The 72,089-nt window shown below is 42.4% G+C and overlaps 1 protein-coding gene across 2 annotated transcripts; it reads right to left on the bottom strand.

The window, feature by feature from the left end:
* Positions 1-16,014: 16,014 nt before the first annotated feature.
* On the bottom strand, positions 16,015-43,491 carry SLC19A3 (solute carrier family 19 member 3). Of its 2 annotated transcripts, XM_010375603.1 has the most exons (7): positions 43,409-43,465; positions 31,398-31,549; positions 30,174-30,369; positions 27,986-28,814; positions 25,284-25,476; positions 17,374-17,515; positions 16,372-16,768 (listed from the first exon to the last, which is right to left on the bottom strand). In XM_010375603.1, the coding sequence occupies exons 3-7, from the start codon at positions 30,309-30,311 to the stop codon at positions 16,592-16,594; spliced, it is 1,479 nt and encodes a 492-aa protein (XP_010373905.1). In that variant the 5' UTR covers positions 30,312-30,369; positions 31,398-31,549; positions 43,409-43,465; the 3' UTR covers positions 16,372-16,591. The 2 variants fall into 2 exon arrangements, with proteins under 2 accessions (XP_010373904.1, XP_010373905.1); XM_010375602.2 differs by lacking the exon at positions 30,174-30,369 and having other exon boundaries at positions 16,015-16,768; positions 43,409-43,491.
* Between the last annotated feature and the right edge of the window lie 28,598 nt (positions 43,492-72,089).

Below are 72,089 nucleotides of genomic sequence, written 5' to 3'. Positions count from 1 at the left end.
TAAGAAACTCTAGAGTTTTTAACACGAATAATACAGAGAGACACAAGCCTTCCCTTGACAGCATTCAAATGAAGACAAGAATCATGATTTTTAATATTTGTAAAATGACTTACTACAAAATGACAACACTTCAAACTTCAGCTTTAATCCCACTGTTTTCTTACCTGGAAGGCATCCAAAAATCTTACAAAAATACTTAATGAACATGAGTTAGTACGTTTAAAAACATAATTAACACATTATACCATAGTCAGCAATCATAAGGTTATAGTCATTTACATAATCACAAACATCTTAATTTTTATGTTGTTTTTTCTATCTTTCACAATAGGCAAATTTACAAAGGAAGAGATTGTTGTTCTCCCAAGGCCCTCAAGGGTGAAAGATAATTCAATGCCTGAAGAATAGGAGTGGTTTTTTAAATTCTCTTTTTTTATTTTTCATCTTTTTACTTTTTGGTGGCAAGAACAAAGATCCACTTTACTTACAATTTTTATTTTTATTTTGTAATAGAGACAGGTTCTTGCTATGTTGCCCAGGCTAGTTTCAAACTCCTGAGCTCACGCAATCCTCCTGCCTTAGCCTCCCAAAGTTCTGGAATTACAGGTGTGAGCCACTATTCCCCGCCAAGAACAGGAGTTTTGAAATCTACTCTTAGGCTGGGGCCTTCAGAAAACACAACTTGATAATTAGATAATGATAAATTATGATGAGATATCAAATAACCAGCTGATAACATTTCAGCATTTCAAGGTTGAAAAAACTTCCTTGGAAAGAGATTTAAAAATTGGAAGTAAAATAGAGATACCCTCTTGATAAAGCTTGTCCTACCCATGGCCCAGGATGGCTTTGAATGTGGCCCAACACAAATTCGCAAACTTTCTTAAAACATTATGAGGTTGTGTTTTGTTTGTTTGTTTGTTTGTTTGTGCATCAGCCATGGTTGGTGTTAGTGTATTTTATGTGTGGCCCAAGACAATTCATCTTTTTCCAATGTGGCACAGGGAAGCCAAGATTGAATACCCCTGCTCTAGATGATGAAAAGTGGCTCAGAGTAGAAAGAAATATCTAACTGTTCTACTGACAAAACCTATAAACTATCTTAACCGGGGAACATTGGTCATTCCATGTGGCATTTTTCTTGGATAAAGAGAGCTACTTGTGATTACTTGGAGTTTGTTGATGGATTGTGTCCATATTGGTCAGAGAATCCTGGGTGTCCTGGTTTGCTGAGTCATGTTTGCCTGTCTTTGGGAGTGGTGACAATGGTGAATAGACTGCTTTAATGTGGGTAACAGACTTTTTGATGAGGTTCATTGGAATCCATATTTTAAAAGTACCAAAGAAGCATAAAACATAAAGATGCATTTTGGTACTACAAATTTGCGACTAGAATATCTGTGTGACATGCCAAAGAGATGCTCGTGGACCAGGAGGAATCAGCAAATAAGCTGGAACTTTGCTTCTTTTCTTCTCTCTGATGGTTCCTCTAGTCCTGGCCCACATGAATTCTGACCAGTGGTGGGGCGCCCCCTTCCTTTTTGACTTTGTTTAAGAGATTTTCTATGTGCTTCCCATCAGGAAAACTATCAATGAGTACAAAATAACCTCCATGAACTATATAACTGGAAAAAACTCAAAATTCATAACACACAAATTAATTCTAAAGACAGATAAAGTACAATTTGCTTGCTTAAACGATGAGGTTACAGAGATCCAGGATCTGATATTGGTCCATTCAGTTTGAGAACTTTTTTTACTACAACTCAGCATGCAGTATACACACATTTTCTATCCAGGGAAAGAGTATTTTTTATAGAGAGAGTTCAGCTCTTACTGTTAGGTTGGTGGAAAAGTAACTTTGGTTTTTGGCATTACTTTTAATGACAAAAACCGCAATAACTTTTGCATCAACTTAATACTACCTAGGACTTCATATTTTTGCTTTTCTCTCTAGCCTGGGCAACATAGCAATATGTTTTGCTTTTCTCCTCTGGATTTTTGCTTTTTTCCTCTGGCTTTCAATGAACCAGTTCTTCTTTTTTTTTCTTCCCAGTAGCTAACTTTTGCCATAATATTCAATATCTAAAAATAGGATATAAATAACTTAATGAAATAATATTTTAGCATGAACATAAAAAATTTTCTGATAAATTTTTTGAATATAGAAGAGAAAAGATAAAGAGAAGATATGAGTAATTGTGATACAAAGTCAACTAGAAGTTTTCAAGGAATGTCTTAAATCTTGATTTTATTTGGCAAAGCAAATCATTTTAAAAACTTGGGTGGTCTCTGGGGAAAAGACAGCTTGCATGTTAGATTTCTTTTCTAACTTGAGTGTCTTTTTCTCTTGTTTCCATTGTTTGTATAGCTTCTTACAGTAAACGGAAACATGCTGATTTCTAAAAAGACATTTAATTTAAGGTTTGGATTTTTGTTTTTTTTTTGTTTGTTTGTTTTCTTTTTTAAAGAGTTTTAAGTAACAGGGAAAAAGGAGAAAGATTAATCGTAGATTTATTGGATTTGAATAAAAGGAGATCTATGTCAAGTAAAAAACTTGTAAAGAGATGAGTACTAAAATAAGAAGTAATTTCTCTTTGGGGAAAATAAAGTAAAATAAAACTACTTTAAAATAGTACAAGTTTCACATATTAACAGGTTAATATATGATGTTTTTCATTTATTTAAAAAATAATTTAACATTGAATATAACCATATCACCCAAGTAGCAGACACATCATCTCTATGAACAACCCAGTGTGTTAGGCACACTTAAAAAAAATAGCTTTGTTAAGATATAATTTACATACCATACAATTCACCCATGTAGAGTGTACAATTTTTTTGGCATATTCACAGGGTTGTGTAAACATTAATACAATCTAATTTTAGAACTTTTTTTTTTTTTGAGACGGAGTCTCGCTCTGTCACCCAGGCTGGAGTGCAGTGGCCAGATCTCAGCTCACTGCAACCTCCGCCTCCCGGGTTTACGCCATTCTCCTGCCTCAGCCTCCCGAGTAGCTGGGACTACAGGCGCCCGCAACCACGCCTGGCTAGTTTTTTGTATTTTTTTTTTTAGTAGAGACGGGGTTTCACCATGTTAGCCAGGATGGTCTCAATCTCCTGACCTCGTGATCCGCCCATCTCAGCCTCCCAAAGTGCTGGGATTACAGGCTTGAGCCACCGCGCCCGGCCGCTTTTAGAACATTTTTGTCCTCCTTTAGAACATTTTGTATGGGTTAGAGAAACACCATACCCATTAGCGGTCAACTATCCTTTCCCAACTCCCAGTCTTTTTTTGAAATTGTTTTGGCTATTCTGAGACCCTTGTATTTCCACATAAATTTTAAGCTTCTCAACATCTGAAAAGGAGGCAGCTGGGATTTTGATAAGGATTGAGTTAAAGATGCAGATCAGTTTGGAGAGTATTGCCATCTTAACAATATTAAGTCTTCCAATGCATGAACATGGGATGTCTTTTGATTTATTTAAATGATCTTTAATTTTTTCAACAATATTGTATAGTTTTTAGTGTACAAATCTTACACTATACTTCTTTTGTTACAGTTATACTTAAGTATTTTATTCTTTATGATTCTATTGCAAGTGCAGTTATTTTCTGGGTATATTTAAAAAAATTATAGATGTGGGCCAGGCATGGTGGTTCATGCCTATAATCCCAGAACATTGGGAAGCCAAGGAGGGAAGATCACTTGAGCTCAGGAGTCTGCAGCCAGCCCCAGCAACACGGTGAAATGTTCTCTCTACAAAAAATACAAAAATTTGTCAGGTGTGCTGGTGTGCGCCTGTAGTACCAGCAAGTCAGGAGGCTGAGTTGGGAGGATCACTTGAGCTAGCGGGGGAGCGGAGGTTGCAGTGAGCAGAGATTGTGCCACTGCACTCCAGCATGGGCCACACAGTGAGTGAGAGCCTGTGTCAAAAAAAAAAAAAAAAAAAAATTATAGATGTGAAAACTGAGGCTCAGAAAAATATCTTTTCCTAAAGCAATTGCATACAAGAACCATGTACAAAATAATTACTCTACCTTGCCTAGGCATTCATGCGCTTACATAAAAGTTCCCCATTTATTTTTTAAGCAATCACAATTACACCTTAACAATATCTTAGTAATTGCTTCATAGCTTTAGATTTTTAAAAAAGGCACAGCAGGAGACCAGAGGTCATGAGGCTCACCTGAGCCCAGATTCTCAGTTCTGTCCTCACTGGTCAAGCAGTCTAAGTGATGACCCGCTGGATCAGTGGTGAAATAACTCTTTCCCGACACCAGGACACAGCATTTCATGCTATGGTTTCCTGCAATCTGAGATCTGACATTGCTCAAAAGCTTAAATCTTATCAAAGAACATTTATGAATTCTCTTATTTTTCTACATTTATTTTTCTTTCTAAAAGTCATACATGAAAACATTCTTCTAAAATTTTCAAATGATGTAGACAAAGCTACTAAGTTTCTCCTTACAAGTATCTCATCAATTCCAGTATGCTCCCCTGAGGAAATCAGTATTGTCAGTTTGGTGTGTGACTTTCCATACCTCTTCCCAGGTATATGCATGTAGCTGCGGAAATATAGGCTTTACTTTTGTGACTATTATCTTAAGTAGCACCGTATGACACTTATTGCTCTGCCCTGTCTTGGAGATCATTACATGTTCGTATAAGGTCTACTTTATTCTTACTAATCGGTGCAAAGTATTCATTGGCATAAAAACACTGTGTTTAAATTTAATCAATTCCCTGTTAATGGGCATTTAGCATTGGTTCTAATCTCTTGTTCCTCCTTGTTTGTTACATGCCATCAGGAGGATGAATGTTTCTTGAGGTTAAGTGTCAGTGTGGAATTGCTGGTGTCTTAGTTTGGTCTGCTATGACAAAATACACAAACTGGGTCTTATAAACAACAAACTTTATTTCTTACAGTTCTGGAGGCTGGGAAATCTAAGATCAAGATATCAGCAGATGTGGTATCTGGTGAAGGCCTGCTTTGCCACAGGTAGTGCGTTCTTACTGTATCCTCAAATGGTGGAAGCAAGGCTTCCCATTTAAAAAACAGACAGAAGTGATAAGTAGGGTGATGACCTACCTTATTGCAAGGTTTTTATTGATGCTACATCTTCTCTATTAAGTCTTTTGCAGTAGACACAATATGAAAGGGATATAATCCAATAGTAATTGTTTCTCTCTTTTTTTTTTTAGCATCTCCATGGATACAGTATATAACTGTACAATTCCTAGAGAAACATTTTAACAATTGCTTCAACTAATCACTGATGTTCCAAACACTCAGTGTAACTTGAACAATGTATTTTGCTGTCATCTGATTCCAGATGCTCCTTGGTAGTCATTAAAAAGTAGTCAATGAAAGCATTGCTCAGTTTGATTCACTTATTCATTTTGAAGTTAGTTTTTAAAATGGGCATTTTCAGCATTTGGTAGGTAAATTAATGTCTAGAATACTCCAAATTTTACTGTTGGTAAATTTATTTTTGTTAATATACTGGAAACATTTGTAGTATGATTGTGAACACAATTCGTAGATTTTCAAATCCTGTTAGTAATCATCCAAGCCAAGAGTAAATGCAGGGTGGTAATCATGTAAATAATCCAAAGCCTTTTACACTTCTGGTTTTTAAAAATATGTGAGAATAGGTGCTGAAGCCATATGTGAGAATAGGTTAGTGTGAAATTATTTAACTTCCTCTCATAAAAGGGCACATTATGTATGTTTTAGGTTTTTAGGTGTTTCCACTTACAGAAGTGAGACAATTGAATACAAAAATACCAACAAATCAGCCAGGCTCAGTGGCTCACACCTGTAATCCCAACACTTTGGGAGGCCGAGATGGGAGGATCACCTGAGGTCAGGCATCAAGACCAGCCCGGCCAACATGTTGAAACCCTGTTTCTACTAAAAAATATAAAAAATAGCTGGGCGTGGTGGCGGGCACCTGTAATCCCAGCTACTCGGGAGGCTGAGGCAGGAGAATTGCTTGAACCTGGGAGGCAGAGGTTGCAGTGAGCTGAGATAGTGCCGTTGTACTCCGGCGTGGGTGACAAGAGCAAAACTCAGTCTCAAAAAAAAACAAAAAAACAAAAAATCAACAACCAAAACAAGAAAAGAGAAAATAAATATGTATACATTGTGGAAGGTCTAAATCGGTCTATTTAACATATGCATTACCTTTTATACTTATTTTTTGTGGTGAGAACACTTAAAATCTGCTCTCCTACTGATTTTCAAAGGAGCTCCATTTTGACTGATTTATTTTATTTTTTAATTTTTCATTTATGCATACTCACGTTGGTGGCAATAGAGACTGATATATTTTAAATATAACTGCATCTTGGACTCATCATCTGACTGAAATGAGCAGCAGGGTTTCTAGTAAAATCCTACTGACTTACAATCACTGTATCTGATTACAAATTACAGCCTAGCTCGGCACCTCCTGAATATGTGTATGTATGAAAGTGCATACATTCTGAGCATGGTATGTATTTTTATATCAGAAGTGATCTAACATTCTGGCATAAACATTTCTAGTTGTTTCTTTGTTCACTCATCAGGAACAAAGGTGTTGACTTGGCTCAGGGTCAGAATGCCGTAGAAAACACTTTTACACTGTTGGTGGGATTGCAAACTAGTTCAACCATTATGGAAAACAGTATGGCAATTCCTCAAGGATCTAGAACTAGACGTACCATATGACCCAGCCATCCCACTACTGGGTATATACCCAAAGGATTATAAATTATTCTACTACAAAGACACATGCACACGTATGTTTATTGCGGCACTATTCACAATAGCAAAGACTTGGAATCAACCCAAATGTCCATCTGTGACAGACTGGATTAAGAAAATGTGGCACATATACACCATGGAATACTATGCAGCCATAAAAAAGGATGAGTTTGCGTCCTTTGTAGGGACATGGATGCAGCTGGAAACCATCATTCTTAGCAAACTATCACAAGAAGATAAAACCAAACACCGCATGTTCTCACTCATAGGTGGGAACTGAACAATGAGATCACTTGGACTTGGGAAGGGGAACATCACACACTGGGGCCTATCATGGGGAGGGGGGAGGAGGGAGGGATTGCATTGGGGAGTTATACATGATACAAATGATGAATTGATGGGTGCTGACGAGTTGATGGGTGCAGCACACCAACATGGCATAAGTATACATATGTAACAAACCTGCACGTTATGCACATGTACCCTAGAACTTAAACTATAATAAAAAATAAATAAAAAAAAAAAAAAAAAAAAAGAAATGACAGCTGATTGTAATGGGTTTCCACTGCAAACGCTGAGGAATGAAGAAGGCCATTTTAACTCTGTGGTTAAGTGTGGTTAAGGGCAAAGCTAAAGCGAAAGTCAGGGAAATCACACTCCACTTTAAATATTAGTTTCTACTTTTTCATAAAATGGTTCCACTTAATACCAAAATGGGTAGATATGATTTTCACAGCCAGGTGCAGTGGCTCACGCCTATAATCCCAGCACTTTGGGAGGTTTAGTTGGTGGATCACTTGAGGTCAGGAGTTTGAGACCAGCCTGCCCAACATGGTGAAATCCCGTCTCCACTAAAAATACAAAAATTGGCTGGGCGTGGTGGTGTGTGCCTGTAATCCCAGCTGCTTCAGAGGCTGAGGCAGGAGAATCCCTCGAATCTGGGAGGCTGAGGTTGCAGTGAGTCGAGATCGCACTACTGCACTCCAGCCTGGGCAACAGAGTGAGACTCCATCTCAAAAAAAAAAAAAAAAAAAAAAAAAAAAAAAAAAAAAGACTTTCACTTTAATTCTTAACTTTCTTCCTCCTAAGCTCTGATAAAGTTACTAAGAGGCAACCAAATATACAACAGCAAATGTTGAAAATCAAATAAGTAAAAGTTTTCTTTAAAAACAGGAGAGATTTAAGTAATCCTAGAGGGAGCTGGAGTTAGTTCTAGATTTACATAGAAAGTTGTTTCACTCACTTGAATCTTTTATAAGATATTTATACGGCCGGCACAGTGGCTCATGCCTGTAATCCCAGCACTTTGGGAGGCCGAGGTGGGTGGATCACCTGAGGTTAGGAGTTCAAGACCAGCCTGACCAATACAGTGAAATCCCGTCTCTACTAAAAATACAAAAATTAGCCAGGTGTGGTGGCGGGTGCCTGTAATCCCAGCTACTCGGGAGGCTGAGGCAAAAGAATCTCTTAAACCCAGGAGGCGGAGGTTGCAGTGAGCCGAGATCGCACCATTGTACTCCAGCTTGGGGGACAAAAGTGAAACTTAGTCTCAAAAAAAAGAAAGAAAGAAGAAAAGATATTTACATAAAATTTAAAGTAAATAAAGAAACTGAGACAATAAGGGAAAGAATAAAATGTTTATATCTCCAGCATATATTACTTTACTAATATCACTAAAATAAAATTTTTGAACCTATGATGACATTTAAAGAAACTTCTAGTACAGCAGAAATCTAATTTCACTGTGAAGTCCTATGTAGTACTCTCAGCTTCAGAAGTTCTTTTTGATACAATTCACAGCATGGCACTGATAAGGTGTCAAGTGAAATATGTGATGCCTGTTTCAGACTGAAGGCATATTTTATGATAGGCAAGAATTTCTTAAAATGCAGCATCAGCCAATCATCATTAAATCTCTGTATTAAACACTTGAATGAAAGTTGTTACTTTCCATAACTTGATGAGGTAGGAGAAGTGCTTGAGCTGATCCAGATTATAGGACCCTAGATTTACATGGTAGGAATATTTATGTGATAGGAAACAACTAGGTTGGCAATAAGGAGGGGTGAAGGCTAATAAAAAACTGGAACCCAAAAAGCTAGGGGAGTATTATTCTTTTTTTAAAAAATTTTTTATTATACTTTAAGTTCTAGGGTACATGTGCACAACGTGCAGGTTTGTTACATATGTATACATGTGCCATGTTGGTGTGCTGCACCCATTAACTCGTCATTTACATTAGATATATCTCCTAATGCTATCCCTCCCCACTTTCCCCACCCCATGACAGGCCCTGGTGTGTGATGTTCCCCTTCCTGTGTCCAAGTGTTCTCATTGTTCAGTTCCCACCTATGAGTGAGAACACACGGTGTTTGGTTTTCTGTTCTTGCGATAGTTTGCTGAGAATGATGGTTTCCAGCTGCATCCATGTCCCTGCAAAGAACATGAACTCATCCTTCTTTATGGCTGCATAGTATTCCATGGTATATATGTGCCACATTTTCCTAATCCAGTCTATCATTGATGGACATTTGGGTTGGTTCCAAGTCTTTGCTATTGTGAATAGTGCTGCAATAAACATACGTGTGCATGTGTCTTTATGGTACTTTCTAAAGAAATCAGATGATTTAAGAGTTTTCTCCCTCACTTACTGTTGCAGAATTAAAATAAGCTGATTAAAATAATTGAGCTTTCTGCACACAGCACTAGATTTGTTGTAGGGTTCAATAAATATCTGACTCATTTCCTAACTAAAGGAACCAGATCATGACTATATGATTGGGTCCTGTAGTGTTAGACTGAGGATACTTTTCCAGATATGTTGCTTTATTACTAATCAGCTTGATCATTAATCTAAGAATATATGATCTAACAGAAAAGGGGCACTTCTTTGCTTTCATGTGCTTTCCAAGTGGCTTAAGGGCCTCTTAATTCTTCAGCTTACTTACCTAACTCAGACTTAACTTTATCTTTACTTTGTGGGTACAAGTGTTCTTTTGAACTTTGTAAACTTTCACGGAATTTAGCATTTCTTGTAATCTTTGCATTTAAGTTTTTTTGGTTTTTGTTTTTGTTTTTTTGTATCTTCCCTGAGAACATGTTGTAATTTGTTTTTCAAAGAAATAGTTGTGCAGGAATTACTAAAGTAGATAAGAAAAACTGGGTGTGATGGTAAACAAAAAGATATATTAAAACTGGAGACGGTATCACTGCTCACTGATCATAAGCATCAATATAAGTTTCCTCTTCTTATATTCAGACAGCATTATGGTATCTAGCAATATTCAGAAGCAGTATGGTATCTAGCATGAAGTATTTAATACAGTACCATACATATCTTATCAAATGCTATTCTTGGAACTGAAATTACTAAGATAAAATAATGTGGTATAATTAGGGGCTGTAACTAAATGGACGATGATGCGTATGTAACTGTAACCTGAATGAATATTAAATAACCAACAAAGCTTGCCCACTTCTGGGGGTAACAGCTGGTAAGATTCCCCAAAGCCCACTCCCCCAGAAGATCCCTGTGGACTTCCATGTGGCCCACTGTGAAGATATAGTCGTGTCCCCTGAAAGGGAAGAATAAACACACCTGTATCTTGCTAGCCAGTGTGTGAAATGGCTACATCCATTGTCGTCAATACCCATACTACAGCAAAACACAGATTTTTTTGCTTGAATTTTGATTTGATGAAAAGCAACCTTGTGTCAGAGACAAGTCGGACAGAAAAAAAAAGAAGAAAGAAAAGGAACTTGATTCAGCTCTACCAGATGTTAATAACCTTTTCCTTTACTTCTTTTTTTCTTCTCCTTTTCCTTAATTCATTGGCGTGAGGCAGCAGCCAAGGCCTGCAATGGCTCTGTATTCTCCTGGATCTTCTTTCGGCTTCTGCGACCTTTTGGTCAGCTACATACACGGTTAGCTCCATAACAAAGGGATCCTTTTCCTGCAGGACACCCATGCCGCCAAGGTCACGGGCAACAAGAATTGGCAAAGGGGGCTGTCTGTCCTCCTGGGCCCCAGCTCATAATGGTGAGCCTCAGCTAGTTCTTCCTCTCCTCCTCTTATATCCATTTTTCTGTCCTCACTTCTTGATCTGCGCACTTCAAGCTCCAGCAGAAGGACACAGCCTGGCAGAGAACACGTAGCCAGGTCCTCAATGGCCTAAGTTCCTGAGGAAGCCTGTGTCTATGACACAGCAGTCACACTTTACTTTGCTTATTGGTCCTCAGCCCAATTCCTTGTAGGTCTGCTTTAACTTACTAGAAGTGCTAAAACCACATATCTATTCTTTAAATTGATTTAATAAAGACATTTACTACAATTAGGGCTTTTTTTTTTTTTTTTAAATGTGATGAGAATGTATTTGTGTTTAAAATAAAAACTGATTTTCTGAGCACTGTGGCTTACATCTATAATCCCAGTGCTTTGGAAGAAAGAGGTGAGAGATGATGTGAGGCCAGGAGTTCAAGACCAACGTGGGCAATATAGAAAGACCCTGTCTCCAAAACTAAAAATAAGGCTGGGCGCAGTGGCTCAGGCCTGTAATCCCAGCACTTTGGGAGGCTGAGGCGGGAGGATCACTTGAGGCCAGGAGTTCAAGATCAACCTGGCCAACATGGTGAAACCCCCGCCTCTACTAAAAATGTAAAAATTAACCAGGTGTGCCTGTTAAGATCCAGCCCAAGAACCAATGCACTCAGTGGAGAAAACGAGTAACATTCCTACTTACATTGAGGGCAAGGAAGGAATGGCTGCTATTCTTCTTTTTTTTGATAGAATCTTGCTCTGTCACCCAGGCTGGGGTGCAATGATACAATCTCAGCTCACTGCAAGCTCCGCCTCCCGGGTTCATGCCATTCTCCTGCCTCAGCCTCCTGAGTAGCTGGGATGACAGGTGCCCGCCACCATGCTAGGTTAATTTTTGTATTTTTTAGTAGAGGTGGCGTTTCACCACATTGGGCAGGCTGGTCTCGAACTCCTGACCTCAAGTGATCTGTCTGCCTCGGCCTCCCAAAGTGCTGGGATTACAGGCATGAGCCACTGTGCCTGGCCTTGGGCACTGTATTTCTATTACTATTTCATTGTAATATATAATGAAATAATTATGCAACTCACCATAATGTAGAACTGGTGGAGCCCTGAGCTTGTTTTCCTGCAACTAAATGGTGCCATCTGGGAGTGACAGGAGACAGTGACAGACATCAGATATTAGATTTTCATAAGGAGCATGCAACCTAGATCTCTAGCACGCACTGCTCGCAGTAGGGTTCCCACTCCTATGAGAATCCAATGCCTCCGCTGATCTGACAGGAGGCTGAGCTCAAGTGGTAATGTGAGCGATGGGGAGCAGCTGTAAATACAGATGAAGCTTTGCTCACTCACCTGCCACTCACCTCCTGCTGTGCGGCCCAGTTCCTAACAGGCCACCGACCAGTACCAGTCCATGGACCGGGGAAATAGGGACCCTGCTCTGGATTTTATCTTTCATGAGTGGGTATAATACTCTCCTGTGTTGAGTATAGAGCAGGATGGTATCATAGAAAGACCACAGTGGTCAGACATACCTGAATTCAAATTGCACCTTCACTATTTCCTGCGTGCTTGACTTTGAACCAGTTTCATATGCCTATGAGCCTCTTTCCTGACTGAGGAATCACAGTTGGGATTGATCATCAAATGACACCCCAAAGTGGCTGGTACTTATATGAGGGGTCGTTATTTTAAAAATTTCTTTTCATTAATGAGATACGAAATAAAAAATTTTAATTTTATTTTTCAGTATCAGATTTACTTATTATTATTATTAATTTTTTGAGATGGAGTCTCACTATGTTGCCCAGGGTGGTCTTGAACTCCTGAGCTCAAGTGATCCTCCCACCTTAGCCTCCCAAAGTGCTGGGATTTCAGGCATAAGCCATGGTGCCCAACCAGGCCTACTTATTTTTTTCTTCTGTTGTTTGTCCCTTTTAATTATAAATGCACATTTGGTAATCCATTCACACTACCAAAAATATAAAACCATCATAATGGTTGCATAGCAAATCTCCAGCTCCTTATTCTTCAATGCAAATTTATTTTTGAAGAGGTTAAATGCTTTTTTGTAAAAGTAGTATTTTAATTTACTGGTGGGTTATTCATTGGTGCAAGCATCAAATGCCATGAGAATGTGAGGTCTCCCTCCCATTTCCCATTACTCCACAACGGGCAATCATTGGTATGAATTTCATTTGTTTATTTATTTATTTGTTTGATTGTTGGTTCATTCGTTCTAGACAGGGTCTCACTCTGTCACCCAGGCTGGAGTGCAGTGGCGCGATCTCAACTCACTGCAACCTCCACCTCCAGGCTCAAGCGATCCTCCTTTCTCATCCCCCTCAAGTAGCTGGGAGTACAGGTGCAAGCCACCATGCCCAGCTAATTTTTGTATTTTTTGTAGAGACAGGGTTTTACCATGTTGCCCAGACTGGTCTCGAATTCCTGAACTCAAGCAATCCACCTGCCTCAGCCTCCCAAAGTGCTAGGGTTACAGGCATGAGCCACCGTGCCTGGCCTCATTTGTCTTTTTAGAAAAGTTATATGCATATGTAAGCCAATACAGATGTTTTTCTCCTTTTTGTACAAATGCTGAGTTGCTGCATTCATTATTACTTTGGTGCTTGACTTTTTTCCACTTGATAATAGAGCTCTCAGAGTTCTGTGTCACTAAAGATCTTCCTCATTTTTTAGCAGTTAATTTTATTATAGGTGAATATGTGAATGAATCATAATGCATTTTTTTGTCCCCTTTGAGTCTCACTCTGTCGCTCAGGCTGGAGTGCAGTGGCACAATCTCAACTCACTGCAACCTCTGCCTCCCGGGTTTAAGTGATTCTTATGCTTCAGCCACCGAGTAACTGGGATTACAGGCATGCACCACACTCAGCTAATTTTGTTGGTTTTAGTACATACAGGGTTTCACCATGTTTCCCAGGCTTGCCTACAATTCCTGGCCTCATGTGATCTGTCCGCCTCAGCCTCCCAAAATGTTGGGATTACAGGCGTGAACCACTGCACCTGGCCTCCTTCCCAATTTTTGACTTCTGATTTTTCTTGTTTGTCTAATTGTGATGCCTAACACCTCCAGTATAATACGTTAAAAAAGAAGGATAATGGACTGAGTGCGAGGTGGTTCACGCCTGTAATCCCAACACTTTGGGAGGCTGAGACAGGCAGATGACCTGAGACCAGGAGTTCGAGACCAGCCTGACCAACATGGTGAAACCCCATCTCTACTAAACATGCAAAAATTAGCTGGGCAGGGTGGCAGGCGCCTATAATCCCAGCTACTCAGGAGGCTGAGGCAGGAGAATGGCGTGAACCCAGGAGGCAGAGGTTGCAGTGAGCTGAGATTGTATCATTGCACCCCAGCCTGGGTGACAGAGCAAGATTCTATCAAAAAAAGAGAAGAATAGCAGCCATTCCTTCCTTGCCTTCAATGTAAGTAGGAATGTTACTCGTTTTCTCCACTAAGTGAGTGCATTGGTTCTTGGGCTGGATCTTAGTCCAGTGAATGAATTTGGGGATTTGGAGAGAAGTGTACTTGAGAAACATATTAGTCCATTATCACATTGCTATGAAGAAAGACCTGAGACTAGGTAATTTGTAAGAAAAGGCGTTTAATTGGCTCACAGGCTATATAGGAAGCGTGGCAGCATCTGCTTCTGGGAGTCCTCAGGGAGCTTTTACTCATGGCAGAAGGCAAAGTGGGAGCAGGCATCTTCACATGGCCAAAGCAGGAGAAAGAGAGAGCGAGGAGGTGCTACCCATTTTTAAACAACCAGATCTTGCGATAACTCACTGTCATGAGAACAGCACTGAGGGGATGGTGCTAAACCATTCATGAAGGATTCACTCCTGTGATCCAGTCACCTCCCAGCTGGCCCCACCTCTAACACTGGGGATTACACTTCAACATGAGATTTGGTGGGGACACAGATCCAAACCATATCAAAATGCAATTAAATATTTTTTTGATTTGTTTTAGAGACAGGGTCTTGCTATGTTGGCCAAGATGGTCTCATACTCCGACCCTCAAATTATCCTCTCACCTCAGCCTCCCAAATTGCTGGGATGACAGGTGTGAGCCACAGCTGCCAGCCCTAATATAAATCTTGACTCAGCATTCTTTATTCTCACTGTCAGACTGCTCAATGCATCCCTTCTTGAAGTTTCGAAAAACAGGTATGTTCAGATAATTTTCAGCAGAATTCATCAAAAAAATGTTTAAAACTCTTTAAAATTTTGACACATTTTATGTAGCACAATTGCTGCCATTTAAAAATTAGGTGTTTTGGTCGGCATGGTGGTTCACACTTGTAATCTCAGCTCTTTGGGAGGCCGAGGCAGGCAGATCACCTGAAGTCAAGAATTTGAGACCAGCCTGGCCAATATGGTGAAACCCCATCTCTACTAAAAATATAAAAATTAACCAGGCATGGTGGTGCACACCCATAGTCCCACCTACTCAGGAGGCTGAGGCAGGAGAATGGCTTGAACCCAGGAGGCGGAGTTTGCAGTGAGCCAAGATCACACCACTGCATTCCAGGCTGGGTGAGAGAGCGAGACTCCGTATCAAAACAAACAAACAAACAAAAAACAGGTGTTTCATTCCACTCCCTCCATCAGTGTTTTCTTATTTCTAATACTTCTAGAAACCTCCTTTAAGTTTTCCTATTTTAGACAGACATCACACAGGTGCTGTTTTGTGGGAGAGGGGGATGAGAGTCTTACTCTGATGCCCAGGCTGGAGTGCAGTGGTGCAATTATAGCTCACTGTGGCCTCTGACTCCTGTGCTCAACCCATCCTCCCCCCATGGCCTCCCAAGTAGCTGAGACTACAGGCACACACCATGCTGCCCAGCTAATTTTTTAATTTTTTAGTAGAGTCAGGTCTCACTGTGTTGCCCAGGCTGGTCTTGAACCTCTGGCCTCAAGCAAAACTCCCACCTTGGCCTCCCAAATTGCTGGGATTACAGGAGTGAGCCACTGCACCTGGCCCATAGATGCATTAACACCTCTATATGGTGGTGGAGAGAAGACTCCCTGCCTCTCCCGGCCACTGGGAAATGACCTCAGTGTCATTCTGCAAATACACAAGAGGATCTGGAGCTATTCTTGAGGTAGACTTTCAACAGCAAAACTCAGAACACAACATGGAAAATAATCATAAAAAATTAAATAATAATACTATCAAATCATAACTTGTGAATAATGCTGTTATCAGAGTTGAAGACAAGCCCTTAGAAATGGGATAAACCTTGTAATTCTCTTGGAGAACTGTAACTTAAACAGAAATACACTTATTAGAAGAAGAAAGAAAATGGCTCGTGTGACAAAAAAGGTCCCATGCGTTGACTTCTTTGGTAAGATCAAACAAGTATTTAAGCCAAGCAATAGGGTCCGTCCAGTTAGTATTTCTCCCCACAAATGGTGAATACCAACTCCAGGATGTCTGGAGTTTTCTCATGGTTTGGTTCCACACCATCTGCGTGTCCTTACAAGTGAGAAAAACCAGAATTTTCCAGCTGCTACTAGTCACAGGGGGTCCCCAATATGGGTTGCTTAATTATGACAATGGGTTCTGTCAATTGCATCCAGTAAAATTGGGCAGATAGAGAACTCGTCTACAACTGAGGTTTTGTTGTGGTTTTGAAAGGTCCATTGGAATCCCGATTTGCACAAAGCATGTCAAGTTATGGCAAAACATATGCCACCCATCTCAAAATCCTTCCTTATTATTGCATAGCTTTGAAAGCCACTGCTGCAGTTGTTGCAATGAGGTTAGAGTTTTGTTGACATGATGACATTACTCTCTTCCTCTGGGTGAGACATATCTGGATTCTCGCTTGGAGCAGGGCTCTGTACATCCTTCTGGGATTTGGTTGAGTAGATAATATACATGCTTCTCATTAGGAAAATTCCAGCAATTACTGCAAAATAGCTCCCATAAACTAAAAACTGGAGAAAAACAAATAATTAGCCACATATAAAATATGACCATCTATGTCAATGATAATACAACATAATACTGTTGGTTTGCTTGGATTATGGGGTAACTGAGACCCAGGTTTTTAATGTGGGTCATTTAGGTTGAACAATACTCTCCTATCAAGTAAGAAATCAAAATCAAGTAAGAAATCAAGATCAAGTAAGAAGATGTAAGCAATACAGTGACTAAGAGTCTTGGCTTCAGAGCAGGTTGCTTGGGTTAAAATCATAGCTACTATCATCAATAGTAAAAAACAAAACAAAACAAAAAAACACTAAAACTCATTGATTTGTCTCTATGTCTTTGTTTGGAGGCTGGTGCAATGTTACATTCAATGTCTCCAAGAATAAATTTAAGCACTGAGGTTACTTCTTACCTGCATTATCCAGGTTAATGTTGTCCTAGTTGCAATTATTGCTCAAAACGTACTTGGTGTGCTACAGTATGATAATTAAGGAGCTGTATATTTTAAAATTTGCTTAACCAAGGAACTCAAGAAATTTAAATATTGCTTGTTGCAAGGTTGAGAAACCTTTGAGGTTACCTAGTTGAAAACAGAAGTATTACAGCTTACCTGAATGCTGATTGGCAAGTTGAGCCCTCTCTGATCTACTACAATCACAGTTATGATGGTCTGAATCACCAAGGCATTAAAGGTGTTGATTCCAAATACCAGGGCATAGCGTTCCACACTCAGATTGACTGCAATCTGAAATCTATCATTAAACATAAATAAGCATTTTAACCATAACATGGGGGAAGTCTTCAACAGATAGAAATTAGTGCCCACAGGGGTACCTATGTCACCCACCTCCAGCTCCAGGTAGTCCAGCAAAGAGAAAGAGAGAGACTGTCTAGGAGAAAGTAAGAGAAAATAACAAGCGTCTCTGTCTGGTAATCCAGAAAATTCTTCTGGATCTTATCCAAGATCACCAAAGCAGTATCTCTAAGAGTCTGCTAGAACCACAGTGTTACTGGGCTTGGGGTGCTCCCTAATGTAGATAAAGTTTAGATCATAACACCCAAAACCTTCTGAATACCTAGAAAGCCTTCCCAAGGAGGACAGGTGCAAAAAATCCCAGACAGCAAAGACTACAATAAATACAACTCTTCAATACCCTGACACTGATGGACATCCATAAGCATCAAGATCATCCAGGAAACATGTTCTCACTAAACAAACTAAATAAGGCACCAGGGACCAGTCCTGGAGAAACTGACATACGACCTTTCAGACACAGAATTCAAAATAGCTGTGTTAAGAAAACTCAAAGAAATTCAAGATAACACAAACAAGGAATTCAGAATTCTGTCAGATAAACCGAATAAAGAGATTGAAATAATTAAAAAGAATCAAGCAGAAATGCTGGAGTTGAAAAATGCAATTGACATACTGAAGAACACATCAGAATCTCATACCAGCAGAACTGATCAAGCAGAAGAAATAATTAACAAGCTTGAAGACAAGCTATTTAAAAATACAGTCAGGAGACAACAGAAAAAAGAAGAATGAGGCACACCTACAATATCTAGAAAATAGCCTCAAAAGGGAAAATCTAAGTTATTGGCCTTAAAGAGGAGGTAAAGAAACAGATGAGGTAGAAAGTTAATTCAAAGGGGTATCAGAGAACTTCCCAAAACTAGAGAAAGATATCAATATCCAAGGACAAGGTTACAGGCCACCAAGCAAATTTAACCCAAAGAAGACTACTTAAACGCATTTAATATCAAACTCCTAGAGGTTAAGGATAAAGAAAGGATTCTAGGCTGGGCATTGTGGCTCACACCTGTAATCCTAGCACTTTGGGAGGCCAAGGCAGGTGGATCACAAGGTCAAGAGATCAAGACCATCCTGGCCAACATGGTGAAACCTCGTCACTACTAAAAATACAAAAATTAGCCAGGTGTGGTGGTGTGTGCCTATAATCTCAGCTACTCAGGAGGCTGAGGCAGGAGAATCGCTTGAACCCAGGAGGTGGAGTTTGCAGTGAGCCGGGATTGCAGAGTGAGACTCCTTCTCAAAAGAAAAAAAAAAAAAAAAAAAAAAAACAGGATTTTAAAAGGAGCAAGAGAAAGGAAATAAATAACATACAATAGAGCCCCCACATCTGGCAGCACACTTTTCAGTCTTAGAAAAGACTTAGAACCCGGGAGTGGCATGACATATTTAAAGTGCTGAAGGCAAAAAACCTTTACCCTAGAATGGTATATCCAGTGAAATATCAAACCTGAAGGAGAAATAAAGACCATCCCAAACAAATAGAAGCTGAGGGATTTCATCAACACCAGATCTTCCTACAAGAAATGCTAAAGGGAGTACTTCCATCTCTAAGAAAAGGACGTTCATGAGCAATAAGAAAACATGTAAAGGCACAAAACTCACTTGTGATAATAAGCACATAGAACAACACAGAATATTATCACACTGTAACAGGTGTATAAACTACTCTTGTAAATAGAAAGACTAAAAGATGAACCAATCAAAAATAGTAACTACAAATTTTCAAGACAGTACAATAAGATATAAAGAGAAACAACAAAAAGTTAAAAAGCAGGAGGACAAAGTTATACTGTAGAGTTTTTATTAGTTTTCTTTTTGCTTGTTTGTTTATGCAAATAGTCCTAAGTTGTTACCAGCTTAAAATCATGGGTTATAAGATAATATTTGCAAGCCTCATGGTAATCTCAAATTGAAAAACATACAATGGATACCCAAAAAGTAAAAAAGAAATTATATCACCAGAGAAAATCACCTTCACTAAAAGGAAGAAAGAAAAGGAAAAAGGCCACAAAACCAGAAAAGAAATAACAAAATAACAGGAGTAAGTCCTTACATATCAGTCTAAACTCTTCAAAAGAGTGGTTGAATGGATTTTTAGAAAGACCCAATGATCTGTTGCCTACAAGAAATACGTTTTACCTATAAAAACATACATAGACTGAAAATGGAGTGATGGACAAAGGTATAACATGCCAATGGAAACAAACAAAAAAACAGGATTTGTAGCCATTCTCTCTCTATAGCAGAGAGAATAGATTTCAAGACAGAAACTAGAGACAACGGTCATTATACAATGATAAAAGGGTCAATTCAGCAAGAGGATATAAAAATTGTAAATATATATGCACCCAACACTGGAGCACCCATATATAAAGCAAATATTAGAGCTAGAAAGAGATAAGAGAATGCGATACAATAATAGCTAGAGACTTTAAAACCCCACTTTCAGCACTAGATAGATTTTCCAGACAGAAAATCAATAAAGAAACATCAGACTTAATCTGTACTATAGAAAAAATGGACCTAATAGATATTTACAGAACTTTTTATTGGCCACAGAATACATACTATTCTCAGCATATGGATCATTGTCAAGGATAAACCATGTTAGGTCACAAAACAACTCTTAAAACATATTCAAAAATTTGAAATAATTAGTATCAAACATTGTCTCTGACCACAATAGAATAAAACTAGAAATCAACAAGAGGGATTTTGGAAACTACAGAAACACATGGAAATTAAACAATATTTAATTGTTTTAAATTAAATATTAATTTAAATTTGAATGACCAGTCGGTCAATGAAGAAATTGAGAGAAATTGAAAAATTTCTTGAAACAAATGATAATGGAAACACAACATGCCAAAACCTATAGGACACAGTGAAAACAGTACTAAGAGGGAAATTTATAGTTACAAGTGCCTACATAAAAAAAGAAGAGAGGCCGGGTGTGGTGGCCCATGTGTGTAATTCCAGCATTCTGCAAGGCTGAGGCAGATGAATCACTTGAGCTCCAGAGTTCTAGACCAGCCTGGTCAATATGGTGAAACCCCATCTCCATCAAAAATACAAAAAATTAGCCAGGTGTGGTGGTGCACGTTTGTGGTCCCAGCTTCTCAGGAGTCTGAGGCAGGAGGATTACTTGAGCCCAGGAGGCAGAGGTTGCAGTGAGTAGAAATGATCATGCCAGTGTACTCCAGCCTGGGCAACACAGTAAGACCCTGTCTCTGAAGAAGAAGAAGAAGAAGAAGAAGAAGAAGAAGAAGAAGAAGAAGAAGAAGAAGAAGAAGAAGAAGAAGAAGAAGAAGGGGAAGGGGAAGGGGAAGGGGAAGGGGAAGGGGAAGGGGAAGGGGAAGGGGAAGGGGAAGGGGAAGGGGAAGGGGAAGGGGAAGGGGAAGAAGAAGAAGAAGAAGAAGAAGAAGAAGAAGAAGAAGAAGAAGAAGAAGAAGAAGAAGAAGAAGAAGAGACACCTCAAATAAATAACCTAATGATGCATCTTAAAGAACTAGAAAAGCAAGAGTAAACCTAACCCAAAATTAGCAGAAGAAAAGAAATAATAAACATCAGAGCAGAAAGAAATGAAATTGAAATGAAGAAAACAATCCAAAAGGTCAATGAAACAAAAAGTTGGGTTTTAGAAAAGATAAAATTGACAAACCTTTAGCCAGATTAAGAAAAAGAGAGAAGGCCCAAGTAAATAAAACTAGAGATGTAAAAGGAGACATTACAACCAATACTGTAGAAATTCAAAGAGTCATCAGTGGCTACTGTGATCAAGTATATGCCAATAAATTGGAAAATCTAGAAGAAATGGATAAATTCCTAGATACAAACAACCTACCCAGATTGAACCATGAAGAAATCCAAAACCTGAGCAGACCAATAACAAGTAATGAGATTGAAGACATAATAAAAAGCCTCCCACTAAAGAAAAGCCCAGGACCCAATGGCTTCACTTCTGAATTCTATAAAAGAACTAATTCCAGTCCTATCCAAATTATTCTAAAAAACAGAGGAGGAATACTTCCAAACTCATTCTACCAGGCCGGTATTACCCTAACAGCAAAACCAGACAAAGGCAAATTAAAAACAGAAAACAACTACAGGCCAATCTCTGATGAATATCAATGCAAAAATTCTCAACAAAATACTAGCAAACTGAATTCAACAATACATTAGAAAGATAATCTATCATGACTAAGTGGGATTTATTCCAGGGATGCAAGGATCATTTAACATATGTAAATCAATCAATGTGATAAGTCACATCAACAGAATGAAGGACAAAAACTATGATCATTCAATTGATGCTAAATAAAGCATGTGATACAATTCAGCATCCCTTCCTGATAAACACCCTTAAAAAATTGGGTATAGAAGGAACATACTCAACATAATAAAAGCCATATATGACAGACATACAGCTAGTATCAGACTGAATGGAAAAAAACTGACAAGGATGCCTACTTTTACCACCACTATTCAACAGAGCACTGGAAGTCCTATCTAGAGCAATCAGACAAGAGAAAGAAATAAGGGGCATCCACATTGGAAAGGATCAAGTCAAATTATCCTTGCTTGCAGACGATATGATCTTAACATTTAGGAAAACTTAGACTCTTACCAATAAACTATTAGAGCTGATAAATAAGTTCAATATATTTGCAGGACATAAAATCAACATACAAAACTCCATAACATTTCTATATGCAAACAGAGAACAATCTGAAAAAGAAATCAAAAAAGTAATCCTATTTATAATAGCTACAGATAAAATATCTAAGAATTAACTAAAGAAGTGAAATATATCTTTGCAATGAAAACTATAAAACACTGATAACAAGAAATTGAAGAGGACACACACACACAAAATGGAATGATATTCCATATTTGTGGACTGGGGGAATCAGTATTGTTAAAATGCCCATACTATCCAAAGCAATCTACAGATTCAATGCAATCCCTATAAAAATGCCAAGGATATTCTTCACAGAAATAGAAAAAACAATTCTAAAATTTATGTGAAACCACAGAAGACCCAGAATAGTCAGAGCTATCCTAAGCAAAACAAAACAAAATGAAACAACAACAACACCAAAACTGGAGGAATCACATTACCTGACTTTGAACTATACTATAGAGCTATAGTAACCAAAACAGCATAGTTCTGACATAAAAGCAGACATGTAGACCAATGGAACAGAATAGTGAACCCAGAAACCCAACAGTGAACCCACACACCTACAGTAAACTCATTTTCAACAAAGATGCCAGGAACATACATTGGGGAAAAGACAGTCTCTTCAATATATGGTGCTGGGAAAACGGAATGTCCATATGCAGAAGAATGAATGGAAGTAAACCCCTATTTCTCACCATATACAAAATCAAGTCAAAATGGATTAATGACTTAAATCTAAGACCTCAAATTATGAAACAACTACAAGAAAACATTGGGGAAATTCTCTGGGACATTGGAGTGGGCAAAGATTTCTTGAGTACCCCACAAACACAGGCAACCAAAGCAAAAATGGACAAATGGGATCACATCAAGTTAAAAAGTTCCTGCACAGCCAAGGAAAGAGGCAACCCACAGAATGGAAAAACAAATCTACAAACTACCCACGAGACAAGGGGTTAAAAACCAGACTATAGAAGGAGTTCAAACAACTCTATAGGGAAAAAAAGTCTAATAATCAGATGAAAAGTGGGCAAAAATCTGAATAGACATTTCTTTAAAGACATGCAAATGGCAAACAGATATATGAAAAGGTGCTCGACATCATTGATCAGAGAAATGGAAATCAAAACTACAATGAGATATTATCTCACTTCAATTAGAATTATCCAAAAGACAAGCAATAAATGCTGATGAGAATGTGCAACCTCTGCCTCCCAGGTTCAAGTGATTTTCCTGCCTCAGCCTCCCCATTAGCAGGGATTACAGGTGCTCACCACCATGCCCAGCTAATTTTTGTATTTTTAGTAGATATGGGGTTTAACCATATTGGCCAGGCTGGTCTCGAACTTCTGACCTCAGGTGATCTACCTGCTTTGGCCTCCCAAAGTGCTGGGATTACAGATGTGAGCCATTGTGCCCAGCCATGAATATTTCTTTTTTAATGCAAAGAAATGGTATAATCCTACTTTAACAAAATCCTCACATTAAAAAAAAAAAAAGCAACCTAAGATGCATGATTCTGATTAAACTAAGACATTTCCATGAAGAAAATAAACATACCAACTAATTTTTTTTTCCTTTGATGATTTTTTTCCCAGAGTGCTCATATTTCTGTGTGGTAAATTGTTTATAAAACATTTTTTTTCACAAATTAAAACCAAAACTCGATGAAGCTGTTGTCTCCACTTCTTTCATGCAATTTGAAATTTAAATGTTTCTCATCTCTTTTGGTTAATAGCAAAGCATATTTTCTGCAGTCAGCTTTAGCTGTACTTTTATATGAAACCAAATGGTTTTTTAATCATTTTCTTAAAGAGATCTCTGAGAAAAAGTATAAGGAAAAATGATAGGAAACTCTAAATCCCAGAAATCATTTTTAGAAAATGATTAAGAACTAGACCTGGCAAGGTGGGTCACAGCTGTAATCCTACCATTTTGGGAAGCTGAGGCCAGAGGATTACTTGAGCTCGGGGCTTCAAGACCAGCCTGGGGAACATAGCGACACTCTGTCTCTACAAAAATGAAAATTAAAAATTTAGCCAGGCATGGTAGTGTGCACCAGTGGTTTCAGCTACTCAGGAGGCTGAGTTGGGAGGACTGCTTGAGCCCAGGAGATCAAGGTTGTGGTGTGCTATGTTTGCACTACTGCACTCCTGCCCGGGTGAGACCCTGTCTCAAAAAGAAAGAAAGAAAAGAAAAACTACTTGGTTCCATATGTGACTGCAGCTAAAGGTTTCTTGTTATCTGTGTATCTATTTTTTTAGTCTCCAACTTTTTAATAACTTTCCTGAGAATCTTTTGTGTCACAAAAGTATGTGCCTAGAATTTCTCAAGCAACCAAATGAAAGTAGGAATGAAATCTAAACCTAACCATTTAAAAGCAGATCACATCACCCCTTATGTGGACAGTTGCTGGAAATAAACAAATCAAAACCTGACAATGGAGCTAGATGTAGTGGCTTGCACCTGTAATTTCAGCACTTTGGGAGGCCAAGGTAGGTGGATTGCTAGAGCCCAGGAGTTTGAGACCAGCCTGAGCAACACGGTGAAACCCCATCTTTACAAAATGTGAAAAATTAGCTAGGTATGGTGCCACATGCTTGTCATCCCAACTACTCAGGAGGTTGAGGTTGGAGACTCACCTGAGCCTGGGAAGTCAAGGCTGCATTGAGCCGTGATCATGACCCCACCACTACACTCCAGCCTGGGCAAGAGAGCCAGACCATCTCTCAAACAAAACAAAACAAAAAGAAAATGCTGACAATGTATCTATCATTGCTTTTGGTTTATAAACCTACAGAGTTTTTTTTTCCCTTGATGACTAAAGGTATATTGTAGCAATATTCAGAGAGCAAATGATTAAATGAAAAGTTGGCTTAGTTGTGTCTAATTTAATATGAAGTAGTCAACATTTAATATTGCCATTGACGAAAATCCTTCTGAAGTTCTTAGAGAAAGCTTAGGAAGACAGAAGAGAGAGTAATACAGTTCAATTTTAGGAGTGGTTGGTAAAACTTACACTGCTATGGTTATAAGAAGCATATAGCTGGACTTGAATATCAAATAGCCAGCATAGCAGGCCCAGATGTTGGCTGTGTAATGCATGAGAAATAGAGAACCTGCATTGACAACTGAGAAGACCGCCAGAGCCAGCTCTCCCAGAAGGTCCCAGTTGACTTTCACATAACCCACTGCAAAGGCAGCCACAGCCCCTGAAAACAAAACATTGAAGGCAATCAAACACAATGACTTTGCATGCAAGAAAATATCAATGCCCTCTCTTAAAAACCCAGGTCTCGGGTAATTTTGCAAGATAAATATATTGCTCTCACAAAATTGTGTGATCGACCTGAATGTGGATCTATCCTTTTTTCAACCATGTCTTCTTTTGGCTTTTCTTTTCACTTGCTATTCTTTTGGTCACTTAGTCATCACACTTTTTTTTTTTTTTTGAGATGGAGTCCCGCTCTGTCGCCCAGGCTGGAGTGCAGTGGCCGGATCTCGGCTCACTGCAAGCTCCGCCTTCTGGGTTCACGCCATTCTCCTGCCTCAGCCTCCCGAGTAGCTGGGACTACAGGCGCCTGCCACCTCGCCCGGCTAGTTTTTTTTGTATTTTTTAGTAGAGATGGGGTTTCACCGTGTTAGCCAGGATGGTCTCGGTCTCCTGACCTCGTGATCCGCCCGCCTCGGCCTCCCAAAATGCTGGGATTACAGGCGTGAGCCACCGCGCCCGGCCTAGTCATCACACTTTTAATTAGTATCAACTATATACCAGGCACTGTACTCTCCAGAGGGGCCAGAAAGGTTCCTAACCACAGCAGTGTAAGGAGAAATGATATTAACCTAGTCACTCAACACAACATGCAGGGATGGAAAAGGATGAAATAAATTCTCTGGGAACACATCTGGCCTCTCTATTTGCCTTTCTTTTCTCAGTTTTTGCTGTAAGTCTTTTTCAGTGATGAGTATCAGATGTGTTACATGGATAGCTTTAGTCTCTTTTCTTGCCCCACCCAGTGTTAGTCTTTATTATGAATCTTTAGTAATCTTAGTCTTATTTCCAATCTCCACTCTAAAGTCTTCAACATCTGACATAATTTACTTGAGAAGCTTTGGGTGAAAACATCTGTATAGACTGACAGAGTTCAAGAAATTGAATAATTGACAGTAATTAGGGTTAGTACTTGTGTGTGGTTCTCTTCAACAAAAGTAAAAGGCATTTAGGGCTGGGGACAGTGGCATACTCCTGTAATCCCAGCACTTTGGGAGGCCGAAGGGCTTGGATCACTTGAGGTCAGGAGTTAGAGACCAGCCTGGCCAACATGGTGAAACACCATCTCTACTAAAAATACAATGATTAGCCAGCACGGTGGTGGGCGCCTGCAATCCCAGCTACTCAGGAGGCTGAGGCAGGAGAATCGCTTGAACCCGGGAGGCAGAGGTTGCAATGAGTTGAAATCATGCCACTGCAATCCAGTCTGGGTAACAGAGTAAGACTCTGTCTAAAATAAATAAATAAACAAAAGGTATTTAAAGTACTACACAGACATATGACTGACTTTCCCACATATGATCATGACTACAGAGGAAAAAAAAATAACTATTTTCCCCCCATGGATTTGAAATGTAGGAGCAACAATTTCAGTGAAGCAATTCTGGCACAGTCCTGGTTTCCAGGAGTTAAACTGAAGCTTCCCAAAAGGGAGATAATAATGAAATAGAGGTCACATGGGTTTTCTAAAACTTTTTGTAAATGAGGGTGGGGCAAAATCTCACTTCCTAAAAAATATCTTCAAAGTCTCATTTGACATTTAAGCTTCCAGTTATTAGGAAATAAACATTTATTGTAGATTAAACTTCAAAGACAGATTTCCCTCTGATATTAAAATTCTGACTTTCACATGTCTTCCACCCCTCATTTAAACACCATGAGAAAGCTGCTTTTGAAAGTTGTTGGTGTATAGCCTAGAACTATTATAGGTGAATGCTAGTTAGTTCAAAGCCCGTATTAACAAAACCCTCAGTGAGAATTTGGAATCCTTAATTTATTTTCTAAAATAATAAAAACATACACACATATATGTATATATTTTGATATTAAAAATAATCCTAAAAGAACAGGGCATGTTATTAACCTTTGTGCTAATGATGAATTGGAATCTTAGGGATTCAACTAGAATTTCATTGTTTGGTGCTAAGCCCTGAGCTCCTAAGAGTTACTTGTTGTGGCTGGGTGCGGTGGCTCACGCCTGTAATCTCAGTACTTTGGGAGGCTGAGGCGGGCAGATCATGGGGTCAAGAGATCGAGACCATCCTGGGCAACATGGTGAAACCCCGTATCTACTAAAAATATAAAAAAAACTTAGCTGGGCGTGGTGGCACACACCTGTAGTCCCAGCTACTTGGGAGGCTGAGGCAGGAGAATCACCTGAACCTGGGAGGTGGAGGTTGCAGTGAGTTGAGATCGCACCACTGCACTCCAGCCTGGTGACAGAGTGACACTCCGTCTCAAAAAAAAAAAAAAAAAAAGTTACTTGTTGGAACTACAATACGGTAGAAAATCATGGTATTCTTGTTTTTCCAGTGACTTTCATTCTTGATTGAAAAAAAATTATGCTGCCTTCTGAACAGAGCTAATTCGCTGCCACGAAGTTCGGTACCTGGAGAAACAGTCTTAAGGGGGAAAAGCCAACGAAGGAAGATTAAGTGACATTTGCTTACCTCCAAAGGTTGCAGTAGCTTCTACAGCCCCATTATAGATGGAAGAATCTTGGGAAGGTGCCTTGTAATCCCACAGGATTTGAACATAGTTCAAAATCTGGTTAAAACCTGCTGTGGCAAAAGCCCACCATAGAGACCAGTAGAAAAGGCGTTTTGAGGAGTAGCACTCCTTCAGATCTTGGAACCACTGCACAAAAACTTCCACAGTCACATTCTTTGGTTTCAGGCTGTTCAGCTGGCCCTGATTCAGCTTCCCTGAAGTGCTGGGTATTTCTGATGTGGGTTTCTGCTTTTCACAGTCTGGTGCTTCACCTTCGTGAGTTTCCTTTAATACTGGATTCACACTCGATGACTTCTTTATCTCTCTGCTGGGTTTTGCATGAAAAAACATGCTTTTCTTGGGCATTGGTAGGAAAAGTGAGAAAAGGAAGGCCACGGAGACAGAGGCCAAGGATATGACGTTGAGGTAAAAGTACGACAGGTTCGCCAGGGATACCAAGAGTTGGGCCAGCACGGACCCTGCTGTGTAGGCAGCCAGCGTGATGCCCCTGCAGTAGCCGCTCACTCTCTGGTAGTGCTCGGGGCTGACCACGCTGTATATGTAGGCATAGTAGGCCACCTCGGTGGCGGTCACCATCCCATAGAAGAACTCTACAACCTGCATGGTCTTCACTCCTTGGCCAAACAAGAGCAGCAGCCAGGTAATGATGAAACTGATACCTTGCAAGATGATGACCGGCTTGTAGCAGACGTAATCGGTGAGGACAAACACAGGCAGCAGCAGCACCAGGTAGGAATATGTCCAAACGGGGAAGATCTCATTTGTTATCTGCAAAGTTGGTCAATTGCATGACCGTGAAGCACCAGTACTTTACTAAGGTACCTGTGGTTTGTACCTCAAATTCTGCATCCAATTGGAAATTATTCGCGTTACGGAGAAACATAATGAGAAAACTCATTTTCAAGGAAATCACTAAGAAAAGGTAGTCTCCTTTCCCATTAGTAAAAACCAACCAACTTATACACTTAGATAAACCCCGGTAGAAGAATATATTGGCTTACTGTGCAATCTGAATTATACATTAAGTTTAAATAGTATGTACAGTTGAGTAGATGAGTTAAAAAGCGTTTGGACACTTTTAAGTTTTTCAGATTCTTTTCTTTTTTTTGAGATGGAGTCTTGCTCAGCCACCCAGGCTGGAGTGCAGTGGCCTGATCTTGGCTCACTGCAACCACTGTCTCCCGGGTTCAGGCCATTCTCCCGTTTCAGCCTCCCGAGTAGCTGGGATTACAGGCGCCCGCCATCATGCTCGGCTAATTTTTGTGTTTTAGAAGAAACGGGGTTTCACCATGTTGATCAGGTTGGTCTTGAACTCCTGACCTCAGGTGATCCACCCGCCTCAGCCTCCCAAAGTGCTAGGATTACAGGCGTGAGCCACCACGTCCAGCCCAAGATTCTTAAAAAATATCATTTCCTTCTTGTTCAAATATTAACATTAGACAAGTAGACTATAATGTTAAAAGAATCTAGGCTAGGCGTGGTGGCTCAAGCCTGTAACCCCAGCACTTTGGGAGGCGGAGGCAGGTGAATCATGATGTCAGGAGTTCAAGACCAGCCTGGCCAACAGGATGAAACCCTGTCTCTACTAAAAATACAAAAATAAGGCAGGCGTGGTGGCGGACACCTGTAATCCCTGCTGCTCGGGAGGCTGAGGCAGGAGAATCGGTTGAACCTGGGAGGCAGAGGTTGCAGAGAGCCAAGATCGTGCCATTGCACTTCAGCCTGGGCAACAGAGCAGACTCCATCTCAGCAGCAACAACAAAAAGAATCCAACAGCCTTTATTTTCATGTGATCTATCACTACGTCAAATATTTCAGTCCTTCCAACATCTGGAAAGATATGGGAAGATAGGGAAAGAGTAAATAACTTTGCCACATTATAGAGTGGAAGCAAGTAATGCATCTCATTTTCCTTCCTGGGCAAATTTGCTAGGTTCCCAACTGTCCCCCGTCTCCCCCTAACAATTCTGCTGATTTGTCTGTGCCTCCATTTAATACGGATCATCTCACGGATTTAGTCAGAAATGCATAGGATATCCATTTTCATAATAGGAAGGACTGGAGTTGCTGATCTGTGGGGCATGATGGGTGAGTGCCACAACCTCTCAAATCACTGAACTTACTCACCTTGACACCTGCATCACTGAGGTTGCTGGAGAAAGCAGGAGACCACAGAGCAAAGACCACACAACTGAGCTGCTCCTTGGAGGGAGGATCTATGAACTGGTCCATAGTGGCTGCAGAAGCAGACCTCAGTGGACTCATTGAGTTGCTTCTGACCCTGCATCTGTCCTTTGTTGTCTTAATTGTGGCATGCTTCAACCTGAGCAACTCGGAAACACGGTTGTCCCTAAGTGATCTGATACTACAGAACAAGCTTGCCTTTCTGTCCTTGCCACCTCACCACCCGAGGCACCAATTAACCTTGCAGGCGAAGCCACACACTTTACATAGTGTTTTCAAGGCTGAGGCTGAGATTGTAAAATAAGCCCAGGGTAATTTTGCAGTTAGGTCAGTGCATTTTCTTGTTGTACTTCTTATAAAGAAATGCGAGGCCGGGGGCAGTGGCTCATGCCTGTAATCCCAGCACTTTGGGAGGCCCAGGAGGGTGAATCTCTTGAGGCCAGAAGTTCGAGACCAGCCTGGCCAACATGGTGAAACCCTGTCTCCACTAAAAATACAAAAATTAGCCAGGTGTGGTGGCTCATGCCTGTAGTCCCAGCTACTCAGGAGGCTGAGGCAGGAGAATTGTTTGAACCTGGGAGGCATAGGTTGCAGTGAGCCAAAATCACAACACTGCACTCCAGCCTGCACGACAGAGTGAGACTCCATCTCAAACAACACCAAAAAAGAAAGACGTTGCTCTTTTAAGTAAGAGAATCTGGCATTTCAGAGAAGGAGGCAAGGGCTGGGAGATAAAGCTGTTAATGGCTCACCTGCTGATAAACAGTGTCATACAGAAATACCACAATTCTTTATGAGATCCTGCTTATCCCTCAGCAGCCTGAGAGTTTATTTAGATTTAGATCCTGCGCCTGCCAGTGATGCTGTTTTAGGATTAGTATAATAGAATCAATGGAGGCCTGAAAGTCTCCTATCATTAACACAAATGTTAGCACTCTATGCAAATTAAAAATTTGTTAACACATGTAATGTGTTTTGGCTGCAGTTTTCTGCAAGTATGAGGAGGAAGTAGTTTGAAAAGTTCTATATGCGACACATATTATGAAAATTGGGCTCACTGAATTTAATGTGTTCATCTTATTTCAAGTTGAGGGAAGCCCTGTATCCTTGTTCAAGTCCTGTAAAATTTAAAAAACCACATTAAGATACATATGTATGTTAACTTACCTCTGCACTGGTCAGGTTTTTATCTGGTCCAGATAAATATGGGATAAGGAATGGTTCTGAGGGTCTCATCATGGAGAAAAAACCAAATATGCAGAGGATCACAGTGGGGTAAATCCAGGAACTGCTTGGTGAAGTTCTGTAACAATCCATGGCTGATCAAATGGAAACAAAGAGAAAATTAAGTGATGCTTATTCTTTTTAGCATCTTCGATGCGACGAAAACCTGATTTTTTTTTTTGAGGTGGAGCCTTGCTCTGTTGCCCAGGCTGAAGTGCAGTGGCATGATCTCAGCCCATTGCAACCTGCGCCTCCCGGCTCAAGTGATTCTCCTGCTTCAGCCTCCCAAGTAGCTGGGATTACAGGTGCCCGCCACCATGACTGGATAATTTTATATTTTTAGTAGAGATGGGGTTTCACTGTGTTGGCCAGGCTGGTCTTGAACTCCTGATCTCAAGTGAGGAAATTGCTTGAAATTCAAGCTTTAGACATAAAGCCCAACAGAGGATCTCATTTGTCACTGCACAGAAAAAACAAAAAACAGTCATCGTATGGTGGCTATATCTGAAAACATCTTGCTGTCTCATGTGAATTATCATGTGCACAGGGAAATTCACTAATTCCTCCACATTTTAGCTCAAGCGTTGCTTTGTTGTAACTCTTTTATAGATTTTTGATGGTCCTGTATGTGGTTAACTCCTCTGAGATAAATTTATAGGCAGGAACCTAATTTGTTGTATGATGCTTTTCTGCATACTATCTCCTTAAATCTACATGATAACTGTAAAATAGATATCATTTCCCCACATTCCCAGAGTAGCATATGGAAGATGCCTAAACACTGGCTTCAAACCACATGATCAAGATCTGAATCCAGGTCTCCCTACTCCCATCAGGAACTTTTCACCCATTCCACTCTCCCACATTCCGGAGGCCCCCTCAGCTGCTGGTATTACCCTAATGACAACCACAGTGAGGAGAAAAATGTGTATTTATAAACACATTCATACTAAAGATTATGGTTTCATGTACAGAGATTTTAGGGTCAATTAAAGTTTGAAAGCAGGCTAGAGAGAAGGAAAAGCATTCTCATTCCAGAATAGCAAGTCACCTGGGTGGAATTCCAGGTATCCAGTGGGTGGGGAGCTTTACTAGGGGTTGGGGAGGTAGGAAGGACCTACTAGGTTACATCATTACGGCTTGCCACTCACCCTACCCTTTCCCAAGGTGACCCCAGACAGCTGCATAATTCCTTTCTTAAGTTTAATAGGGTAAATGCTGTTTATGTCAACAAAGCTCTTGAGTAAGCAGTGGAGAGAAAAGGGAGGTCAGATTTTGAAACTACCATTACAGCATCAGTGAGCAACGCTGACGATGTGAAAATTTTGCCAAAGGCAAATTAGAGTGACTGTTCACCTATTCCCTTAGTCCCAGAAACAGGGCTTTCTCTTCTTCCTGGAACGCTGCTGAGTTTGCTGGTGCTTTCTTTCTTTGTTGTTAATGATCTTATAGAAATGGCTGTCCTGGACGGGTAATCACTGAGGCTTGGTCATCTTCTGAAGAGTGGTCTTGCTGGGGTGGCATCTGCTGCCTCTCTATCCAGAGCCTCCTCTCCACCTTTGCTGACCATGGATTTGTTCACTAAATCCAGGTCATCATCTTCTCCATGCATCTGAGACCTATGACTTTGCTACAGTGATCCACAGGCTGCTAAAAGCCTGCTGGATTATCTATCTTTTTGTCTCTTTAGCGTTCTAATACTGCTGTCCAAATTGATTTAGTTGGGACAGTCAAGCAGAAAAAAAACCTATATAATACATGCCCTACTAAAGTGCAAGTCCAGGAGAGCAGGGCATATTGCCTGGTTCACCGCTCTGTCTTAAGTGCCTAACTTAGCACCTAATACATAGCACTCAAAGAAGATGCTGAATGAACTGAATAAACAAACAACTACAGTCTACCTGAAGAAGAGTAAGGGTGAAAAGAAATGTCAGGAACAGGCAAGAATCCAGGATTTAGGGAAGGCAGTCTTACAGAGGGAAGGGCATGAGTCATGCCTCACCACTGAGAATAAATTCAAGTGCTGCCTGGTTTTCCTGAGTGCATCTCACTTCCTAGCTGCATCCCTTAAAGGACAGAAAGGTCCTCAGCTCTACAAGTGCTTTACCATGTATGACTAGGACTATGATAATTGAATTACTCATGCAATCTTTTAAAATAATTTTTACATTTTGAAAAGGATTTAATTTTTCCTTGAGCATTCTGTGAGGCACATGGAGGTGGGATGGTTGTTACCGGATAGATGGGGGAATGGAGGGCTAGAGGTGGTAAGATTTGTGCTGATTTTCACCTTTAACAAACATCAGAGCCTGGACTTGGCCTCAGTTTCCTAATTCCAAGTTCAGCTATCTTTCCTCTTACCTTCTGTTTGAGAGAGCCTGGCTATATCTTCAAAATCCCCATTTTAAGCTGAGCATAGTACCCAGCACTTTGGGAGGCTGAGGCTGGAGGGTCACTTGAGGCCAGGAGATCAAGGTGTTAGTGAGTGGTGATCACACCACTGCACTCTAGTCTGGGCAAGAGTGAGATCTTGTCTCAAAAATAAAAATCCAATTTCAGTTTATTTTAAAACAGTGATTTTCATATTGTGGCGTCAAGAAAATTTAGTATGGGGTTGCAAACAAGATTATTATTATTATTATTATTTGAGATGGAGTCTCACTCTTTTGCCCAGGCTGTAGCACAGTGGCATGATTTCAGCTCACTGCAACCTCCTCCTCCCAGGTGCAAGTGATTCCCCTTCCTCAGCCTCCAGAGTAGCTGGGACTAAAGGCACCCACCATGCCCGGCTAAGTTTCGTGTTTTTAGTAGAGATGGGGTTTCGCCATGTTGACCAGGCTGGTCTCAAACTCCTAACCTCACGTTATCCGCCCACCTCAGCCTCCCAAAGTGTTGGGATTTTTTTAATGGTACAAAAAATGTTAACTATCAGAATGCATTGCAGAGAAAGGCTAAGCTTTTTTTCTGAAACTTCTGTTTAGGTCAACAATATATAAATACAAATACATAATCATAATGTACACTACCTTACTATGGGGCATGGCACTAAGTTAGAAGTTGTAGAGGAAGACTGGGCTCAGTGGCTCATGCCTGTAATCTCAACACTTTGGGAGGCCAGGGCAGGATGATTGCTTGAGGTCAGGTGTTTGAGAGCAGCCTGGACAACATAGTGAGGCCCAATCTCTTAAAAAAAAAAAAAAAAAAAAAAGATATACACGTTCATGTATCTTCATAATACAATGATTTCTATTTCTTGGGGTATATACCCAGTAACAGGAATGATGGGTCAAATGGTATTTCTGCTTCTAAATCTTTGAGAAATTGTCACACCGTCTTCCACAGTGGTTGAACTCATTTACATTCCCACCAACAATGTAAAAGCATTTCTTCTTCTCGGCAACCTGGCCAGTGGGAACGGAACAATGAGAACACATGGACACATGGGGGGGACCAGCATGCCCTGGGGTCTGCCAGGGGAACGAGGAGGCAGGGGGAGTTAAGAATGGCTAATGGATGCTTGGCTTGTACAGAGGTGATGGGTTGATTTGTGCAGCAAACCACCATGGCAAACGTTTACCTATGTTACAAACCTGCACATCGTGCACATGTACCCTGGAACTTAAAATAAAGGTGATGAAAAAAACAAACAAAAAAGATATAGCCTGGTGTGGTGGAGCATGCCTATAATCCTAGCTACTTGGGAGGCTGAGGTGAGAGGATCACTTTAGCCCAGGAGTTCGAGGCTGCAGTGAGCTGTAATCATGCCGCTGCACTCCAGTCTGGGCGACAGAGTGAGATCCTGTCTGGAAAAAAAAAAAGAGGAAAAAAATGGACTAAATATGAACACATGTCCCTTATAAACGCAGTAACCACCTGTGCTGTCTCAGAGGATCACATCCTCCACAAGAAAGTACTATTCCGGAATAGACTGTTCTTTTATCCTTTTTCCATTTATCATTCCATTTTGACCTCGTAATATTATTGGCCTCTAAAAAGCGCTCTAAACATCCCTTTGCTTCCACTGCTTCTAAGGTGAGGACATGAATTGACTTGATTTTCTGAGTTCATACCTGTGAAAGCCAGATGTTTACCGTCCCCTTCATTTTCTGTGCATTCCAAATCACAAGATAGTCCTTTTAAAAGTTGCTGCTGTAGCAGTAATCCTCACCCATTACTATAAGCTCCATCACTTTTTAAAAACGTACAAGAACACTGTGTAAACAGTAGATTAAAAGTTTTTTTAAAAGGCTGGGTGTAGTAGCTCATGCCTGTAATCCCAGCGCTTTGGGAGGCTAAGGCAGGTGGATCATCTGAGGTCAGGAGTTCAAGACTAGTCTGGCCAAGATAGTGAAACCCCATCTCTACTAATAACACAAAAATTAGTCAGTTGTGGTGGTGGGTGCCTGTAATCCCAGCTACTTGGGTGGCTGAGGCAGGAGAATCACTTGAACCCAGGAGGTGGAGGTTGCGGTGAGTGGAGATCACGCCACTGTACCCCAACCTGGACAACAGAGAATGACTGTATTAATAACAACAACAGGAAAAAAAGGCACATTCCCCAAACAAAACTCAGCCTATCAGGCTCTCATGATTTGAAACATGCAGTGAAGATGCTGAAAGTAGAAAGAAAGAGTCAATTCATCAGCTGCTCCTTTTAGCAGAGACTCAGGGCAGCTAAATCCACAACAGACCTTACCTTGGTGGACTTGGACGCACAGGAGAGAGTTTGCAGAGGCACAGTGTTAGTTACAACAGCAGATTGAGGAGGTGAACCCTGAGCTTTGGCCTTTGCTCCACTCCGGAGCCACAGTGACCCTGGGCAGGTCTCCCTGCTGCACCGGCACAGCAAACCAGAGTGCACCTGCCCCCAACCCTGTTGCAGCACACCACACGAGCCCTGAAGAAAACTGCCATGGACACTGTGGGGATACACAGAGGCGCTGATTCAGCCAGCACCTTTGAATTTGGCCAACATGGTGAAAACCCATTTCTAATAAAAATACAAAAGAATTAGCTGGGTGTGGTGGCGGGTTCCTATAATCCCAGCTACTTGGGAGGCTGAGGCACAAGAATCTCTTTCACCCAGAGGTGGAGGCTGCAGTAAGCCAAGATCGTGCCACTGCACTCCAGCCTGGGTGACAGAGCGAGACTAAAAATTGGAAGGTGCTTCCACCAACTTCTAGGGAGTTATTGTATTCTGGCTGTAAATTCATCTTACTTGAAATGCATCTTACTGATCACTGCCTCACTCCATACACAAAAACTAATGTGACATAACAAATACTAATACCACAGCATGCCATCCAGAAGGAAACAGATCTTTGTTACCTAGGGACTGGCACATATTTGAAATGATAAAAAGAATCTTAAAAGAAAAAAATGATAAATTGGATTTCATCAAAAAGCCACATCTGCTTATCAAGAGGTACTGTTAAGAAACTGAATGGAAAGGAGGCCGGGCGCCGTGGCTCATGCCTATAGTCCGAGCACTTTGGGAGGTCAAGGTAGGTGGATTACTTAAGGTCAGGAGTTTGAGACCACCCTGGCCAACATGGCGAAACCCTGTCTCTATTAAAAATACAAAAATTACCCAGGCATGGTGGTGCAAGCCTGTAATCCCAGCTACTCAGGAGGCTGAGGTAGAAGAATCATTTGAACCCAGGAGGTAGAGGCTGCATTGAGCCAAGATCGCGCTATGGCACTCCAGCCTGCGCAACAGAATGAAATTCTGTCTCAAAAAAAAAAAAAAAAAAAAGCCACATCTGCTTCTATTTTTTTTTTTTTTTTTTTTTTTTTGAGACGGAGTCTTGCTCTGTCGCCTGGGCTGGAGTGCAGTGGCCGGATCTCAGCTCACTGCAAGCTCTGCCCGCGAGTTTACGCCATTCTCCTGCCTCAGCCTCCGGAGTAGCTGGGACTACAGGCGCCCGCCACCTCGCCCGGCTAGTTTTTTTTTTGTATTTTTATGAGAGACGGGGTTTCACCGTGTTAGCCAGGATGGTCTCGATCTCCTGATCTCGTGATCCGCCTGTCTCGGCCTCCCAAAGTGCTGGGATTACAGGCTTGAGCCACCGCGCCCGGCCCACATCTGCTTCTAAAGAGGTACTGTTAAGAAACTGGAGAGAGACCAGGTGCAGTGGCTCAAGACTGTAATCCCAGCACTTTGGGAAGCTGAAGCAGGAGGGTCACTCGAGCCTGGGAGTTCAAGACCAGCCTGGACAACATTTTCTTTTATCGTCTGTACAAAAAAATATCACACACACACACACACACACACACACACACACGCAAATAAATTAGAAAGGGAAGCCACAGACTTAAGAGAAAATAGTCATAAAAGCAATATCTGATAAAGGAGTTGTCTCCAAAATAAAGAACGCCTACAACTCAATAAGAACAGATGAACAAAAGATTGAAATACTTTGCAAAAGATGTGGCAGGCCAAGAGCAAATGCAAAGCTACTCAACATAAGTAATCAGAAATCCTAAGTTAAAACTAGGAGAGAAAACTAGTACCGGAATGGCTACAGAGACCAGCATACCAAATGTTGGCAAAGATTTAGAGCAAGTGAATCCATATACATTGCTTGCACGAATGTAAAATGGTACCAACCCTTTGGAAAATCATTTGGCAGTCTATCTAAGAATGTTCATATATTCATATTAGTGAAAAAACGAGAAGCAACTAAACGTCCATTAAATGAGGAATGAATAAACAATGATAAATTTTGGCAACCAATACTAATTAGCAATAAAAAGGAGTGAACTATTGCAAATACTTGAATGAATATAAAAAAAAATTTGCTGTGTCAAGGAATCCAGACACAAAAATATATGATTCCATTAACATATAAAGTCCTAAAACAAGCAAAACTTACCTGTAGTGATGGAAATTGGATTGGGGGTTGCCTGGGGTGGGAGTTAGGGAAGAGAGTGACTGCAACAGAGCACAGGGGAACTTCCTGGGGTGACCAAACACTCTACACCTTGATTGTGGTGATGATTACAAACATTTGTCCAAACTCATGTATTAATACTATACACTTACAATACACATTTTCTTATTTGTAAACCATACTGCTAGGGTTTGCATATCTGTCCTCTTCAAAACTCATGTTAAATCTTAATCCCAGGCCGGGTGCAGTGGCTCACACCTATAATCCCAGCACTTTGAGAGGCCAAGGCAGGATTGCTTGAGGTCAGGGGTTCAAGATCAGATTGGTCAAGATAGCAAGAACATGGTTCTACAAAAAAAGTAAGTAAATTGGCTGGGCATGGTGGTACATGCCTGTGGTCCAAGCTACTGAGAAGCTGAAGCAGGCGGATCCCTTGAGCCCAGGATATCAAGGTTGCAGTGAGCCATGACTGCACCATTGCATTCCAGGTTGGGCTGCAGAGTAAGACCCTGTTGTGAAAAAAGGTGGGGGTGGGTGGGGTTTTTCAGAAGTGATTAGATCATAAGAGCTCTGTGCTCATGAATGAATTAGCTCATTCATGAATTAATGGAGTCAAAGGTTAATGTATTAATGGGTCATCATGGGAGGGGAACTGGTGGTTTTCTAAGAGTAAGCTCTGAGCTAGCAGCCTTAGCCCTCTGACCATGTGATACCTGTGCCCCCTTGGGATTCTTTAGAGTCCATAAGAGAAAGAAGTGCCCCTTAAACCTTGGACTTCCCAGCCTCCGTAACCGTAAGAAATAAAGCTCTTTTATTTCTAAATTTCCCACGTTCAGGTATTGTTATAAGCAATAGAAAACAGATTAAAAGAAAAAGATGTACTTCATAAAGATGATTTGAAATTTGAAAACACAAAAACAAAAACAAATCACTGATACACGGAAGAAAATAAACCAATCTCAAACATTATCCTGTGTACAAGAATCCAGACACAAAAAGGACGTACCATGAAGATTTCATTTACTCCAGGTCCAAAACAGGCAAAACTACTTCATGCTGATAGAAATCACAATTGCGGTCATCTTGGAGAATTGACGGTAAAAGGGCAGGAGGCAACTTTCTGGGTTGATGAAATATCCTATATCTTGATGGGATATAGTTACACGGGTGTATACAATTATGAACACTGACACTTAAAATCTTTGTATGTAGATTATACCTCAATTTAAAGAAATGCATCCTACTCTCCGTCCTTCAAAGCATTTTACTGTGCACAACTCTCTGTAGCTCTGGACTTTTTCTAGTGGTGCAATGACTATTTTAAATTTAAATTCCACATCAGGGCAAGGCCTCCATATAATAGGAAAACCGAACAGGTTCTTTGAAAATGAGTCTGTCCCAGAAAATTGCTGATGAAAACAGTGCCTATAAAGCAAAACTAGGACAGGCCAATAAACCTTGTAAGTCTGGCCACATATAACATTCTTCAATTAATACAAACGGAATCTGAATCTGAGAAGCCGAGGCAGGAGGATCCCTTGAGTTACCTGTTTTTTCTGTGTCACAGTTTCTTTCTTTCTAGAACCCAGCTGGCTTCCTGCCTTCAGATCCAACTTCTGCTCCTTCTGCTGCCCGCCACTATGAAAATCCCTGTCCTCTCCCTGGAGCCTCTTGTCCTCCTCCTTCAGACAGAGCTGCCAAGAGCAACAGCTTTATATGCAGAAGCCCATCCGCTTCTGGTGGCTTTATGTACCGGGGCCCACCCTCTTCTGCAGCCAATGCCATTTGAAATCCCATTCAAAAAAAAAAAAAAAAAAAACAAAACAGACACCCAGATTCAGATCTTTCTGAAACACAAGTTACTAGAGAGATAAACAAATGACAAATGAATAACGCCTTCCCCTGACTATTCTTTTTTTTTTTTTTTTTTTTTTTTTGAGATGGAGTCTCCCTCTGTCGCCCCGGCTGGAGTCTGGAGTCTGGAGTGTAGTGGTACAATCTCTGCTCACCGCAACCTCTGCCTCCTGGGTTCAAGAGATTCTCCCACCTCAGCCTCCTGAGTAGCTGAGACCACAGGCACCTGTCACCAGGCCTGGCTATTTTTGGATTTTTAGTAGAGACAAGGTTTTGCCATGTTGGTCAGGCTGGTCTTGAACTCCTGACCTCAAGTGCTTCGCCCACCTCAGCCTCCCAAAGTGCTGGGACTACAGGTGTGAGCCACCATACCCGGCCTTGCCCTGACTATTCTTACTAAAGTCACCTAATTTAGCTTCTATAGAATTTTGTGCTAAGTGACCCAGACTCTTAAAAAACTACAAAGCAGCCTTATCATCCATTTATAATCCTTTATGTCAAACCCCACACTCCCCGCCAAAAAAAAAAAAAAAAAAAAATATTTGCTGAAATAAAGCACTCCACACAACTTCCAAAGACATGAACTAGACCCAGATATTCAATATGTGGGCCAGAATAGTTCTGTTGTTTATTTTTGTAAGAGCAGAAACGTGATATTTTAAAAATTTTATTTTTAGTAAAGACGGGGCTTTCCCATGTTGGCCAGGCTGCTCTTGAACTCCTGGCCTCAAGCAATTGGCCTGCCTCGGCCTCCCAAAGTGCTGGGATTACAGGTGTGAGCCACTGTGCCCAGCCCAAGTGATCTTTAAGATGCTTCAGATTTTATTTTATCATATATGGTACCATTCCTTTTAATTTGCATGAGGTATTTGCTGGTAAATTAATCATTCCCTTCCAAATTCTGTTTATTCTGTTACGTCTATGTTCAGATCAATCTAGTCATAGGTAGAGCAGAAGGAATATGCCTAAGAAAACCATGAAACTGATGGGAGCAGCTTAGAAAGTCAACTGACCCCAGCCTGGGCAAAGTAGCAAGACCTCATCTCTATAAAAAAATACAAAAATTAGCCAGGCGTGGTGGCATGTGCCTGTAGTGCCAGGTACTTGGGAGACTGAGGTGGGAGGATCGCTTGAACTGGAAAGGTCGAGGCTGCGGTGAGCCGAGATCCCAGCCACTGCACTTCAGCCTGGGCAAGAAGAGTGAGACTCCATCTCAAACACACACACACACACACACACACACACACACACACACACACACACAACTTCGAAAACCCCAAACAAAACAAAAAAGGAAAGTCAACTGACCATCTAGTAATTGAGATGCAGTGGAAGTATCTGATTAAATGCACTGAGAGAAGGTGGGATTGTAGGGAAAAAATTGAATTAAAGAAAAATTAGAGGTCATTGGAGCTATTTTACAACTCTGTAAATTTTAACAACTGACGGCAATGTTAAATAATTATTGTCTCTAGACATGCAAATAAGGTTTATCCTGTGAAGGACAACAGTCTTCCTTTCCCCCATGGAAAACCAGTTTCAATATTCCTGATCTCTATGTATTTCATTATTCAATATTCCTGATCTACAGACATACTCATTCTTTGGATTCTTCTTTGATCTGGCTATTACAGACTCACCACTTTCATCACTATTAAGTGGTGGGACTCAGAAGCTGATACCCCAAAATATGGGGCTTTGACATGCTAGAGGAAGGTCTCTCTGACCTTCCCTGCTCCCAGCTCAACAAAGCCTTTATCTGCCTAAGATCCAGACCCACCAAAAGGAACAATTGTTTCTTTTCCCCTCCCTGTAAGACCAAGAATATACCCCACACCTGAACAGACCCTTTCACAAGATACTATATCTTATTCTCTCCCCTGGCCCATTCATTCTCCCTAGCAGGCCCCTCAACAGAACCACTTTTCTCCTCCCTCCCATAACCTTATTTGCCAGGGTAGTCTATAAGCTTCCGAGACATGCTGCAGGGTGGGTAATCAATCACTCTGAGTCTCCCTGTGTGCATGTTAAATAAATGTGTATGCATTTACCATTATACAACCTTATGAGTCTTGTTGGTTTTTTTACCAATAATGACTGAAGGAAATTGGTATTTTTGTCCATTTCAGCTACTACTAGGATAATCTTATAAGATATTTGGGAAGTTATGTTTTGGTCTATTTAATATATGTGCCTCCATGAAAAACACCTTTTGCCACAGGAGACACCAATGTTTCAATATTGATAGGAGCAAAACACATGAGAGTCCTTTTTTTTTTTTTTTTTTTTTTTTTGAGGCAGAGTCTTGCCCTGTCGCCCAGGTTGGAGCGCAGTGGCACAATCCTGGCTCACTGCAACCTTCACCTCCCAAGTTCAAGACATTTTTCAGCCTCAGCCTCCCAAGTAGCTGGGATTACAGGCACCTGCCACCATGCCAGGCTAATTTTTGCCTTTTTAGTAGAGACAGGGCCAGGCTGGTCTCGAACTCCTGACCTCAAGTGATCCACCCCGCTCAGCCTCCCAAAGTGCTGGGATTACAGGTGTGAGCCACCAACCCCCACCTGAGAGCACTTTTAGAAAACATTATATCTTTACCCTTTTCAAACTTGAAGCACTCGGAAAGTACCAACCTTTTGCACACTTCCAGCGGCGACATTGATTTGGTAAATAGATGTCACACTATTTATTTATTATTTGATGACTTAGGTATTCTTTCTAGCAGTGTTTTTGTAAAGCGTAGTTGTGTTTTCTTTTAGTTTCAATTACCAAAATTTCAAGTGGTTCCCAAAAAAGCCCCTGCTCTCTTAAATTCAAACTCACCTTCCTTTTTCTCACTAGGAAGGACCTTTTCTCCATCCTTGGATTGGAATTTGGAATTCTGTGCTAAAACGCCTTTGCAGTTAAAATCTGTGAACGCGGGGTGTAACCATAGGAGGTGCTGGCACTTTACGAGAATCGTGATTTTATTTAATCTGCTTTTCCAGAAGGCTGCAAATGGGAATTCCAGACAAACCCACTTGGGTGAGTCCCAGCACGCGGGCTGCGGCGTGGCAGGAGAGCTCCTCACGCGGCTCGGAGTGTAGCCCAGGTCCGCGGAGCCAGGAACCCGCCCCCAGCTCTCCAAACCCGGGAAGAGAGAGGCGACACTGCTGAGACCGAGGGATGACGGTGCTGTTTCCATTAATTCGCCCCCCGAGATGTTCTTACCTACAGAAGGAGGTGTCTGTTCACCAAATCGCTCACTTGCCGGACGACCACTCCCCCGCGGCTGCCAGGTGGATCCAAACGCTCTTGATGGGAAGGGGGCGGAGCCTGCCTGGCCGGGAGCCCAGGGCCACGCCCCCACGTTTTGCATATGTGAATCCGCGCGTCCATACCTTTCATCCCAGTGTGGAAGCCCAGGTTTTCCCGGGCCAGGGCCGGTTTTCTGGGCAGAAACAGTGAACTCCCCTGAAAGGAGCAACTTAAGTAGTACACTGGCATTTAGCATAATGAAGCTAAGGGCCTGAATTCGACCTCGATCGTTTGCTTTATTTACAAATACGTCCTTTCTTATGAATCCATTTATTTCTCCCCAAAAGCTTAGGAGAGAAGGCTGGCTGGCTGTGACCCCTACTCTACACAAGAAGAAAGTGAGGAGGAAGAAAGCAGGCCTAGTAAATAGAGAAGCCTGGGTTTTAGTTGGGGCTTCTGGCTCCAGAGCCAGTGTTTGTAATCACGCTGCATTATTTTTTTTTTTAAAGGAGGTGGAGTGGGATGGTTTCCTGGCACTTTGAAAATCTTCTGATACAAACTATTTTTTCTTTTCTTTCTTTTTTTTTTTTTTTGAGACGGAATCTGGCTCTGTCGCCCAGGCTGGCTGGAGTGCAGTGGCGCGATCTCGGCTCACTGCAAGCTCCGCCTTCCGGGTTCAAGCCATTCTGCTGCCTCAGCCTCCAGAGTAGCTAGGACTACAGGTGCGCGACACCACACCCAGTTAATTTTTTGTATTTTTAGTAGACACGGGTTTCACCATATTGGCCAGGCTCATCTCGAACTCCTAACCTCGTGATCCGCCTGCCTCGGCTTCTCAAAGTGCTGGGATTACAGGCATGAGCCACCGCGCCTGGCCTTTTTTCTTTCTTTCTTTGTTTCTTTTTTGATGGCGCCTCTCTGTTGTTGGCCCCGGGCTGGAGTGCAATGGCATGATCTCGGCTCACTGCAACCTCCACATCCCGGGTTCCAGCAACTCTCCTGCCTCAGCCTCCCGAGTAGCTGGGATTACAGGCGCCCGTCACCACGCCCGGCTAATTTTTGTATTTTTAGTAGAGATGGGCTTTCACCATGTTGTCCAGGCTGGTCTCAAACTCCTGACCTCAGGCGATCCACCTGCCTCAGCCTCCCAAAGTGCTGGGATTGCAGGCGTGAGTCGCAGCACCTGGCCACCTGGCCTCTTTTCTTTTCTTTTATTTATTTCTTTTTTTTTTGACAGAGTCTCACTTTGTCTCCCAGGCTGGAGTGCAGTGGTGCAACCCCAGCTCACTGCAACCTTGATGTCCCAGGCTCAGTGATCCTCCTGCCTCAGCCTCCCAAGTAGCTGGACTTGCAGATGGGTGCCACCACATCACATTAATTTTTTTTTTTTTTTTTTTTTTTTTTTTTTTGTAGAGACAGCGTCTCACTATCTTGCCCAGGCTGGTCTTGAACTCCTGGCCTCAAAGGATCCTCCTGCCTTGGCCTCCCAAAGTGTTGAGATTACAGGCGTGAGCCACTACGCTCAACCTACAAAGAGTTTATATATTAAAGTGAAATTTCTTATTAAACAGAAGATTTTTTTAAAAAACATTACAAGGTTCTTATTGGTTAAAATGGAAAAAAAAAATTATTTTTGTTCATCTCCTGGTAGAACTGAAAAACTCTCCCTAAAGATGAACACTGCATGGCTTCTAAGGGCTACCAGCAGAAGTGAAATGGATTAAAAGACCCCAAGATGTCTTGGTTCTCTGTCCTGTGGCTCTGGGTTTTCTATTTTCATCTTCCTGATTTGTGGAAAGTCCCAAGCTGAACCTTAGGTGTAGGAGTGCCCTGCTCATTGTGCAACCTTGCAAATTGCTGGGTTCTTCCAGAGAATGTTGTGAAATTTTCTTAAAGGCTGAAGGTGTCATGATTTTCTCCACACCTCTTGAAGAAGATGAGTTCAAATTGGATCTTGAGAAGTTTACTCTGATTCTCTCATATCTCATAGCCATAGTCTAAGTCAGAGAGAGATATTGAATTCATTCATGCATAGAAACATAAATGACACATTTGCAGATTACATGACATGACATTTGAGTTTGATCCCATATGATCGTGTGGGGAGAAGGGTGTGGATGGGGTCATAGATGACAAAAGATTGGCCATGTGTTGATTATTGTTAACTTGGGTGGTAGTTCTTAGAAATGGATTGTACTGTTTTCCACTTTTGTATATGTTTGTTGTTTTCCATAATACAAAATAGTTTTAAAATCATTTATTCTGACTGGGGACAGTGGCTAATGCCTGTAATACAGCACTTTGGGAAGCTGAGGTGGGTGGATCGCTTGAGTCCAGGAGTTCAAGATCAGCCTGGGCAACATAGTGAGACTCTGTCTCTACAAAAATACAAAAATTACCCAGGTATGGTAGCCTGCATCTGTAGTCCCAGTTACTTGGGAGGCTGAAGTGGGAGATTGGCTTGAGCCTAAAGAGGTGGAGATTGCAATGAACTGAGATCACGCCATTGCACTCCAGCCTGGGTGACAGAGCCAGACCCTGTCTCAAATAAACCTACACACAAAAAAGAAAAAAAATCATTTGTTCATTAATAATTTATTTACTGAGTAACTACTATGTGCCAGACACTGTCCTAGGTGCTTGGGATGCATTCGTGAACAAAGTTAAAAATCTCTGCCTTGTAACTTATATTCTAGCTTGGAATGGGGTATGTAGAAGGAATGTAAATAGTAAACATGATGAGTTAGTGAATTTTATAGTGTGTTAGAAAGTGATAAGTGCTGTGGATTCCATTGAGAAGAGGATAGACAAGGGGACTAAGCCTGAGGCTTGGGGCTCCAACTTGGGAAAGAACCTACAGGGAGGCTGAATGAGAACAGTAGGAGAGGGAGCCATAGTGTATTAGGGAGTTGCTCAACACTGTGTACCTCCCTATTATACTTCCTTATTACTCAAAAATGTGACTGCAATTATGTCCATGAAAATCTATACAAGGCCAGGCATGGTGACTCACACCTGTAATCCCCGCACGTTGAGAGGTCGAGGTGGGCAGATCACCCGAGGTCAGGAGTTTGAGACCAGCCTGGCCAACATGGTGAACATTTAGTAGAGGTGAACCCCACCTCTACTAAAAATTCAAAAATTAGCCAGGCATGGCGGCGAACCGCTGTAATCCCAGCTACTTGGGAGGCTGAGGCAGAAGAATAGCTTGAACCCGGGAGGCGGAGCTTGCAGTGAGCCGAGATGGCGCCACTGCACTCCAGCCTGGGCGACAGAGCAAGACATTGTCTCAAAAAAAAAAAAAAAAAAAGCTATTTGAATAGTTGATATAGGAGTGGAGAAAAGGAGGCCAGGCAAAGAAAATCTCACATTAGGATTACTGTAAATATGCTAATTTAGCTGTTTCACTCTTAAATGTTAACTCTTTGAAGGCAAAGATTTATCTTTAGATTTTTTTTTTTTTTGAGATGGAGTCTCACTCTGTTGCCCAGGCTGGAGTGCAATGGAGTGATCTTGGCTCATTGCAACCTCCGCCTCCTGAGTTCAAGGGATTCTCCTGCCTCAGCCTCCTGAGTAGCTGGGATTACAGGCACCTGCCACTACGCCCAGCTAATTTTTGTGTTTTTAGTAGAGACAAGGTTTCACCATGTTAGTCAGGCTAGTCTTGAACTCCTGACCTCAGGTGATCCACCCCCGCTCGACCTCCCAAAGTGCTGGGATTACAGATGTGAGCCGCTGCACCTGGTCTTATCTTTAGATTTCTTTCTTGGCTGGATACCTGGCCTAATAGAGTAGTTACATATTTGCTGAGTGAATGAGCGAAAAACGCATGGAGAGTTGGAGTGAAGCTGTGACCTGCCATGCTGGGACCATCCCAGCAGAATTCAGTTGCAGATGTTGGAGCTTATAAACCGATACCGCAAAATACAGTGCCTTGGGATACCGAACTGCAGAAGCCGAAAGATCTCTCTGATCTCCCCGACAAGGTCTCTTCCGAAGAAGTTGAAGTCTTTTGTCTGCCTAAGATCTAGACCCACCAAGAGGAACTATTGTTTTTTCTTCCCTCCTTGTAAGAGTAAGAATATAAACACACTTGAATAGACCCTCTCACAGTCAAAGATAACTACTTACAAATTAATCTCAGTTCCTGATTCTGTATTGTCCTTCAGCGGAGTTCCTCTTCTTCCTCCTCCCATAACCTGTTTAGCCAGGCTGGTATACTGAAGGGGGCCAGCCCTTCCATACCTGTGGGTATTTCTCGTCAGGTGGGACGAGAGACTGAGAAAAGAAATAAGACACAGAGACAAAGTATAGAGAAAGAACAGTGGGCCCAGGGGACCGGCGCTCAGCATACGGAGGACCCCTGCCGGCACTGGTCTCTGAGTTCCCTCAGTATTTATTGATCACTATCTTTACCGTCTCGGCGAGGAGGATGTGGCAGGACTACAGGGTAATGGTGGGGAGTGGATCAGCAGGAAAACATGTGAGCCAAGGACTCTGCGTCGTAAATAAGTTTAAGGAAAGGTGCTGTGCCTCGATGTGCACGTAAGCCAGATTTATGTTTGACTTACACGAACATCTCAGTGCAGTAAAGAGCAGTATTGCCGCCAGCATGTCTCACCTCCAGCCATAAGGCGGTTTTCTCCTATCTCAGTAAATAGAATGTACGATCGAGTGGTACATCGAGACATTCCATTCCCAGGAATGAGCAGGAGACAGATGCCTTTCTCTTCTCTCAACTGCAAAGAGGCCTTCCTCAGCACAAACCCCTTACGGGTGTCGGGCTGGGGGATGGTCAGGTCTTTCCCTTCCCACCGAGGCCGTATCTCAGGCTGTCTCAGTGGGGAGAAACCTTGGACAATACCCAGGCTTTCTTGGGCAGAGGTCCCTGCGGCCTTCCGCAGTGCACTGTGTCCCTGAATATTTGAGACGGGAGAATAGCGATGACTTTTACCAAGCTTGCTGCCTGCAAACACATTTTTACCGAAGCACATCCTGCCCAGCCTTAAATCCATTAAACCTTGAGTCAATACAGCACATGTTTCTGGGAGCACAGGGTTGGAGCTAGGGTTACAGATTAACAGCATCTCAAGGCAGAAGAATTTTTCTTAGTACAGAACAAAATGGAGTTTCTTATGTCTTCCTTTTTCTACATAGAAGAAGTAACAGTCTGATCTTTCTTTCTCCCACAGTATATAAGCTTCTGAACCCTACTGGGAGGTGGATACACTGTGTGGTTCTCCCTGTGCAAATATTAATATATTTCTATGCCTTTACCTTTTTTTAATCATCCAGGGTGGAGTGCAGTGATGCCATCTCAGCTCACTGCAACCTCCGCCTCCCGGGTTCAAGCAATTCTTGTGCCTCAGTCTCCCAAGTAGCTAGGATTACAGACATGTGCCACCACACCCACCCAGCTAATTTTTGTCTTTTTAGTAGAGATGGGGTTTCACCTTGTTGGCCAGGATGGTTTTGAACTCCTGGCCTCAAGTGATCCGCCAGCCTCAGCCTCCCAAAGTTCTGGGTGTGTGCCTTTTCTCTAATGAATTTACTCTTTTTTTTTTTTTTGAGACGGAGTCTCGCTCTGTCGCCCAGGCTGGAGTGCAGTGGCGTGATCTCCGCTCACTGCAAGCTCTGCCCCACGGGTTCACACCATTCTCCTGCCTCAGCCTCCTGAGTAGCCGGGACTACAGGTGCCCGCCACCTTGCCCGGCTAATTTTCTTTCTTTCTTTTTTTTTTTTTTTTGTATTTTTAGTAGAGATGGGGTTTCACCATGTTTAGCTAGGATGGTCTCGATTTTCTGACCTCGTGATCTGTCCACCTCAGCTTCCCAAAGTGCTGGGATTACAGGCGTGAGCCACCGTGCCCGGCCATATTTACCTTTTTTGTGAGTTGGTTTTCAGTGAACCTTTGGAGGGTGAAGGGGAAACTGCATTGACCCCAACACGGACCCACATCATGGAAGGATGTGTGGACGAGCACAAGAATTTCTGTCAGTGACGCTGATGACCAAAGGTTGGAATTTACTCTCCAATTTTTATCTTTATTGTAAAATCTGCTACAGGATAGTATGGGACCTGGCATCCACTGACTGAAACCCATCCCAAACGTTTACATATCACCCGTTGTCTTTTGCTTTGTTGGCCTCACCAATGCAAAGTGCACATCTTATAGAACAGAGAGACGCCTGAGAATATGAAGAGATTGTTATTTTTATTAAGGAAGAGTAGCCTTTTTTTTAAAGCAGGGTCACAGAAACAGGAAAGAAGTTAGTGAATGTACAATATGAAACAACAATAAATCCATCATAAGAAATATTTTTCAAAAGAATAAAATATTAGTTTTCATGATTTTATTTTGTTAAGCTCAGAATACAAACAGATTTTTGACATGAGTGGCTGTGCTTCCACCCCTTATGTTGATAATACATGCTAATCTTTTATCTTTTTTTCCAAATGAAAACAAGATTACAAAAACAACAGAGAATAATAGCATAATAGCACAATAGCATAATAGCATAATGCTAAGTCTTGGAAGATACAGGGAGAAGAAATTGAAGTAGTCATACCACCACAAAGGAAGAAAAGCAACCTGAGACTTCAGACTGCAAGGGACAGCATGAGCAGTTCTAATACATACAGGTAGATGAGGCAGGACAGAAGCAGAAAGGAAGGGTGGAGGAAAGTTGCACCAAATTCTGTGAGCAAAGCCTCAGCGTTTCTTAGGCTAGAGGCAGAGCCAGGCTGGCCCGCCTAGCAGCAGCATTGCTTCTTGCAGCAGCACTTTTGCTGACAGCAGCCCTTCTGCTGGCAACAGCCCTTCCCAGAGCCACAGCCACATGAGCTGCAGGTGCGGCGGCAGCAACAGATCACGGGCGTGCTGCAGCAGCCCCCACAGCAGCCGCGGCAGCAGGGGCAGCAGCTGGAGCAGCATCCCACCCGGTAGCACCTGCAGGTGGTGCAGCTGCCACAGCCACCACCACAGCCACCACCACAGCCACCACCACAGCCACCACTGCAGCCACCACAGCCACCACCACAGCCACCACAGCCACCGCTGCAGCCACCACAGCCACCACCACAGCCACCACAGCCACCACCGCAGCCACCACCGCAGCCACCACAGCTTCCACAACCACAGCAACCCATGGTGTCAGTAGAGAAGACTCAGGTGAAGTGAGGAGGGAGGACTCAGCAGGGGTGAAGAGGTCTGATGTTCTTTGCTACAGGGGCCCTTAAATACCCCTTCCAGGCCTAACGTGCAGCAGGCGGCCACTTCCTTGTTTCCTCCAGCTTCCCTGGAGGAATTTCACAAGACCCTGAGTGTATTTCCTCATTGAACACCTCTGACGTCATAGAATTGCTTAAGTTCACATTTACTTCTTCCTCAAGTTATGCTTCTAATGAAAACAACATGTTTCTTAAATATTTAGTCTTGTTTTAACCTAGCAGTTTTCAAGTGTAATCTATGAGTCTCATTTGATGAAGGCCCATCTCCTACATTCCATGCATCAGAATTCCTTGGCCCCGAGAGGATGTTTCCCTTGGTTTCCCCCTCCTCTAAAGGAAGCCTTTTCTGTTTTCAGGTGCTGTCTGCAGAATGCAAGAAAAGGTGAGATCACACATGGAGAAGCAAACACTCAAAGCTTCACGTGTCATAAGGTCCCTTGGCTAACATCTCAGAAGACTTTCTCACCTGTTTTCAGACTTACTTTTGCTGTTGATTCACAAGTCAAAATATGGGAAAGATATCCATCTTGGGTTGATAGTCATGGTGTATTTCAAAGTAAGCTTCCCACACTGGCTCATGTTTCCCTCTTGTCCTATACACATGGAGTAGTGGATGAGGTAGCCAAGAGCCTCTGCCACCAGCAGGTTTCATGTCCCTTAAAAAGCCATGGTCCCTATGTGACCCAGTTTCCTTAGCTTAGGGTAAATAATGTATACTCTTTTAAAATACCTTATTTTTTAGAGCAATTTTTGCTTCACATCAAAATTGAGCTGAGGGCCGGGTGCGGTGGTTCACGCCTGTAATCCCAGCACTTTGGGAGGCTGAGGCAGGCGGATCACTTGAGGTCAGGAGTTCCAGACCAGCCCGGTCAACCCCTGTCTCTACTAAAAAATACAAAAATTAGCTGGGAGTGGTATTGGGCACCTGTAGTCCCAGCTACTTGGGAGACTGAGGCAAGAGAATTGCTTGAACCTGGCAGACGGAGCTTACAGTGAGCCAAGATTGAGCCACTGCACTCCAGCCTGGGTGACAGAGTGAGACTCTGTCTCAAAAAAAAAAAAAATAATAATAATAATAATTGAGCCAAAAGTACAGAGTTCCCTTATACCCCCTGTCCTCCCCAACACAGCCTCCTTCACTACTGACATCCCATGCCAGGGTGGTACATTTGTTACAACTGGTGAACCTACAGTGAGACATCATAATCACTCAAAGTCCACAGCTTTCATCAAGGCTCACTCTTGCCTTCTTTCACCACCCCAGGTACTTAACCCCTTCAGAATCATATGTCCCGCCGGGCATGGTGGCTCATGCCTGTAATCCCAGCACTTTGGGAGGCTGAGGCAGGCAGATCACCTGAGGTCAGGAGTTTGAGACCAGCCTGGCTAACATGGTGAAACCCTGTCTCTACTAAAAATACAAAAATTAACTGGGTGGTGGCTCATGCCTGTAGTCCCAGCTATGCAGAAGGCTGAGGCGTGAGAATGACGTGAATACGGGAGGCAGAGGTTCAACAGCCTGGGCAACAGAGTGAGACTTGGTCTCAAAGAAGAAAAAAAGAATCATATGTCCTAGAAATTGTCTCCAAAAAATTAAAAGAAAAGAAGAACTTCATGTAAAGCCCTTTTGCAGCCTTCAAAGGCTATTCCTAAATTGGCATCCTTTTCCGGAGTGCTATGATGTGGGGTATTCTCCCTTATATTTCTGTAGAGCAGTGGATCTCAATGAGGGGCAATTTTACCCCCAGGAGACACTTAGCAACATCTGAAGACATTTTTACTTCTTTTTGTTTTGTTTTGTTTTGTTTTGTTGTTTTGAGACAGAGTCTCGCTCTGTCACCCAGGCTGGAGTGCAGTGGCGCCATCTCAGCTCACTGCAAGCTCTGCCTCCTGGGTTCACGCCATTCTCCTGCCTCAGCCTCCCAAGTAGCTGGGATACAAGTGCCTGCCACCGTGCCTGGCTAATTTTTTGTATTTTTAGTAGAGACGGGGTTTCACCGTGTCAGCCAGGATGATCTCGATCTCCTGACCTCGTGATCCTCCCACCTTGGCCTCCCAAAGTGCTGGGATTACTGAGATTACAGGCATGAGTCATTGTGCCTGGCCTGACATTTTTGCTTGTTATAACTGGCAGAGACGTTGTCATAACTAGTGACTTGAGGCCAGAGATGCTGCTCAACATTCTACATTGTGCAGGACAGTCCTCACACAAGGAATTGTCCAGCTGAAAATGTCGGTAGTGCCAAAGTTGACAAATCTTGTCGTATTTAGTGTTTTCCCTTTCTAAAGCATTTTTGCCTCCATTATTTTGAAACAATATTATTGCCTGAGATTTACCTTAAAAAATTATTCTTCAATTAGTTAACAAAGATGCATCATGCCCATGTCAGGTAAAATATTCTGGGCTGGGGCCAGGCATGGTGATTACGCCTGTAATCCCAGCACTTTTGGGAGGCTGAGGCAGGAGGATCACGTGAGTCCAGGAATTTGAGATGAACCTGGGCAACATAGCGGCACCCTTATCTCTACAAAAAATAAAAAATTAGCCGGGTGTGGTGGCACGCACCTCCAGTCCTACCTACTTGGGAGGCTGAGGTGGGAGGATCACTTAAGCCCAAGAGGTTGAGGCTGCAGTGAGCCATGATCATGTCACTGCACTCCAATCTGTGTGACAGAGTGAGGCACTGTGTCAAAAAAATAAAAAAGAAGCCTGTGCTGTGTGGGAAGTTTCTGTAGCAGAACATTTGCAGCCATGATTTGGCCTGTGAGTTAGAGCAGGAACTAAGGCTGAGGGGGTCAGGGCACCACCATGCCCGGCTAACTTTTTGTGTTTTTTCTAGTAGAGATGGGGTTTCACCATGTTGGCCAGGCTGGTCTCGAACTCCCAACCTCAGGTGATCCACTCGCCTTGGTCTCCCAAAGTGCTGGGATTACAGGCGTGAGCCACCACACCTGGCCAACACAATGTTAAATATATTGAATAATGAAACATAGAGCCAGGCTTTATAACTGTGTGGTGGGGACCAAATCTTCCATTCTCAGGTGGACAATCTCCAGTGAGAGTATCTGGCTGCTTCTGCAGTTGGCAATGACATTTGTGCCCGAGACACCTGTCATTTCTCCAGACTTTGGTAAGATAATTTCTGGGCACTATACAGGAATAGCCTCCTGATAATGTTTATTCGTTGTTGGAATGTTGGACCATCCATTCAAGCATTGCTGTTGTACTATATGGGCTTTCTGAGTGTGCCCAAGGCTGTTGATAATACCCCCTTTCCCATGACTCTCAGGAGGTCTTACTGGAATTTTTAGGACATTCGACTCAGAAAATAAACAAAACAAGTAATCTCATAAACCTAGCTCCCATTCCAAAGGGCAGCAAATAATATATTATGAGATTCTCCCATGACAATTGACCCAAACCATAATAAGGAAGTGGTCATGTGTCTTCCCTCTCCTCTCCCCAGAGCTGATACATAAGGGCCTCCCCCAGCAGAAGGAGGCATCAGACCTGCTCATCTCTCAAGTCCTCCTTCCTCACTTCACTTGAGTCCTCTCTACTGACACCATGGGTTGCTGTGGTTGTGGAAGTTGTGGTGGCTGTGGTGGCTGCAGTGGTGGCTGTGGTGGTGGCTGTGGTGGTGGCTGCGGTGGTGGCTGTGGTGGCTGTGGCAGCTGCACCACCTGCAGGTGCTACCGGGTGGGCTGCTGCTCCAGCTGCTGCCCCTGCTGCCGTGGCTGCTGTGGGGGCTGCTGTAGCACGCCCGTGATCTGCTGCTACCGCCGCACCTGCAGCTCATGTGGCTGTGGCTGTGGGAAGGGCTGTTGCCAGCAGAAGGGCTGCTGCCAGAAGCAATGCTGCTGCTAGGCGGGTCCCCGGCCTCTGGGAAGATGCTGCAGGTAACTAACTGTCCCGTTGGTAAAATGTTCTCTCCCTCCTGCCAGTCTTCTCTGATTTGAAAGTCACAGGAAGTTTTATCCACATTCCCTGGTCTCTGAGATCCTGCCTGCACTTGAAAACCACCAACACAAACCTTCTCTATCAATCACCAATCAAAGTATGAGTCCAACAAAACAGAGGGATATTTTTCATGCTATGTTTTCTTGAAATTTTACTATTGAAATGTTTGCTTCTATTCCTTTTTCCTTCATTCTGTAGTTTCTGTATCCTGCATGTCTGCTCCTGCTTTCTGTTTCTGTAAACCTGAGACAATATCTTCCCAATAAACCACATAAAATTGGCATTAAAGGCTCATGGACATCTTCTTCCTTTTGTCATTCTAATGTGTTTAAAGGAAAGATGCAATTAAATCTAGAAAACTAACACTCCCTATGTTTGTTTGTGATGGATTTAGAATAATCACTAATAGACTGGGCGCGGTGGCTCACGCCTGTATTCAAAGCACTTTGGGAGGCCGAGGCAAGCAGAGTTCAGGAGTTCGAGGTCAGGAGTTCGAGACCAGCCTGGCCAATATGTTGAAACCCCATCTCTACTAAAAATACAAAAATTATCTGGGTGTGGTGGCGGATGCCTGTAGTCCCAGCTACTTGAGAGACTGAGGCAGGAGAATCACTTGAACCCGGGAGGAGGAGGTTGCAGTGAGCCAAGATGTCACCACTGCACTCCAGCCTGTGCGACAGAGCGAGACTCCATCTCAAAAAAAAAAACAAAAAAAACAAAAAAGAATAATCACTAATAAACCAGGTGCAGTGGCTTACACCTATAATCCCAGCACTTTGGGAGGCTGAGGTTAAGGCCAGGACTTCGAGACCAGCCTGGTCAACACGGTGAAACCCCGTCTCTACTAAAAATACAAAAAATTAGCTGGGTGTGGTGGTGGGCACCTGTGGTCCCTGCTGATTGGGAGACCGAGGCAGGAGAATCACTTTGAACCTGGGAGGCGGTGATTGCAGTGAGCTGAGATCATGCCACTGCACTCCAGCCTGGGCAACAGAGTGAGACTCTGTCTAAAAAAAATAAAAAATAAAAAATAAAAAAAGAAAAGAAATCATGAACAATCTGTTCCTAACAGGTTTTCACACAGGGGTAAAAGTTTGTTGGCTTCTATTATCCTCTTATCTGAATTAGAAAAAACATTCAGAAAACTGTATCAGCAAGATTTTATTTCATTACTTTCTCTCTACCCTTAGATTCAACTTTTCTAACAGATTTTAACCTCGGCATCTATAGGCAGATGACATTCAACACCTCAAGCTATTTAGGTCTTGGTTATTTTGGTTTCAGTTCTATTAACAGACTAAAATTTAATTACAGCTTAATGAAATTAAAAAAATTATCATCAGTACTGGTTAATTGTCTTTCTGGCAGATTATGGTCACAAAATACTAATGTGGTCATATTTGAATAAATCTATTCATAAAAGTTGTGACCTACTAAAACACTATATCCGCTTTAAATACACACACACACACACACACACACACACACACACACACACATATATATATATTTTTTGAGATGGAGTCTCACTCTGTTGCCCAGGCTGGAGTGCAATGGCACAATCTCTGCTGACTGCCACCTCTGCCTCCTGGGTTCAAGCAATTATCTGCCTCAGCCTCCCGAGTAGGTGGGATTACCAGCGCCCACTACCACACCTGGCTAATTTTTGTATGTTTAGTAGAGATGGGATTTCACCATGTTGGCCAGGCTGGTCTCGAACTCCCAACCTCAGGTGAGTTGGCCTTGGGTTCCCAAAGTGTTAGGATTACAGGCGTGAGCTACTGCACTCAGCCCCACTTTAATTATATTCTATCACAAGTAAGTAAGAATATTATAAGAGCAAAAAAATACAGAGTTCACAAGGGGCGGCTTTCAGACCACATCTGTGAGTCCCCTGAAAGTGAAGCCACATATGGTGTATGTTGAAAAACCCATCTTCAGAATGTAGTGGCCTTTTAAAAATGAGATTTCCATTATAATTTTGAGCTTAACTCTGTTCCCTGCTGAAAGCAAGAGATGGAGAAAGGGGCAGAAGACTTCTCCGTGGGGTTGGCAGCCACCCTGGGCCTGAGAAAGGTGATTTACTGCTTCTTGCTTCTGGACCACAGAGGTCTCTTCTCTTTCTCTTCCATTCTTGGAAGCACTCACAGAAAGTAGATACTTGAGAAATGCTAGAGTGAAAAGAACTGTAGAAGATGCTAGTCCAGGGGTAAGTTCAAAGTCCACAGTAAATAGTAACACCACGGATGCTTCCAAAGAGAGGCTGTTACGAGGGTTTCACACGGCTCAAGGAAAAATGGGCACTTCTTGCCTGACTCAAGTGTGTTTCCATATGGACCTAAAAGATGAGGAGCTACAGTGCTGACTCGGCAGTTATTTCTTGTTATTGCCTGTCAGCTTCAGCATCAATATGTGGATCAAAAGAACCAGGTAATAATATAAAGTAGATGAATTTGCTTCAGCATATATCTGGCAATCACAAACTTTGCATCAGACACTGTGGTGGGCAAAATAAGACACGGGAAAATGAGACAGGGCTGGGACCACATCTGCACTAGTGGGGGGGATTGGATCCGAGTGATACAGTCTTTAGTGCGAGGATAACAGCAAAACCAAAAATATGCATCAGTAGAATAATATTTTTATAGATACATGATATTCACTCATTTAACAAATATTTATTGAGTATCTATGATGCACTAGGCACTTTTCTAGGAATCAAGAATGCTTTAATGAACAAAACGGATACAAATGTCTGCCCTCATGGGCCAGGCACAGTGGCTCACGCCTGTAATCTCAGCATTTTGGGAGGCTGAGGAGGGCCGATTGCTTGAGCTCAGGAGTTCAAGACCAGCCTGGGTAACATGGTGAAACCCATCTCTACAGTAATAATAATAATAATAATAATAATAATAATAATAAGTAATCAGGCATGGTGGTACATGCCTGTGGTCCCAGCTACTGAGGAGGTTGAGGTGGGGATCACTTGAGCCCGGGAGGTTGAGGCTTCTGTGAGCCAAGATTGCACCACTGCACTCCAGCCTGGACCACAGAGCGAGATCTTGTCTCAGAAAAAAAAGTATTAAAAAAAAAATCTGTCCTCATGGAACTAGTAACCTAGTTATGGGAGGTAGACAACACACATCATAAATAAGTATATTATATGGCATGTTAGAGATGGAGAGACAGAACATACAAATGAACAGTGGCCAGATCATACATCGAAATAGATCTCTCACCTGTAAACTGCAGCAAACATCCCAGGAAACCAATCAATTATCTATCCTAACCAGTCCATGCATCCAGCCTGCTCGCTACAATCAGACTTGTAGGAAGTCAGACCACTATCTCTTAAAAACAGTCCAGCAAGCCACATGAGGGCAATCAGCCCCAAATGGCCAGGAATTAATTAATAACTGGCAGTTTCCCTAATTGTTATTCCCTTTATCCAATTTAGGACCAATTAGAGAGAGTCGAATATGCACTCCTAACGAATCACATAAGATGCCCCACTTCTAGTTAGTCTGTCTACAATGTTCTATACCAAAAGCCTCTCGTCTGGGCATACCTGAAACCTTCCCTTCTTCCGGTATGAAGCTTTCCCACTCCTCTGCCTGCTTTCGAGTGTCCACGAAAACACAAGTGATGCTGTGGCAAACCATCACTTTGTTATGGCAAGCATAATTAAATAGCTTTTACCTGGACTCATTTGGTGCATTGTCATTTATTTCCACAAGACTCAGAAATTTCATCCTAAGTGTGTGTAAATTCTATAGATACATACAAGAATGCTCACAGTAGCACTGTCAAAAATAGCAAAAATCTGGAAACAACGGGACTTCCTATCATCTGGAGAGTAAAGGAACAGAAATGGAATGCAAGTAGATGTAGTAAAACCATGTCCAAAGAAATGCAAAGGAATAACAAACACAAGCTTTTTCTGTTTTTGTTTTGAGACAGGGTCTTATTCTGTTGCCCAGGCTGTAGTGTCGTGACACGATTATGGCTCACTGTAGCCTTGATCTCCTGAGTTCAAGTGATCCTCCTGCCTCAGTCTCCTGAGTAGCTGAAACCACAAGCACGCTCCACCACACCTGGCTAACTTTTAAGTTTAATAGAGACTAGTTCTTGCTATGTTTCCCAATCTCAAATTCCTGTGCTCAAGCAATCCTCCTGCCTCTGCCTCCCAGAGTGTTGGGATTACAGGTGTGAGCCACCACTCCTAGCCAAACACAAGCTTTAGGGCAAGGACTACCTTGGCTGTAGGAGGGCAGGAGGACAGGTTGGGCAGTGAGGAGCCTTATGTTACATCATACTGTCAAGGTCCTGAACTGTAACATCATTAAAATAATTAACAAATTAAATAAAGAAGGCCATGTTTAAAGTGTTCTATGAACCAAAAGGGCACACAAACCATTGCTTCCTGTGCCCCTTAAAAAATAGTATATGTTAAAATGTGGTAACTGTTATGAAGAAAAAAATAATAGAGCACAGTATGAGAGACTGGGATTGAAGGATGAGTGGATGGGATTTCAGTTTCAAATTAGGTGGTCCAAATAGGACTCAGGTAGAACCTGACATTCCATCAAAGACTAGAAAGTCTATTGAGGGTTATTTTGCAAAACAACTCTCCAGGACAAAAATAAAATGGTGGAAAACCATTCTAGATTAAAGTTCAATAAAAATATATATTTGATTGGATCTAACATGAAAAATTATTAAAAATGCAATTCCGAATTATAGGACATTCTTGGGATAATTAGGGAAATTTAGTGTGATAATAGTATTGTAGTTCTACAGGAAAATCTCCCTTTTGGGGGACACTTCCTGAAATTTGTAGGGGTAAAATGCCACTTCTTCAACTCACTTTCATTCAAATGGGAGAGAGAAGGCTGGGTGCAGTGGCCCACTCCTGTAATCTCAATCCTTTGGGGGGCTGAAGTGGATGGATTGTTTGAGGCCAGGAGTTCGAGACCGGTGTGGGCAACATAGCCAGACCTCATATCTACAAAAATACAAAATTAAATTACATTAAAGAGAGAGAACTAAAATGAAATGTATGGCAAAATGTTAACTACTGGTTAACTTAAGTAAATGGTATATAGGATTTTACTGTAATATTCTTGCACATTTTCTGTGGGTTTAAGATTCTCCAAAATAAAAATATTGGGAAAAAACAAAACATAGAAAAATGATGGGGCAATGTGAAATGGCTCATGCCTGTAATCTCAGCATTTTGGGAGGCCAAGACAGGAGGACTGCTTGAGCCCAGGAGTTGAAAACCAACCTGGACAACATAGCAAGACCCCATCTTCATTTTTAAAAGGCATAGGAAAATGATGGAAGAAAATACGACAAAATGGTAAAAGAGGTTATTACAGGCGCTATTAATTTTCTCGTTCATGATTTTCTGTATTTTAAAATTGTTTATAATGAACTTACATTTATTATTCTAAATTCAGAAAAAAAACTTAGAGGAGAGAAAAACCACTCCATTTTCCACATTTTTCTTTTTCAATGTTCTATGTCAATTTCCATAACCTGACATGACAACACGTGGACTCGGGAAAGAGGCAGAGGCAACTGCTTATGTCTAGATGTGGCACCTACTGAGGTGTTTGGGAAAGTGCTGTTACTATCCACAGTGTGCATTCTGGAACAACTCTCAACTCTGTTGTGAACGTGTTTTGAGGTACGTGTCCCATCTAGGTTGTGTTTCCCTGGGAACCTAAGCAATGGTTGTAGGTGTGGTCTAATTCCCTGAGCAAAGATGTTCTGGGCATGACCTATAAGAATTCTGAAGACGTGCTGGGTGAGGTGGCTCACACCTGTCATCCCAGCACTTTGGGAGGACACGGTGGGTGGATTACCTGCGATCAGGAGTTTGAGACCAGCCTGGCCAACATAGTGAAACCGTGTCTCTACTAAAAAAACACAAAAATTAACCAGGTGTGGTATTGCGTGTCTGTGGTCCCAGCTACTCAGGAGATTGAGGCAAAAGAATCACTTGAATCTGGGAGGTGGAGGTTACAGTGAGCAGAAATCGTGCCACTGCACTCCAGCCTGGGCAACAGAGTGAGACTCTGTCTGAAAATAATAATAATTAATGATAATAAAAATAAATGCTGAATAATTGCAGAGAATAAGATTAGGGTGAATTACTTACTGAAACCTATGGCCTGAGCAAACTTGAGCCCAAGAATCCCCTGATGTTTTCCCCAAATTACTTCACTTTCAGCCTACAGGAATCCTGAGACATTGAGGGTTTTGGCCAATTGAAAAATCAGACAACTGCATTCCACAGAGAGCGGAGGGCAGCCATTGTGTGCTGTCACTGCTGCTGTTTTTGCCTGACATCCCCCAGCCCAGCCCCAAAGCTACTGTGTGTGTGTTGGAGGACACATGGGTCCAGGAAAGTAGAAGAATTAGGAGCACTGCTCTGCCTGGTTGGGGGTTACTGAGGTCATTAACAGTTCTTAGCTGTGATGTCAAAAGCACACTACAGGCTGGGCACGGTGGCTCATGCCTACACTCCCAACACTTTGGAAGGCTGAGGCGGGTGGATCATCTGATGTCGGGAATTTGAGACCAGCCTGGCCAACATGGTGAAACCCTGTCTCTGCTAAAAATACACAAATTAGCCAAGTGTGGTGGTGCACACCTGTAATCCCAGCTACTTGGGAGGTTGAGGCGTGAGAACTGCTTGAACCTGGGAGGCAGAGGTTGTAGTAAGCCAAGATCGTGCCACTGCACTTCAGCCTGGGCGACAGAGCGAAACTCCGTCTAAAAAAAAAAAAGTCAGAAGAGCACAAAAACAAGGTCCCCAAACAGAGTCCAGAGTCAGCTGTCTGTAGCTGAACCTAGTGGCATGGACCTATAGTCCCAGCTATTGGGAGGCTGAGGATGGAGAAGCACTTGAACCCAAGTAGCTTGAGGTTGCAGTGAACTATGATTGCACCACTGCACTCTAGTCTGGGTGGCTGAGCAGGACCCTGTGTCAAAAAGTTAAGAAACAAAATAAAACAAAAAGGACAGCCGTCTCATACAGCAGGGCAGACAGGTCTGGAAGGAGCAGGAACCAACTGAGGGAGTCTGGTCCTTATTGTCTCTAACGTGGGCATCACAGACATTACATGAATGTCTCAAGTAGGGCGCTGGGCAGCCGAAACGGAGAGCAGGAGGAATCCTCGTAGCCCCGCACCTGTGAGAGGTGTATCAAGGGAGGATGTCTTAAGCCTTTCTTCTGCTTTCAAAAAGTCAGCTTATGAAAGAGTTGCCAGTTGTTTAAAACCACGGACAGTGACATCCCAGGGGACATGCAGCCGCTGCAGAGCCTGGTCATTGTTGATCAGAACCTGCAGTATAAGTTCCAAGAGGGACTGCAGGGTCCCCATAGCATGGGCCTCTTCTGTGAGTTGTCTGGAGAACAGAGATTAGCCAGGCAGACCTTAAACTCTGAAGATAGTCAGGCAAGAACCCTACCCTACTGACTTACTCACACCTACGGGCTACCTGGGGCAGGAAATGGAGGCCTGACAGGTAGAGTCAGTTGGACTGAATGGGATGATTCCAAATAAACATTCCATTAGTGTGTGGGCAGGCCTAAGCCTGGAGCCTCTCCATGGGTCTTAAACGTGAGAGAGGCACGAGAGAAGGACAGCCACCAAATGTAAACTTTGTTGCTTTTCCCAATTATTTAACAGATAAACAACAAACAGAAACCTCACCGTTGGCAGATGACTTAGGAGTAGGCCCTAAATAATTGTATTTTTAGGATTTCACATAGCACAATATTTGTTTTTGGAATGTTTAATGATCAAGCCATTCTTCTGGTGAATGAAAAATTCCAAGGAGCTAGAAAAGAGAATATTTGTGTTTTAAGGTGAGATATAATGTGCAAGATAATACATTCAGAAATGCCCATTCTGTTTCTTTCTTTTTTTCTGAGATGGAGTTTCACTCTCACCCAGGCTGGAGTACAACGACACAATCTTGGCTCACTGCAACCTCTGCCTCCTGGGTTCAAGTGATTCTCCTGTCTCAGCTTCCCGAGTAGCTGGTCTAATTTTTTTTTTTTTTTTTAAACAGTCTCCCTCTGTCTCCCAGGCTGGAGTGCAGTGGCACGATCTTGGCTCACTGCAGTCTCCGCCTTCTGGGTTCAAGGGATTCTCCTGCCTCAACCTCCTGAGTAGCTGTGACTGCAGGCATGCGCCACCACATCCAGCCAATTTTTGTATTTTTTGGTAGAGATAGGGTTTCACCATGTTGGCCAGGTTTGTCTCAAACTCCTGACCTCAGATGATCTGCCTACCTTGGCCTCCCAAAGTGCTGGGATTACAGGCGTGAACCACCGCGCCTGGTCTTGTTTCTTTTGATTCTGATTTTCACTAATTCTTTCAAGAAGGTTTTCTTTTTGTTGTTGTTGTTTTGTTTTGTTTTGTGTTGTGTTGTGTTGTTTTGTTTTTTGAGACAGAGTTTCCCTCTTGCTGCCGAGGCTGGAGTGCAATGGAGCGATCTTGGCTCACCGCAACCTCCGCCTCCCGGGTTCAAGCGATTCTCCTGCCTCATCCTCCCAAGTAGCTAGGATTACAGGCATGTGCCACCATGTCTGGCTAATTTTGTATTTTTAGTAGAGACGGGGTTTCTCCATGGTGGTGAGGCTGGTCTTGAACTCCCGACCTCAGGTGATCTGCCCACCTCGGTCTCCCAAAGTGCTGGGATTACAGGAGTGAGCCACTGCGCCCAGCCGAGAAGTTTTTTTTTTTTTTTTTTATAGATCATAAGACTGTGTGATGAATTCCAATAGAGAGAAAAACAATGTTTTATCTAACCTATGACAACTGAGAAGTATCAACAGAAACACAAGACTTTTACCGGGCTTTGGATTCAGACTCTCATGGTTATAAAGAAATGGAGATTATTCTTAAATGTTCTAGGCATTTATTTAATTCAAAAGATACCTATTGAATACTTACAATGTGTCGGGCACTATTTTAAGCCCTGGAGCAAAAACTGTACACACATTTAAGTTCTTACGAACACAAACGTCTTAGAGGTGTGTTCTCGTCCAAACAGAGGTTTAAGAGATGAGTAAAAGTTAAATTTAGCATTATTAGCTTGTTAAGATGTTCACGAGGTAGGGCATAAGACAACTCATGAGATCTTTTATGAGATCTCATAAACAACAACAAGAGATGGGATAAACAACAACAAGAAATGGGTCACATATTGGCCTTGGCTTGCTGGAGTTGCTATATAAGGGCTTCCCCGGACAGAAGGAGGCATCAGACCTCTTCATCTCTCCTGAGTCTTCTATCCTTGCTTCTTCTCAGTCCTCTCTACTGACACCATGGGTTGCTGTGGTTGTGGAAGTTGTGGTGGCTGCGGTGGTGGCTGTGGTGGCTGTGGTGGTGGCTGCGGTGGTGGCTGTGGTGGCTGCAGTGGTGGCTGTGGTGGCTGTGGCAGCTGCACCACCTGCAGGTGCTACCGGGTGGGCTGCTGCTCCAGCTGCTGTCCCCTGCTGCCGCGGCTGCTGTGGGGGATGCTGTAGCACGCCCGTGATCTGCTGCTGCCGCCGCACCTGCAGCTCGTGTGGCTGCGGCTGTGGGAAGGGCTGTTGCCAGCAGAAGGGCTGCTGCCAGAAGCAATGCTGCTGCTAGGTGGGAACCCAGCCTCTGGGCAGGGGCTGCAGGCACTCATGCTGTTGGTAAGACTGCGGGTCTGCAGGTGCCACAGGGAGGCAGCTTGCTCCCCTTGCTGTGGCTTTCCTCCATCCCATCCTGTGTGCTCCCTGCTGTCTCCCCATCACCTGGACTTCATGGCACTTTTCTGCTTGGTTCTCATCTCTGTAGTTTAAGGAATTCTTTCTATTGTTAAGGTAGTCACATGGGCATCTGGTACAATGTCATTCAAGCACAAAGATGCAGGACATTTTGAGTTTTGAGCTCAGCAAAGTGGAATCATGATTTTGACCGTGCTTTCTTCTTTGAACTCTTTTCTCTCTAGGCATTAGGTCTTCTTGTGTGTTCCACATATGCTCTGTCTTTTCTGTGGCCATAGAGTCTTTTCTAGGTGTTCTAAAATTTTCCTTTTTGTTGTTTTTAAATTTTGCTACTTCATGGTCTTTATTTTACTGCTATAATTTTGATTATATCACCAAAAAATCTTTTTTGCCTTTTGTAGTAACCCATCTATATTTTTTTACTTGAAAAAAATTGATAGATAATAGATGTAGATATTTGGGGGGAGGTACATGTGATATTTTAATATATTTACATAATGTGTAATAATCAAATCAGGGTAATTGGGATATTAATCACCTTAAATCTTTTTCTTTTATGGTGGGAACATTCAAATTATTCTCTGCTAGCTGTTTTGAAATGGGTAATAGATTATTGTTTGCTATATTCCCTCTACTGATTTATTGCACACTAGATGTTGTTTCTTCTAACTGTATTTTTGTATTCATTAATCAACCATTCTTTATGAAAAATTTCACAATAAAATGCAAAAGTGAACTCTGAACGGTTTCCCTTAGTTTTATTCTTATAGATATTTTCCATTAAACTACCATTAATTATGATTTCCCACGGGTTGGAGGCCATCAAGGATACACACATCATTATACCCTTGTGTGGTTTACATTCCATTTATACACAGATAACCACAAACATGAGGTAGAATAATAACGAACATGTTAAAAGTTCTATGTTGATGTGCATATCACGGGAAGGAACAACTCCACATTGCTGGATGGGGAATGGGTGTAATTCAAAGGAACTCGGATCACTTCAAGAAGGAAGGGACATTTGGGAGTGTGTTTTGAAGAATTAGTAAGGTTTTGACAGGTGGAGGTGGTTGGGGCAGATGTTTTGAGAAGGGTAAAAATGCGAGAATGGAAAAGTTCAAGACATAAATGGGACAAATCATGACTCTGGCCTACAGTAGGCTAATATAAATAGTTACAAGTCCACAATGACAGGAAGGCTGTCCTACGATTTGGAAGGCTGCGGGGTTAAGAATAACAGCAAGAACAACAGCAACAGTAACTGGCATTCACGTTGCCCTTAAAAGCCAGGTATTCTGGCCAGGCGTGGTGACTCATGCCTGTAATCTCAGCACTTTGGTTTGTGTTTTGTTTTGTTTTTTGTTTTAGACAGAGTCTCAATCTCTCACCCAGGCTGGAGTACAGTGGCATGATCTTGGCTCACTGCAACCTCCGCCTCCTGGGTTCAAGTGATTCTCATGCCTCAGCCTCCAGAACAGCTGGGATCACAGGCCTGCGCCACCACGCCTGACTAATTTTTGTATTTTTAGTAAAGACACGGTTTCGCTGTGTTGGCCAGAGTGGTCTTGAACTCTTGGCCTCCAGTGACCTGCCCGCCTCAGTCTCCCAAAGTGCTGGGAGGATCACTTGAGCCCAGGAGTTCAAGACCAGTCTGGGCAACATAGCAGGACCCAGTCTCTACAAAAAATACAGAAATAAACTGGACGTGATGCCATGCGGCTTTAGTCCCAGCTATTTGAAAGGCTGAGGTGGGAGGATCACTTGAGCCTGGGAGATGGAGGCTGCAGTAGCCATGATAGTGCCACTGTACTCCAGCCTGGGTGATAGAGTGAAAAGGGGACAGGCATTCTTCTAAGCACATACATGTATCATGTTGCACAGAGAGGGAAATGGCACAGAGAAGTTAAGAAACTTGCTCAAAGTACATAACTGCTGCCGGGGGCGCTGTACACCCAGCAATGCTATGGGCTGGGGAAGGCTTTTGAGAGGGGACACTTACCTGGACAGCAATGCGCAGAATTAATTGGTTCACGGGGAGAACAGAGCTGTGTCAGCGATCCTGGGCAAAGCAATGAGGGCCCAAGACAACAGCAGAGTGGGAATGGCAAGAGTATTTGTGGGGAGTTAAGGCATAACACAAAACCCAACAAATGAGGGGAACTTCTGCGATAACAAAATAGGCAAGCTGACAATGGTGATTTAACAATGCACTGGGACTTCTATTCTGTTATTAGAGATTCGAGAAATTGTACAAGGTATCCCAGTTTATTTGTTATTTTTATTTTATTTTATCTTATTTTTTCAACAAGTTCTTGCTGTGTTGCCCAAGTTGGAGTGCAGTGGCACCATCATGGCCGACTAAAGCCTCAACCTCCTGGGCTCAAGAGATCCTCCCACCTCGGCCTCCTGAGTAGTTGAGATCACAGGTGCATGCTACCACACTTTTCACATTTTGTGATAGAATTGAGGTCTTGCTGTGTTGCCCAGGCTGGTCTCAAACAGTTGGGCTCAAGTGATCTTCCTAAGATGCTTGGATTACAGGTGTGTGCCGCTGTGCCTGGCCTCATTTTAAAATTCTTATCAAATATGATCAATTAGGTCAGAAACTGGCCATTTCCTTTAAAGTTGTTTGTTTCGCTCTGTTAAGATGTAGCAGGAAAGGGAGTTAATAATCTAAAAATGCTGTCTAATAAATGTGCATGACAACTCCCTTATATGTCACTGATCCTGATCTTGGTGTGTTTATTCTATTGCAGATGCAGTGTGAAATAGTTTTTTGGGGAAAAGGCAGATCTGCTTGACTGGCTACATTGGGCTGATCTGAAAAGATCTAGGCTTGAAAAAAATTACCTTTCTTTTTTTTTTTTTTTGAGATGGAGTCTTGTGCTGTCACCCAGGCTGAAGTGCAATGGCGCAATCTCTGCTCACTGCAACCTCTGTCTCCTGGGCTCAAGCAGTTCTCCTGTCTCAGCCACCTGAGTAGCTGAGATTACAGGCATGCGCCACCACGCCTGGCTAATTTTTATATTTTTAGTAGAGGCAGGAGTTTCACCATGTTGGCCAGGCTGGTCTCGAACTCCTGACCTCAAATGATCTGCCTGCCTCAGCCTCCCAAAGTGCTGGGATTACAGGCACGAGCCACCATGCCTGGCCTGCTTTTTTATTTTATTTATTTATTTATTTTTAATTTATTTTTTGAGATGAAGTCTTCCTCTTTTGCTCAGGCTGGAATGCAGTGATGGGATCTCAGCTCACTGCAACCTCCACCTCCCAGATTTAGGCGATTCTCTCACCTCAGCCTCCCAAGTAGCTGAGACTAGTCATGTGCTACCATATCTGGCTAAGTTTTGTATTTTTAGTAGAGATGAAGTTTTACCATATTGGCCAGGCTGGTCTCGAGCTCCTGACCTCAAGTGATCCACCTGTCTTGGCCTCCCAAAGTGCTGGGATTACGGGCCTGAGCCACCACAGCCAGCCAATAATTGCTTTTTCAGTCTACTTAAATGAATCCTTCCTTCCTTCCTTCCTTCCTTCCTTCCTTCCTTCCTTCCTTCCTTCCTTCCTTCCTTCCTTCCTTCCTTCCTTCCCTCCCCCCCGCCTCCCTCCTTTCCTTTCTTCCTAAGCTTTTCTTTTTTTTTTTTCCTTCTTTCTTTCCTTTCAAGACAGGGTCTCACTGTCACCCAGGCTGGAGTGCAACCTTGACCTCCTAGGCTCAAGCAATCCTCCTGCTTTAGTCTCTCAAGCAGCTGGCACTACAGGCATGCACCACCACACCTGCCTAATTTAATTTTTTTTTTTTTGTCGAGACAGGGTCCTGCTCTGTTGTCCAGGCTGGTCTCAACATCATGGCCTCAAACAATTTTCCTACCTTATCCTCCCAAATTGCTGTAATTACAGGTGTGATCCACCTCCTACTTATTGAATGTTGATCTTTTGCATTCATTTTAAGAATGTTTGGATGCAGGTTGTAGACTAATAACACACATAGAGGGATCACAGGACTTGGCACATGTATAGTTTGCCACTAAATATTGTTAGAATGAGCAAATGTTATATATATAATATATCTACATATAGGTCAGGCGTGGTGCCTCACACTTGTAATCCCAGCACTTCGGGAGGCTGAGGCAGGAGGATCACTTGAGGTCAGGAGTTTGAGACCAGCCTGGCCAACATGGTGAAACTCCATCTCTACTAAAAATACAAAAAGTAGCTCAACATGGTGGAATGTGCCTGTAATCCCAGCTACTTGGAAGGCTGAGACAGGAGAATCGCTTGAACACCCAGAGGCAGAGGTTGCAGTGAGCCGAGATTATGCCACTGCACTCCAGCCTGGGAACAGAGCGAGACTCTATCTCAATAAAATAAAATAAAATAAAATAAAACCATATATATGATATATATAATATATAGATTATATATGTGTTTGTATATGTTACTTGTGTTCACTATAGTATACTTATGTTATATGTGAAATTCATATGTATGTTATACATGTTACTTATATATAACAGATATATATACCTCAGATTATATATGTTACAAATTTTTACACATCCATATGTTATATGTGTATACATATGTGTGTATGTATAACACATATATGTTCTCAGAGTCTAAACTTTGTGACTTAACACATGATTTTTGTAAAATCTAGCAATTTTCAGAACATACGTTCTCGAATACATTGTTTCCATTGTTAAGGCTTGCCTCCACCTCACTGTGTCTCTTCCTTTCTGATCTTTGTGTCAACTGTGATTGCAGGGACTTCACCCTTGTGTTTACTTTATGCTCTGCGGCTTCTACCAGAGGTTCTCACAGGTCAGAGTATTACCATCCAAAAGTCCTTTAGGCACTTCAATCCAGACAAAGCAAGGGCATCAAGATCTTCTATATGTACTTATATGAAGAATGTCCATTGGCTCACACCTATAGTCCCAGCACTTTGGGAGGCCTAAGTGGGCGGATCACTTGAGGTCAGGAGTTCGAGACCAGCGTGGGCAACATGGTGAAGCCCTGTCCTTACTAAAATTACAAAAATAACTGGGTGTGGTGGTGGGGGCCTGTAACCCCAGCTACTCAGGAGGCTGAGGCAAGAGATCATTGCTTGAACCCAGGAGGCAGAGGTTGCAGCCAGCTGAGCCAAGTTCATGCCACTGCACTCCAGCCTGGGCAATAGAGCAAGACTCTGTCTCAAATATAAAAAAAATCCTTGAATTGTGTGTTTGTGCTGGCTGGCTAGTGAGTTGTTTGTGAAAAGGGTGAGTGTATGGTGTAAGAAGGTGCACATGGAGAAATGACGGTTGATTTTGTCACCAGTAGAGGGTCATGACTGCAAGTTGTCCAGGTTCTTGTCATTTTGAACAAAGAACTGGACCAACTGCCCAGCAAAGAAAAAAAAAATGAAAATAAAAAAAGAGAATGAAGCAAAAAAAGAATGAAAGCAGGAATTTATTGAAAATGAAAGTACACTCCATAGTGTGGGTTCTGGCCCAGCAGTGCCTCAAGGGCCCAGATACAGAATCTTTTTGGGTTCAAATACCGCCTAGAAGTTTCCCACTGGCCACTTCATACTCACCTCATGTAAATGAGGTGGTAGCCCGCAACCAGTCTGATTGGATAGCAGCCAATCAGAGGCTGAAGTGAAGTTACAAAGGTCACACTTCTGTGTAAACCTCTGATTGGTTGCTTTTTTGCACCAACTGGTTGGCTAGGGTGAAGTTACAAAGTTATAATTCTATGCAAATGGAGTACACATAGAAGAAGAAGTGGCTGGAGGAGGCAGAGCGGTTGCCATGAGCGGAGATCACACCACTGCACTCCAGCCTGGGCGACGGAGTGAAACGCCATCTCAAAAATAAAAAAACCAAACCCCAAAAAACCAAAGGTCAATTACTCAGAAATACAGTATAACATAGTAAACAATTTCTTAACTAACTTTTTGTAAGCACATTATCTACCAACAGTAGCATATTGTATTTGTCTGCTAGGGCTGCCATAAGAAAACACACAGGCTGAGGAGGCTTAAACAATAGAAATGTATTTTCTCACAGTCTGGAGGCTGGAAGTATAAGATCAAGATGCCAGTGAAACCACCTTTGTAAAATTACAATTGAGTAAATTATGGCAGTGAAAGCCGACTTCATCTTGCTTCTAACCTTTAAGCCGTCCTTGTTCATTGCTGGGCATAGGCAGAACTAACTTTGGGAAGGAATTCAGTTCATGGTTTGACTCTGAAATAAAATTGATAATAACTCTTTCCCTAAAAGACCCCCTTCTTGCCTGGGGACCAGTCTGCCTTTGCAAGACTAACAAATTAGCTACAAGATTAGAAATTACAGGTAAGAGGTCATGCAGCCTCTGGCTCCAAGAGTCTAAACCTCCCCTAATTGTTCTTGGGGATAATATCACTATTGTAAACCTAAGATGAGTGCTTGTGATATTTTGCAGACCCTGCACTCGATGGATGTGCTGATACCTTCCAGACCAGTAACCTGGCTCAACCAGTTCTGCCTTCCCACCCAGGAACAGAGAACAGCAAGAAAAATTCACTTCGGGCCAGGCGCGGTGGCTCACATCTGTAATCCCAGCACTTTGGGAGGTGAAGGTGGGCGGATCACTTGAGGTCAGGAGTTCGAGACCAGCCTGACCAACACAGCAAAACCCTGTCTCTAATAAAAATACAATATTAGGCAGGTGTGGTGTTGCGAGCTTGTAATCTCAGCTACTTGGGAGGTTGAGGCAGGAGAATCGCTTGAATCTGGGAGGCGGAGGTTGCAGTGAGCTGAGACTGTACCATTGCACTCCCACCTGGGCAACAAGAGGGAAACGCCACCTCAAAAAACAAAAAAACAAACAAACAAAAAAAAACAGGAAAAACTCACTTCGACCCCCTATGATTCCATCTCCAACCTGACCAATCAGAACTCTCCACTTCCCAAGCCTCTACCCGCCAAATTATCTTTAAAAGCTCTGATCTCTGAATGCTTGAATGCTCTGGGAGAATGATTTGGGTAGTAATAAAACTCTGGTTTCCCACACAGCCGGCTCCGCATAAATTACTTTCTCCACTGCAATTCCCCTGTCTTGATAAATTGGCTCTGTTTAGGCAGCAGGCAAGGTAAACCCATTGGGTGGTTATACCAGCAGGGTTGGTCTTTTCTGAATCTTCTCTTCTTGGCTTGCAGATGACCCTCCTGCCATGTCGACGTATGGCATTTTCTCTGTGTCCACTCATCTCTGGTGCCTCCTTTCTTCCTTCCTTCCTTCCTTCCTTCCTTCCTTCCTTCCTTCCTTCCTTCCTTCCTTCCTTCCTTCCTTCCTTCCTTCTTTTCCTTCCTTCCTTCCCTTCCCTTCTTCCTTCCTTCCTTCTCTCTCTCTCTCTTTCTTTCTCTCTCTCTCTCTTTCCTTCCTTCCTTCATTTCTTCCTTCCTTCCTCCTTTTTTTTTTTTTTTTTTTTTGACAGAGTCTTGCCCTGTCGCCCAGGCTGGAGTGCAGTGGTGTGATCTCAGCTCAATGCAACCTCCACCTCCCAGGTTCAAACAATTCTTCTGCCTCAGCCTCCTGAGTAACTGGGATTACAGGTGCCCACCACCATGGCCAGCTAATTTTTGTATTTTTAGTAGAGATGGAGTTTCACCATGTTGACCAGGCTGGTCTTGAACACCTGACCTCCT

Source organism: Rhinopithecus roxellana, chromosome 14 (genome assembly GCF_007565055.1).
Source record: "Rhinopithecus roxellana isolate Shanxi Qingling chromosome 14, ASM756505v1, whole genome shotgun sequence".
NCBI lineage: Eukaryota > Metazoa > Chordata > Mammalia > Primates > Cercopithecidae > Rhinopithecus > Rhinopithecus roxellana.
Note: the sequence above shows the minus strand (reverse complement) of the source record. Positions and strands in the feature narration are given on the sequence as shown.

Bases quoted from the DNA above. Each gene is read 5' to 3' on its own strand.
- SLC19A3 (XM_010375602.2), bottom strand. From the start codon at position 31,547: ATGGATTGTTACAGAACTTCACCAAGCAGTTCCTGGATTTACCCCACT. The intron at 25,477-27,985 runs GTAAGCAAATGT...TTTTGTTTTCAG, and splicing joins AGCTACTGCAACCTTTGGAG to GGGCTGTGGCTGCCTTTGCA. The intron at 17,516-25,283 runs GTAAGTTTTACC...GTTTAATGATAG, and splicing joins CTTCTTATAACCATAGCAGT to ATTTCAGATTGCAGTCAATC.